The sequence below is a fragment of the Phragmites australis genome, chromosome 22 (assembly GCF_958298935.1).
Source record: "Phragmites australis chromosome 22, lpPhrAust1.1, whole genome shotgun sequence".
NCBI lineage: Eukaryota > Viridiplantae > Streptophyta > Magnoliopsida > Poales > Poaceae > Phragmites > Phragmites australis.
Window position 1 is genome coordinate 18978618 of NC_084942.1, and position 72089 is coordinate 19050706.

Consider the following 72089-nt stretch of genomic DNA (forward strand, 5'->3'; position numbering starts at 1 on the left):
GAAGAGCTCCTTCTGGTGCTTGTACCTGAACGGGTGGCGGAAGGTGACCTTGGCCAGCGGCGCGCCGCGGCCCGGGTCGTGGATGACGTCGGTGACCACGCCCTTGAGGTACCCGTTGCGCTCGCCGAAGTCGAGGGAGCGGAACCGGGCTGGTCCCTTGCGGTGGTGCGTGTGGGACTTGAACACGGACCCCGCACCCTTACGCTGCGCGCGGATCACTCGACCCATCTCAGCGGCGGAGAGGTGGCGACGGCGGCGGCGGGAGGGGAGATGCGGAAATGGGCGCGGCTAGGGTTGGTGGAGGAAGAAGGGGCAGCTTTATATAGCGGGCGGGGGTTTTTGCGGAGGGATTGCCCTAGAACGGACGGCTCAGATGAGGGTGCGGGTTGGTTTGACCGTTGGATTTGTCTTGGATAGTGGTGGGGTCGGGGTGTCAGTGTGATTGATTGGAGTGGGGATGAGAGAGAAGCTGGGGAGTGAGGAGTGTGCTGGTTCTGATGGGCTGAGGCCCAGTGAATACATTGGTCAGATGGCTGGGATGGATTGGGCTCTATAAGTGGCCCAGCACATGAGAAAAGCCTACGTGCAAATGCTGGCCCAGGGAGCTAGATTGACCTGAGGAGAGCATATAAAGGCAGAGAGCTCTCAGCTCTCTACTTTAATTTTATTTATTATTATTTTTTTGCCAACATCTCAGCTGTCAACTTTTTTTGTTGTAGGTTTTGTAGCTGTTCTTGTCCTTAAAAATGGCATTTTGATCTGTCGGGATAGGACTAAGGAAAGCTCGATCTTTTACCTCATATTGAGTCAGAAATTAATCCCAATATATAGAGACTTTATAGATGATAACACAACATTATATTATTAATTTAACATAAAAATTGTTATTACAAGAGGGTACCTTTAGGGTCGAAAATCAAATGAAACTCCGTAGCTAACGTGGTCTTCCTTTATTTCGGGCATCTCCATAGTGATCAATGAAGAGCACCGACTTAGAACGTGACATCTTCAGAAAATTTCTCAAAATCTTCCACAAATAAGCATCATGGTTGTGGTAAAAAAAAATGCATACGAAGGCATACAACAAGAATAAAACTAACATGAGCTTATTTGCATAAAGATCGAATTTGAGTAAAAACAATTATTAAAAGTGAGTAATTAAATTATATGAATAATAAAAAGTAAACAACCTAAAAAATTTCTCCCCTTAACTTAACCAACTTTCCAACGACCTCAACCATGATTTCCACTACCAAGATTGACCACACCCATCCACTTCAAACATGGTTCTTGCAACCACGAATGACCAACAAAATAAACCAGTGTGACAATTCTAATCATGTGTGGCATTCCTCGCGCACTCTTGACCGTGAGCATGACTGATTAATCAGTTTTACACTCTGCAGAAGTTGTACATTTTACCCACAAGTCATGATTTCCTATTTTGCTCATGTCAGCTAAACACTTACACACTTTTGAGGTGTACGGCTAGAAATCACTACAAGGTCCTTACAAAGTCTCCCTAAACACGTGTCTATCCGCTAGGGTTTCACCGCCGCGTGAATAACACCTCAACTACGAAAGCCCCCTCTTGTGCCATACGGATCCAGGGAAATTCACCATTTCATTCCTCATTCCATCATATGTCTACAATATGTTGGGAGAAAACTAATTAATTGGCAAGGGTGTGCCCATAACTTGGTTTATGGTTGTACTATAAAACTTGATCTGATCGTACTATAAACTGATCCTTAAATGGTTTGAGCAAGACTACCACCAACTTGCACCATGCAACTCATCCCATCCTTTTGCTCAAATCCCTATTCCATGTTACTAAAAATATTACCACCAATTTTATCCTGAGTTGCATAGTACCATTATCACATTTTATTGAGCAATTATATCTATCAAAGACTCTCAAAGCGAAGCTAAGCATGTTTACCCTTTCCATAAACCCATCCAACCAAGGCGACAAGAAAAAATATATAGAATTCTAAGGCATATCCTATTTGGGGAATTCCCATCATGTTATTAGCATACAGTTTAACAAACCAAATATTTATAAACATATGAGCAAAATACGTCAAGGACAACTTGCCTTCCTCTTGGTGCATAGCGGGTTCATCAAAGTCTTTGTCCTGAAGTCTTGCAAACTCCTCTTCTGGGACATCGGTGTCTCGACACAAAAAATAAAATATGGCCGATAAAAACCAAGAGCCAAGAAAAGAACCAAAAAGCACTCAAAGCTGCTTAATTAATTAATTTAGGAGTTTTGGTGAAGGAACCGGTTAGATCGGAGCTACAACAATTAAGACATGGCTCTACGAAGATGAAATGAGGGAGGGGAATTTTCTAGGGTTTCAAGATTTATTAGTAATTAAACCAATTTATTAGGAATTATTATGGACTAAAAAGATTTGTTTGAGGGCTAAAAAATTAATTACAAATTTCAAATTGAGTAAAAAGTCCATCATAAATTTTATAGAATTTATTTGCATTTAAAAAGAATTAATTTACCATCAAAACTCTATTTAAAGATTTAACCAATTTTGGAATTGTTTTTCTACTAGAAAAGGTGGATATGACGTCGGCGGTGACTGGGCTGCTATGTCAGCAAAAGTGGTTACATTGTGTTGATGATATGGCACTAACTGGATCGGCTGAGTAGGACCGAGGCTCATCAAATCTAGAGCATAGATTATGGATCGTACGGCTACGATTGATCAACTCGAAGAGGTACGTTAAATCTAATCGTGACACTAAAACGAGATCGGACGGCCGTGGACAGCCTACCTAGGCTCTAGCATGGTTTGACATCAGCGACAAGTTTTCATGGTAGTGCGAGTATGGGACATCGCCGGAATGGAATCCAGATGCTCGAATCTTGACGGTGAGTGATGGAAGATGACGCCAAGGTTACGGTGAACTCGTCTGACATCTTCGCAGACTTCAGGAAGCTCTCCTATGGTGCGGAGATGATGAGCTACCCCGACGGTGACTTGGGCTCGGCGAAGGGCCTCTTGGGCGGCGCTCTCACAACGAAGAGCTAGGGCTCGAGTGTGGTGAGGTGTGGGGGTACTTGAGGATAGGGTGGAAATTGATAGGATACAAATCAAATAGTCCATTTTCATATTGTTTTTTATATTTTCATATGAATACAAATACGAATCTAAATATCATCAAATGCAAATACAACTTAGATTATTCGAATATGAATCCACATCCGAATATGTACTAGATTTAGTTATATGCGAATATCCTACAGCTTTAATGACAAATTGTGAAATAATAAATTTATTTGATACGGGCATGATGACAATTCAAAACTTCATTTTTAGTGGATTGATCATTTATGTTAATGCAAAGAGCCACTTTTAATATAATATCATGACTTTATATGATTTTGGATTGTTCGATGGGAGATGAAAGGATCAAATTTATCGCTACAGTATACGTGATATAGTAAAAAAAAAATAGGTAGGATAATAAGAATTTAGTAAGAGAACAAGATCAAAAATAGAACTTTATATTACTCATATTTATATTCCATAGAAGTATTTCTACATATTCAAATACGAATATTATCCATATCCATATTCATTTATATGAGAATGGATTCGGATATATCCATATTCATAACTAGGAATGAATTCGAATACATCCATATTCGTATTCGTCTCTCAATCGGATACGAATTTTTCTTACCACATTTACATTTAGCCAAATATGAATATCGGATAATATAGATATATGATATCCATTTCCCACCCCAACTCGAGAAGGGTCTAGGGGTTTATAGGACGGAGATGTGAGGTCGAGGTGGGCTAGATCTTCACGGCGACACGCATCGATTCTGCAATGGTTTCCAAATACCGAGCTCGGTTTCCTTGCACAGTTGATATGGTGCTTCAATTCGGGGTCGTCGGTTTCCATCCTGGCGTCAATCGGTGAATTATTGCCTTAGGTAGTGTTTAGTTCATGGGACATGATGAGACTGGGCAGATCCATCCTATTTTTGAGCTATTTAGATGGAGAGCAGCATGATAGAGTGATTTAAAATTAGGAAATATTCTTCAAAGATTCAGGATATAGCCGTTCAAAAAAACGGTGGAACACAGCCGTACCACTTCGAACATGATATTAACGGTGGACCTAAGATACTAAAATGTACCCGTTCCATCTCACCCACCAAACAAACATATATATGAATGGAATCATTATATCCTCAAATATATGAATGAAATCATTTGATCCCACCTCACTCTTCAGCCAAACACTACCTTAATTGAGGGGCAGGATCGATGGGATTTGAACTTGGCATCGGCTCGATAAAAGGAAGGGGTGCGCATGTTCTGATATGCTTCTAGATAACAAACATAAGATTACTCTCAATGCTAAAGCTCTAGCACGATTTTTTATGTTGCCATATCACGTTGACATGACAGTAAACACTTCACATCCAGTGCATTGTTTCTACAGCTGGCTCACCTAAAAATACTCCTCTCTCACAGTCTGTTTAGGGATTTAGATAACATCTATAATATTATTAAAGATTTGTTTCTAATAATATGTCCGTAAATTAACTAGGTACTTTCGAGTGCAGGGATTAACCACGAGACGAGACAATCGACGTATACACGTTTGGACCTCCGATTAGAGTAATACCCTACATCCTATGGGGGTGTTGCTTATGTATATTGATAATCTCGAGTACAAGCAATGATGCTAAATCTATTGTGGAGAGTATATCATATCTGATCTAACATAAAGCTAAAGTTGTCGAGTATCTTATCTCTTCTTGTGTTTCGTCGTCTCTTCTCATCTTCCTCCTCTAGCCTTTTCGCCTTATATAAGGGTGAGATACCAACTCTTATCTAACTGTGATCGATAGTGAATTGACTTTCTTAACGTCTAAGTAAATAAATCTATTTTGAGATTAATCATAACGAGTTAGGTAACCAATCAAAACCTTCCTAATATGTACTTTCTTGATTCCGGGTGTATCAGGTACCGCTGATTCGGTTCCGTGATATCTAAAGCTTGTTAATATTTGTTGTACATATCCTATTCTTATATGATATATGTTTTATACACATATACCCTATAATTAGATATTCGACAAATATCATATCAGAACTATACCTTTCATATGATACTGCTATCTCCTCTATTTTTTTAAACACATCAAAAAAAAAATCCTACTTAGCCTGAGACTACGACTTGTGTGACGCCCTCATTCGTTACTGTTTACGAATTCCGACGAGAGACTTCTTAGCATGTTTCACGCGCACACCAGGCTCCATGCAGGCCACCGCCGTGGCATGTTTATGCCTGTGTAGCACCACAGTTATTAGGACCAGACCGACGGTTTGACCCGAAAAAATGTTACCGACGCCCAATCTGACCTGATTCGATTAAAAGACTGTCGCTTTTTTAATAATATTTTGACAGCAATTTCAAAAATATTGTAAAAATTTAAAAAATTAAAAAGATAGTTCAGCAAAATGTTGTTTTCGCGCGATGAACATGCGAAAATTATATTTTCACTCTTCAGATCAGCAAAAAATTGCATTCTCGTTCATTGAAATATAGAAAATATTTTTATGATTGAAAGAGGGAAAATTGATGTTTTCACAGTTCGGTTCCACATTTTTTTTTATTTTTGCAGACTGGTTGTGCAAAAATATTTTCGCATAGTGAAAATCGAAAAAAATTCACTGATCGTTGTGCAAAAATTTATTTTTGGGCGATTTTTATCATATTTCTAGTACCAAAATACGAAAATTAGTTTATTTTTTATGCATGTAAAAATTATTTTTAGTGACTGGTTTGGCGAAAAATGTTTATTGTGCAAACAGTTATTCAAACGATAACACGGAGTGGTTCATTTTTTCCTTAATTTTTGGTTTGATGTAATTTTATCGATATTTATTTTTTTATTTGATATAAAATTGTGTAAGTAATTTTTAGAGTGAACCATAATTATCATAGAACTTAACACGGATGTTACATATACTGCTGAATATTACATAGGACCTGTGGTTTTTCGTCGTAGAGCGAATAAATCCTAATCATAAAGAGATGATAACAATAAATATTAGCATGTACAATACGTCTAAAGACTAACTTAATAATGTGCCGCTGCTAAACCTAACATATTTTAGAGAATTAAAATAGTCTGGGTTACAATAAATATTCTACTAAGTGCACCTAGTATATTTATCCTTCCTGAGGTTAATTTTGTAATTATTTGAATTTATGCAATATTTTTGAAATTGTCATAAAAATAATATTAAAAAATTTAAAGACCGTACATGCATCCAACAGATATGAAACCAGTCTAACCGACGGTTTTTATCTCATCTGATAGCTAAAAACCATGAACAGGGTCACGTGTGCGAGAGTCGATAGAAGTGGGGCTCAAACCCGAGATCTGGACCATTGGCGCCAATGTTCTAACCGGTGTCTAACCAGTTAGACCATTGAAACGAGGTGTTTTAATTATCGGTCTGGTCTTAACAACTATATCTTTTATTCTTTTTCAGTTAAAAATAAGTATCATTTTAATTACATACAATCAATTATTTTAAATTTTGGCTATAAATTATTTTTTATATATTGAATTTAGATACTTAAAAAAATGATATGTGCAGATTTGTCAAAAAAAATACTTTTCTAACTATATATTTTTAATATTTTATCAATATATTATAAAAAAAGTAGTAGTCAAAATTATATTTTAAGAATCATATCGATATTCAAAATAACACTTATTTCGAGTTGGAAGTAGCTCGTGTTAGTCATTACAAAATAATCAATCACTCCATAGACTAGTAGAACGAGTGGATCCGTGGAACGGAAGCAGGCCGTGTCCTTCTCCTAGGCAAATCCATGAAGCTAGCGTGCGCGGGTGTGCCTCCGGCACCTTATACCACTCCACCCCCTCCCTCTGGTTCCACCCATCCAGCCACGCGTCGGAGTAAACACGATCAGTTGTCACGCTTCGCACCTCGACATCCATGCAAACTGCCAGTGGCGATATTGCATGCTGTCGCCAACACCCTCGGGTCTCTACTCCTCCAATCAACGCTCCCCACGGTAAGAAACCATGCTATCATGGCTCCTCCCATCGCCTCTCCATCGTCGTTCGCATCCTGCTCGACGAAATGCCACAGCGAGTCGTGCTCAAAGTCTTCATCTTCCTCCTCATCTATGTAGGTCCCCGTGATGCTATGCAGCTTTCTGCAGGCACGGAGGCAATGATAGATCTAGAAATAATTTTGAGCTAAGGCGGAGACACAGAGTCTAAATAAAAAAGAAAACAAGGCGAGATTATAGACTTTTGTCCATGTAATATGGAATGACCCTACGAGATCATAACCTAAATAAGTTTTGTATCTAATACATTTATGACATGTTACATTTTAGCAATATATGGTGAAACTATCTAAACTTAGAGCACTTTTCTAATTTCTAGTTACTTAGTGCTAGTGGAGGAGAAGGTCACCCATATTTATATTGTGTTTGATGCAAGATATTTAAAATATTGGTACGTGGTACATTCCATACATTTCTTACAAGCTATGTAAATTCTAGTTCTTTTATTTTTATCTAAAATCTAGATATTTCTTACCATGTAAAATATATGGCAAGAAATATCTATATTTTACACGTCTCTTTACATTGCGATGAAGCATGACAACTCCAGTCTTTTGTAGTCTCCAAACTATTTTAAAGAATTTCATGTATGTATTATTAATTCAACAATCCTTAGTTGAATATGAACTAGATTGCAGCTATAATGAAAAAGTTTTGTGAAACCGTATAACTGGTATAGCGCGTGTTGTATGTTGCCTCTATCAGGTTGTGTGTTTAAGTAATGAGCATGACGATGTAGAGCAGAGTATATTGTTGTAATGAAAAGCCGCACGAATATATGATCACTCTTCTTGCAATAAGAGAACCATGTAGTTTTTTGTTTGACTTTTGCAATGAGAATACAAAATCTTTTGCATTTCAAGTGTGTGCGCCCTCATAATACAAATGTTAGTCCATTAGTTAAAGTGCATATATTGAGTTCAAAACTGTAGCATAGAGTCAGAATTGGTTGTATTTCTCTTATAAAAAACTAAAATAAATCTTCTAGCAACTTCGAAAGCTAAAATGAATAGTAAGCAACCAAATCGCTACAACGAGAGCCGTTAGACTTGTGACGAAGACCATAGATGTAGATGATTTTTCCTTTCACCACCTACCCCTATCCTCATGATGTCTAAAAATTCTACATAGAACCCCTGTGCCCTTCGTCCGATGCGCACTGGTCTCACAGGTCGTGGCCGTCTCATCCCTTCTTCCTCTTTGCAACTCCCCATCGGTTACCTTCACCTCAATTTAGGGTTTCAACAGTCCCCACTCATACCCTTATCTTGCTCACTACGACTCTTACCGCCTCAACCAATGATAGATCCAGGAACAATTTTGAGCTAAGGCGGAGACATGGAGTCTAAGTAAAGAATAATATCTCGACAGTGAAGAGAACATATTAATTCCCCAACAAAAGACAACATAAAAATATAAACCTATAAATTAAGTAAAGGTTAATATAGATGGATTAGTGGGGGAAACAATAAAATCTTGACTAAGGTATAATAAATATTGTTGCTAATGGTTATACCATATTAAAAATTAGAGTAGGCATAAAACATAAACCAATTTTGATATATTTCCAATAAGGTACAATGCGGCATAGTGTGTGTTTTTAATTAAATGTTTAAACATGATTCTATAGATAGATTGAATATTTAATATCTGAGTGTAATATTTTTAATGGTAACACGCAATGGGCCACACCTTAATCTTTCATTAACAACAGTTGGAAAATTTAGGAGGTTTTCCATAAATTTCAATTTTGAGTTTGCAGCCAAATTTGAAATGTGAAATTTTCATGGAAAAAAAGGAAAAAAAAGAGAGGAAACAGGGCAGCGGTTGGTTTAATGGGCTACTCCGGGCAATGCCGAACAGCCCATTTAGCCCTTTCGATTGCCGTTAGGGTTTCCGAGAATTCGCCCGGCGGACTCGGTCGCCGGCGGACCCGGCAGCTCCTCTCCGTATTAGAAGCGGAGCTCTCCTCCTCTCTCTACCCAATCTGCAACCTCACCTTCCCCGTCTCCGCTCTTCTCCTTGTCCAGCTCGATTCCGTCGCGGTTCACCTCGTCTCCAACTCCGACAGGCGCCAGCGCGTTCCTCTGCTCGTTCCGCCGCCGGGACATCTCGGGCGGCTGCCCGACCTCGCCTCAGTGGTGGATCCGCCCCTGTCCGGATGCTCCTCAGTGGTCGATCCTCCCCTGCCCGGATGCTCCTCAGGTGAGCCATTCCTATAACCTGTTTCTCGTCTTTCCTATCTCCCTTGCCTTGCCTTGCCTACGGTTTCTTGATGTTCCGTTGTGCGTGTGTTGTGGGGTGGCCGGGTAGGGTGTGTAGGAAGATGGGATTCGAGAAGGAGGACGCCTACTTCTGGAAGCAGATGGGCAAGGCCATGCTATGCACCTACACGCTCTTCGGCGTCGCCTGGCTCTGGAACGAGACATCGCCGCTCGGATGGTGGACGCTCAAGCCACGGCCCAAGGTACAGTATCCTCACTGCCCCGCTCGCGTTCTTGATCGTTGGGTTGTACTGTAAGAATGCATTTTTCTTATTTGGCTGGAATTGGAATAGGTACAGGTTGTGGAGCTGTGCCATGCATGATTGCAACCCTCTTTGTTGGTTGCAAGGTTGGCAGATGCTAATTGTGCATAGTCGCTAATTCAGTCATGTTTGATTAGTTTCTTTTCATGTTTTTGTTGATGCTGTTACTCCAGTTACTTTTCGATCCTCCTTTAGAATCTTGTGTGTCCCATGGCTGATTTAATCTTGGAAGTGAAACTGATCCATGTAGTACGCTTTATCTGCACGGCATGTTGTTTTTGCACCGTACAATTCTTCTTGTTAAATGGAGAACAAAACATACTACTTGGATGGTTCAGCCAGTTTGGCTTCCAAGATGGATCACTGTCTTGTGTGCTTGAAGGCCATGTTGGAGGATTCTCTGCAAATAAGTGTTGTTGATGATGTCAACATGGAATTATGGAAGGAAAGCTGGCCATATGTGAAAATGCTTCTGGGGGGGGGGGTAGTTTGGTGATCAAACAGCAGATATTGGAAAAGAAAAAAACAACTTCAGAGGCATGTCTGTCTACTGGAGTTGGATGTTTATGTATTCGTTCAGACCTTGTTAGTTTAATAGCAGCTGTAGGCTGTCAAATGATTGTGTGCTGGGTTAAACAGTTCTCTGAACTCAGTTTCACTTTAATGCAACAAGGGCATCAATTGATGTCCTGTTCTTCTACAAAGAGTTTCACTTTCAAGATTAGATTAACAACAACATATGAAGGAAAATTTTGAGCTTCATTGACATAATTTCATGTATCCTGTGCTCAGGGAAGTACTTCTCTTTCATTTATCCTGTGCTCAGGGAAGTACTTTTATATTCCATCGTGAGTCTTTGCTGATGCTTAATGCCATTATTGAGCTTTATTGTCATCATTGCATCTATCCTGCACTTAGGGAGTTATACTTTTAGTTGAGGAATGACCTTAGGGGAAACCCTTATTATGAATGACTAATAAATATATGGGGTTAAACTTAAATTGGTCCTTGAACTATGGGTAGCTGGAAAATCTGTATCTAGTAACATCATTTATCTTTCCTCTTTCATTTTCCTCAGTTTTAGTTGGTTTAAAATTTTAACTTCTCCCCCCTGAAATTGGACTGTTTGAGGGTTACATGTTTGAAAATTTAATCCCCAAATTAGCTTCTACCCTGAATCTTCAGAACCATAATCATAAAGGTGCTTACCCTCTTCTTACTCCAGAAGTAGTAAATGAAGTTCTTAGAAATCACAAGGCATTGCCTTACCTCTATTTATCCTGAGATAAACATTTGTGTGTGAAGGTAGTGGTTTTTTGATCGTCTCATGGAACTTCCTTGTCTTGTGTTCCTTCAGTTTTACCGCAGTGTATATCAGTGCTCCCTTCCCTAATGCATGTACCAAAATGTTTGCTGAGATCAGAAAACATATTCAAATCAAGTTGTCAACATTTTTATGGCGAAAGTAGCTGTGAGGGGTTCTTATCACAGAAAGGAACTGTTAGTTATTTAGTTCCTATCTCAGGTGCAAAGGAACTGTGAAATTTTGTGCAGTAATATGAACTTTTGTTATCTCAAAGCATTGGACATATGACAAATGTATCAAAAATGCTAAGTAGCTGATACTGCATTATGATATCAAAATGGCTATATCAGTGAATTGTATAGTAATATTTTGGAATACTTCCAGCCTTGTTCATATTACTTTGACTTTATGTTTTCCTTGCATTCCTCTGCCACCTCAAATGCGGAACCACATTCCTAAATCTACACTCCTATAAAATAAGATTCATCCTTCCAAAAATATATTTCCCTTCCATACCTAGATATCCAATATTTGCCTTCTATACATTTCAAAAATACATTCAATATCTCTTTATTTGCCTTTCATATATAGATGTCCAATATTTACCTTCCACACATTCTAAAATACATTCAATATGCTATCATTTGCTTTTCATACATATTTGCTTTCTATACATTCACCGTCGGGTTTCTCCAGAGGGTGCGCCGCCTCCTGCACTTAGCCTATAGCGCTGTGTTTATCCAGAGGGTGCACCGTCGCTTGCACTTCGCCTCCACTGCCGTCTTCTACGGAGGTCAACTTCGTTGCGCTATCTTTACACCAAGATACTATGCAAGAATTGTTTTTATTCCCTCACAAATCAGTTACCATCTTGATTCTCCTCACAATGTTGCTACGGATGGCCAACTTTAGATGATATGTTCCTCTCATCCCTCTTGAGATTACATGATCATGTTGTGAATTTCATGTATGCAAATCTTACTTATGTTATGTTATATTCTTTTATTTCTTCGGATTGCTATATTCTGTATTGATTTTACGTGTGTGAAACACGTGCAGTTGCTAGTGAATTTAAGGAGACTTAAGCAACAATACTGATTCTAGCAAAACTATTCATGCCAAGCCCGCACAGATACAATTTTAAGTCAGATTTGGGTCTCATTGCATTGCATGGGTAATATAGTGTTATGTGCAGGAAGTACTGCTCACACGAGTGAACAGTAACCGCAGGGTGCTATAGCGCGTGCAGAACTGTAGCGCGCGGTCATCTTTATCTTCTAGTTTGTTATTTGGAAAGATCAGATAGCATTTAGAGATTAGTTAGTAGTTTAAATCAGATAATAGTTAGCGATAAGTTAGAGTTTGACTTGAATGAGGTCTTTGTAGGCCTATATAAGGCACACGGCTGCCACTCTTTGTAATCAAGCAAAGAAGAATTAATCTAGTCTCCCTCAATATTCTAAGTCTCCCCAATCTATGTTCTAATTCCCCCTAGTAGCCGATGCGGTCTGGCTATCCTTTTAGCAGTGTTTACCCTAACATATAGATTCTTCTAAGTATTTTTGAAGTGAAAATAGATTCTTCTAAGTATTGGATATGCCCCACTACAGTTCTCTCTTTTCTGAAGTACAGAACTTACATTTTGCTCTTATTGGTTCATAACTACTTTCCATTATGCTGTCAAAGATACGCCTCAAGCATGGACTGGATTCCTTTGTGTTAATAATTTGGGTGGATGCTATGCTTGAAAACATATTGTATTTATACAGTGCCCAAAATAACTTCCCTGCTAAGTTTTAGGACAAAGAAGAACTTTTTAGGAAACACGTCAAATGTATAGGATACATCTCTCCTTTTGCTGCATGGCATCATTTGAGTGGCCATAGACTATCATTGTGAATGCTCGTCCCTTTCATCCAGCTTGTTGCTGATCTCCCCTAAGACGGTATGTTCAACATTTTGCAGGAAGAAAGAGAAATGGCACACCTATATGAGCGCAGGAAGTTCCCGTACCCTGGTGATGAAGAGGCAGTTGAGGAGTTCATAAAAAGTGGAGGTGCTCTTGGCACCACAATTGGACCCAAGGGTTTTGCTGATGCCAACATGGATTCTGACAACATGCAGAAACAGTTGCAGTCAAAAAAGTTTGAGCAGGAAGCACAAAAGCTATGGCTTCGGATGAGGAATGAAGTTATACAGGAGCTCCAAGAGAAGGGATTTGATATTGAATGAACTTTCAATCCTGCAATATCGTCAGGGCTGAGAATCTTCAAAGCACTTGCTATGGAAACTGAAGAACTACACATGAGAATTTTAAAAGTTTGTAGTATCTACCATGATATCTTTTCCTCTGGCGCGTGCCGACTGCTGCTTGGTTGTACTGTAAATATCTTGTATTACAGAGACCTTAGACCTAACTTGTTTGCTAATATATTGTTGCCTGATCATCAGGAAATTGTACTTCTGAAAGTACTTGTACCATGATCTTGTGTAGGTCTTTCCAGATGCCGGTCAACTTTATATCCAATCAATATTTTTCTGGTACTTACTGTCATTAGGCACTAAGCAAAATGGTTTTGTATCGGGTTTGTTGGACATAACTGAAACTTGTTTGAGTAGCTTCGTTCCAAAACGAAACCATTGATCATTTAAAGTGCTTGTTACTAGAGATATTTTGAAAGACGGAAAAAATGAAGTCACTAATCACTGAAGTTTGTCCTTTCTTTCCCTCCTAATAAATCTTGAGTATTGAGTTGAAACACTGCATTGCGTTTCATCATACCAGGAAACATGTAGCATTTTTTTCCTGGAATTTCTCAGACCATTTGAATATTATTTTCAGGTTGGATACACTGGATGCATTCTCTAACTATTAGAACTAGAAGTTGAAAATTGTTGAAAAATTGAATCTGAGGATGAGAGAAAAATAAAATGCATCCGGATTGGACTGACAACTGGTCCATGGCGGACATCCTGAAATTTTATAGAGTTTTTGAAACTTCATCAGTGTCTGCACTCAATGTAAGGTCAATGATCTTAGTATGGGGTTATGATTTTGATGATTAGTATCAGCATAGTTAGTGAAACTAAGATGATTTGCTAGTACGTAAGGTTTTAACCTCGTGAACGCTAGATGAGGGATGAATTCAAGGTGAGGAGCTGTATGAAGATACAAAGCCCTATTGCTTAGAGCAAATAATAATGGTGTTGAGAGCGTCACTTGTGTATGTATATTTATTTGTTTTCTTTGTCTGTACTATAAAAAAAGGTTTGCGTTTAGTAGCTTGATAGAATATTTAGATTAGTTATCTAGTGATGATGTACACTAGGCATGTCAAGCCCTAATATATGACCAAATACTTAACCTTGACTATATATTGGAGACATGGTATCTAACTAGCAAACTGCATGTACATAAATGTGCATGCTTTCTATGTTAATATTTGTGAGGATCCGTTCAAATTGTATTTGAATTAATAAAATTGAGCGATCATCCATTAAGATGCGAGGTAGCACATGCATATCTCTCGATGCGCCACGTGCTAACTCATATCTCAAAGCAACAATCGCAACCACAAAATGATTAAAAACGAAGGCAATTCCGACAGTCCCGATATGTGCATTTGGATAATTTTCAGAAAAACTATTATCTAGCGCATATCTCTACCAACATACACATCACAACATCATGATTATACAAGATTTCAGGTGATTATAAGTTGATAAATTAAACAAATGACAAGATATTATCTAGTGTAATTATACATAAATGGTAACAGAATAATGGATACAAAAACAAAGACCGTTGGAGTCATTTGCCCAGAAGGAAACCGACCGGGGTTAGTGGAAGTATAGTAACTACTCATCACCACACCGCTCTCGGTGGGCACAAGTAGCTGACTTCTAAACTTTTTCTGCAAAACAATCAACAAAGCACAGTGAGTATGAAGGTACTTGCAAGTCTTACTCGTATGAGTATATATATTCCCGACTCTAAGGATAATACCTTTGGATGATTTAGCAAGGAATATGTTATAAGGTTAAATTGAATTATGCGAAAGAAAATTTAACTTACAACTTAAACATGTGAACACCTAACACCACTTAACACTTAAGCTATCCTAGCATGACCCTAAGAACATAAACATACACAACCCGTGAATATGATTATCTCAACGTAGAACAAAACTGAGTGATCTCACCTTCTCCCATCTATAACCACCATACCTCAAATACCAAATGGAACTCTACAGTGATGTCTAATGAACATTAATCTTGTTCATAACGAGAGTGTGATAATTCAAATTGATTTTACACCATACTAGGAGTATATCTTTACCCACACAACATGAGACTACCATCCATACAACCCATTGGTTGCAAGCGATGATTCACGTGATAACCATTCATGAATCCACCTTGAACCTTTGTTCCCATGCTCAAGTCTACGGAGGCCACCTAGGTCTACTCCCGGAGCAACCTCAGGTGCCTCTTACAAGCCCTCTCACTCACGTCATGGGCGTATGAGTCAAATAAACGCAACGACTTATGATACTTGGCTCATCATTACCCTACTCGGAATGTGGTCGTACGAAAAGTGTTTAAGTCAACAACACCAATGATCGATGCTTAAATGATGCAAGCGGTATATAGCATCTGGGTCCCTCTCCCGACCTACCCCTAACACCGCCTACATCTCGTCTCATTCTCACAACTCATTTCCCCAACATTAATTTCATCATGAAAAGTAAGTGAGCCCTATTACCCCTATAGCTTGCGAACGATAGAACGTTCCACCACTTGACTTCTACCGGTGACCTATGTATTTCTAAGCATTTTGGATAAATTTTAAGTTAGATATTAACATTGTCATACCCTGATTATAAGGATTAAGATCATCAATAACAAGATAAGGGTAATGCAATAAGATATGTGCTACCCAATTTCGCGACACTAACTCACTAAAAATGCATATGTGATGCATAGCAATAGCTAACAAGTTGACCAATAATTCACCAAAATATAGGAGAAATATACGCCGATGCTTGCCTTGGTGCTCAACTTCACAAATAAGATCAACCACTATTTTCTTCTCAAGAAAATCCATCACTCTCTAGTCCGTCGATCACTAAAAGAGTGAAAATGCATCGCAATAAGCATAATGAAATGCTATAAAGTATGCTTTATGAAGCATGATAATGAACCAGATGCAACACGACATGTCATGAAAATATTTGTAAAAGAACGTTGAAACGATTGGGCTAGAAGGATCTAAACATCACATGGGATAAAACTAAGCTTTTTTGGTTCTGGGTGTCTGGTGGTTAGACCATGGGATGTGGCGTTCAGACCATGAGGGTTGAACAGAGAGGAATTCGGTACTGAGTAGCCATGGCGGTTAGACCGGGCCCATGACGGTTAGACTGTGGGGTCTGGTGGTCAGATCGGCTATAGTGGCGGTCTGACTCTTGATCATGGAGGCTGAATTCAATCTAACCAACCAAGTTTCAACCCGACGGTTAGACCGACCTAGATGGTAGTCAGACCTGGACCCTTGTGCCCCGGACTGCACTGCCCGCCCTATGACCCAAAACTCAAATCGTGGGTACAAAAAACCAACAGATAGACTTCAGTGTCACAATCCCTGTATTCTAGGTTCTGACAGGTAGTGGGCTTGCCGATACTGCTACCCGGCTACACTGAAAGAGGGAAGCGAATAGCCTGAAGATTCTTTCCTTTGTTGTCTCACTATCAGAGCTTGCGAGAGAGACCCAAAATACTCTCTTCAGCCAGTCGGACTCGGAGCGAAGCATCTCCCAACAAGATTTGAAAAAATCATTATCCCCAACCTAGGGCTGGTCGAGTATGAAGAAAAGAGCTATATGGGATTCGAGGGCTTTTTTTGAGGAAGTAAGCTTAAGCTAGACTCATTATCTGTTATATACGACAGGCTAATTAAGTCCTTAAATTTAAGAAAGGAGTCTTTCCTTACTTCCTTACACAAAACTGTTATGTTGTTATGCTGCCATCGGACCAGATTTGTCATTTTTTTTTGTTGATCACCATAGTGGTAGATTAAGCTTTTGAACAAGGATGAACCCGACACTAGGCCTGGCCAACAACACCTTAGAGAGGTCACAGACGAAGGCTCCGGCGATGCCTTCGGCCAAGAGTGGTACCAAAACACTCTACAAGTCTAGGGGAGTTCATTTTAGATGGTTTGGGTGACATGCACGGGGCCAAAAGCTTGGGTCCCATGGATTGACGTACATGGCTTGGTGGAGCTCGGTCACATGGCTATGGGGAGTGGAGGAACTTGGGAGAAAAGAGGGGAAAGGGGTTGGGGAACTTCACCTTGGTGTGAGGAAGCTTTCTTGATGGCTGACCGGTTCCGGGGAAGCTTCGATGTGGAGATCGACTCCAGGGTGCTCAAACCAGTCTAGGGAAGCTTCTCTAGTGAGAAAGACAACAAGGGGGAGCTTGGGGAAGTCTTCGTCAAGCTTGGGGAAGCTGTCTTTGTCGATCTCTGGCCATCATGGTAGTCGAGGTGGAGCTCTCCTCTCTCTCTCTGCTGGTTTTGCTTGGTCCGACAAAGGGAAGTCTTGGGGATGAGCTTGGGGACGACGTGGGTGACCTTCTCCTTCAAGCTTTGACTTTCATTGAGCTTGAGGAGGAGGAATGGTGAGGGAGCCCTCCTTGCTCTCTTTCTCTCTCTCTCTCTCTCTCTCTCTCTCTCTCTCTCTCTCTCTCTCTCTCTCTCTCTCTCTCTCTCTCGGGTTGGGGAAGTGAATTATTTAGGGAGTGAGAGGTGGTCAATTGGTCTTAAATAGCCGCTTTGAGTCTTGGCGGTCAGACCGCGGGCTGGACCCACGTGCAGTGAGGTCTTTCTCCTTTTCCTTTTTTCTACCAATTCTTTTCCCTTCCTTTCTAAATGGTTTTGGGCTATTTAACTATCTTCAAACAATTCTCACTCATAAGTATATGGTGGAAATGCAAGGCGTTTAATGACATACCATTTTCAAAAAGTTTTGAAACCTAAAACAAAAGTCAAAAACAATAAAACATGATGTCATGTCTAGGTTGGGATTTTCGGGGTGTGACAGTACTAAACTTATTCTCTGTCTTTCCATCTTCCAAATTACATGTTCCTGTTATTTGCCTTTAATAACAAATTCAAATAATCTTTCTATGGTTGATAATCAACTTTCAAGAGTACACCAGCTATCCTGAGGAAAGATTATAAGACTGCACCTACATTGTTCGTTTTCTATCCAACATAATAAAATATAATCCATGCAACATGTCAATTTTTAGCTCACAATATTTATGGATGTCATGCTGGTATTCTTCTAAGTTCCCTTTGGTATTCAGTTTTAGATGTTTATAGAACATAAAGCAGTCTAAGGTATTCCACTTTCAGATATTGAACAAGAAGTTTTACCTCCCACTCTATCTGTATCAGGTCTCTATATGTAATCACTATCATAATTATTTATTCAAAAATTGGTGCTTCCTACTGATGGGGTATCAAAATGACAATTTTGCTCACATGATTGGTAGATTCAAATATCTTCATTTTTCATTTTAAGCAAAATTTTGGCGTTAGACTTAGTGCAAGCATCTAGCCCCCTAACTCAAGTTTTTGGTGATTAATGATAACATGATCATCGTGACTAACATGCGTTCTGTAAGAACTATTGAAAGTTAGGTCACAATGATAATTCTTCGGTATTCTCGGTGCTTATTTGTTTACATGTTGATGGTCCAAAAGATATGCGCAAAGATTAAGGACCAATTAGTTTTAAGTGTCTTTTAGAGTTGAGAGACACTTATAGTATATGTCTTTATTTTTCTTTGATCGTACTATTAACAGGGTTGAAGATAGTAGCTTGACCTAGTTGGAGCTAGAAAATTACTTGCGATGCACTGATGCACACTAGTCAAGTATAGCACCAGGTAGCTTAGAGGAAGCCCAAGAAAATAAGGATCAAAGACAGCAAAATTTGAAGTCAAATGGTGGAGTTCAGTTTTTTTTTGTATACCGGATGATCCAGTGTTCACATTGAAATATGAATAGTGATTCACCAGAAGGTTTGTACAAAAAGCAATTTGCAGTGGAAAATTGAAGTTCATCAGATGATCCAATGACAAACACTGGATGATTCATCGGAAGAATCATACAGAGAGCATTTCTGAGTGGGAGTTTGAAGCTATACTCATCGAAAGTTTCGTTGAGTGCATCGGAGGATTGCACAATGGATATTCCTGTGATCATTGGAAGGATCACCAAAGTAATTATACAGAGAGGGTGTTGGGGATGGTTGAAGATGCTATGCACACCAGATGTTCCAGTGTTCATGTTCAAACCTCACCTTACCATCTCGTGAGTATGGCCATACATTAACGGCTATATGCCAAGCACTGTTAAGTTACATTCATTGGATGTTCCAGTGATGAAAATGGAGGCATAACCGGATCATCCGGTGAGCGCAATTTTTCTTAGTGGAGGAGTAATGGCTAGTTTGTGGTGGTTGGCTATAAATACACCTCCCTCTGCGCCATGAAGGCTCTCCTGGCTGGTGGTTGAGCTCAATTATATACTTGGAGAGTAAAGAAGAAGAAGAAGCACTTGAGTAATTTCCAAGATCCTTAATTGCAAGATTAAGGACATCATTAGTGCTATGAAAGTAGTGTGCATCCAATCACCTCTTTGGCTTTGATTAGGTCAAGTGAGATTCTTAGCTTGTTACTCTTGGTGATTGTTGTCACCTAGATAGCTTGGTGGCGTTTAGTATTGAGGAGATTCATGGTGAAGTGATTGTTGAAGCCCTCAGATGATCATGTACCATTTTGGAGTCAACTGATTCGAGTGGAGGAAGACTACCATTAGAGAGTGATTGGTCCCTTGTGTGGGAACAAGAGGGAGCTATACTCTTGCGCGGGTGACTTAGTGGAGCGCCAACTCCTCGATACATTAGGAAAAAAAATCAAGTCTCCCTATCCCTTTTCTTTACTTTGAGCAATTTAATTCTAGCATTTAAATTCCATATTTATATTTTTGCAATTTCCTTTACTATGGTTGCTTTGCTAGAATAGGGATAGTGCTTGATCTAGCTTGCATGTTTTTCACCTAAAAACTAGTGCACATTTAGGTTAAGATTGTAACTTTCCTTGCAATAGTTTTTAGAGGTAGAAAAGTTTTAGAACCCAATACCCCCGTCTTGGGAATCTTGATCCTTCAGTTGGTAGAAGAGCCTCGTGCTCACATATTAGGCTTCACTGTCTAGAGCAAGATGCCTCACAAGGTTAGCAATCTTCCATACTTTGATGGAAATGACTTCACTTACTGGAAGGTTATGATGGCTAGATACCTAGAGGCCATTGATCCCGAAGTATGGAATGCCGCTGTTCATGGCTATCTCGCACCGCTCGATCAAGAGCAAATAAAGTTCAATGCAAAGGCTAGAAGCATCATAGTTGAGGGCATTAGCAAGGAAGTATTTAGTAGAGTACGTAGTCTTGTGCTCACAAGATACCCCTGAAAAAATTAATGAGGGATCTAGGAATGTTCATGAGGAAAGACTATATTTGATTCATGCTAAACTTAGAGATTTTAAGATGCTTTCTCATGAAAATGCTTATGATATGTATTCTCGCTTAAATGTATTAGTTGAAGAATTGAATGGTCTTGGACTCGCACAAATGGGTGAAGGTGATGTGGTGCGGAAGATCATACAAATGCTCACAAGACCAAAGTACGACACACTCATCTCCATTCTTCATCAACTTTATCTTAGAAATTTTCTCATTACACAAGCATTACGGAAGATCAGCGCAAATGAGCTCTACTTGATTAGTGGGTTTTAAGAATCTTCTTCCTCCAAGAAGAACATCGTCTTCATGGCAAGCAATGATAACAAGAAGAAGAGCAAGATCAAAGTTGAAACAAGTGAGAGTGATGATGATGATGAAGATAAAGTTTCTGACACTGAGTTTGCACTCCTCATGAGAAGAACTACAAGAATATTCAAGAAATTGAACTAGAAGGGCTATGAATTCAATCCCAAGAACAAGAAATTCTTCTTAAGGAAAAAAATCACCAAGATGTATTGCTACAACTATGGAGAGCTTGGGCACTTGGCTCATCAATGCAAGAAAGCCTTCAAGAAGAAGGGCAAGGGCAAGTATCATTATGATAGTGATGATGAAGGTAAACCCAAGAATCATGACAAGATGAATAAGAAGCCCTTCCACAAGAAAAAGCTATTCAAGAGCAAGAAGAACAGAGATCACAAGGCTTATAATGTTGGTGAATGACTCACTGCTGAGAGCTCAAATGACTCATCAAGTGATGAAGATGAAGAAATTGCCAGACTCACCATCAAGGAGTCTCTACCACCACTATCTCTATCTCCTACGTGCCTTATGGCAAGAGGTAATAACAAGACGAGCTCCGATGATGATAGTGATGATGATCAACCCTCTTATGATAGGCTTGTCAAGATCATCAAGAAGTATACATTCGTCATCAATAAAAAGAATGGGAAGCTTGATGCATTTGAGAAGTCATAATCCAAGCTTAATTCTAGCCTTGATGCAACTGTGGTACATGAGATGAAGAAAAAACATAAGAATGTCATTCTTGAATAATCTAAATTTAAGAATGCCAATTTAATTTCCAGTTTCTTGAGTTTTGCTTGAAGCAAGGCTTCAAGGATACAACATCTAGTAACCTTCCCATAGTTGAGAAGATAATTAGAAAACTATTTGGTGAATATTGCTCTCAAATGGGTGACTCAATCCTTGAGAATTCAAGGATAAAAAATAATAATGAGTTAAATGTTGATGAAAGTAGCCTATGGATAGACCAAAGGCAACATCAAAGTGCGCAACAAATGAAAAGAGTGAGTGAGCTAGACAAGTATTTGGAAGAAGAAATTGTCCCTATAAGAGTTGGTTTCGACGTCCTGTAGTATTGGAAGATGTACTCAACTAAGGATCCTATACTTGCACGTATGACACGTTGTAGGATCAAAATGCCTAGGAGGGGGGAGGGTGAATTGGGTTCTAACACTTTTTCTATCTAGAAACTATTGTGAGGAAATTAAACAACCTTAGCCTAAATGTGCACTAGTTTCTAGGTGAACTATCCTATAAACAAAGAAACCCAACCAAGTTCATTCCATATTCTAGCATAGCAAACCTACTAAAGGAAATGACAAGAATTTAAATGCTAGAAGTAAATTGTTCAAAAGTAAAGAGAGTGATAAGGAGACTCAATTTCTTCCCAAGGGATCAAGGAGTTGGTGCTCCCCTAGTCCTTGTTGGAGCACCAACTCTCTATTGATATTCCTTCTCCACTATGGACTAATGGACTCCAAACCAGCATATCTTCATCTTGGAGCTTCAACAATCATTTTGCCATAAAGCTCATCAAGATCAAACGCCATCAAGTCATCTAGGTCACACCAATCACTAAGAGTGACAAACTAAGAACCCCACTTGACCTAATCTAAGTCAAAGAGATGAGTGGATGCACACTACTAGCTACTCTCCTAACACTAATAATGTCCTTAATCTTACAATTATAGAGATTAGAAATCACTCAAGTGCTTCTTCTCCCTCTTGACACTCCAAGGATGTAAATGAGCTCAACCATCAGCCAAGAGAGTCTTCATGGCGCAGAGAGGGGGTGTATTTATATCCAACCACCACAAACTAGCTATTACCCCTCATGCCAGAAAATTTACCTTCATCGAATGATCCTGATGTGAATTTTGGTTCCGATCTTCCGACATGTGAGGATAACTATCGATTTGTTGGTATATGATGATGATGATCTGGCTTCCGATCAACGTGAGCAAATCCCTGCAATCGCTATACCACACAACCTGTTGCTATCAATCAAGGCACAACTCGACTGACCTATTCACGGAGAATAATTCTTGCATTGCAATCAAAAGAACAAAGCAAGAACGAGTAAAAGCCAATCTAAATCGGAGGTAAATAATGCGCTCACAATTTATAGGATGTTCTGGAGTTGAATTGGTTGACCTAGTCATATGGAGCGATGAGAAACACAAGAACATGGGCCTTGAATCACAATAGTAGGTCTAGCCAATACTAGTATTACGATGAACTTGTTCCACATGGAAAACAACTAAACAAAACCCAATTAATTTAGAGGCGACAGCTAACTAATATAGGGGGAGGTGGTGTCCATGAGGAGAGGGAAACTAGGGTAGACACACCAAGAGATGGAACAGTGCATGCCTCCCTATGGTGGACGTGGCCCTTGAACCCACCACACAATTACATGGCCATGAGGCCCTTTGATTGGTGGCACAACACCAATCTCCTAGAGATAGGATTCAGTGGCTCCTTCAAACATGGCAACCAGGATATAGATAGAAGCATCATGATCTTTTAGGAATTTAATGTCCTTCAATTGACACATATGCTCCTAATCTTAACTGACTAGAATTAGATGTGAAGGGTTGGGCAGCATCAGCATGTTCTCACGGAAAAGAACATGAACTTGGTGAAGAAAAAGGCCATGGACGACAACAACAGTAGCTTGGTGAAGAAAAAGACTCGGCAAATAATTTGTTGTTGTAGTTGTAACAGTTGTGACCACCTTGATTCATCAAAGCACCAATTTCTCCATCTTGCATATCTAAAAAATAATTCCAACCAAATAAACTCACCAGAGACTTATTTGCATCCATGATTGACATGATCACATCAGATCCGGTGAAGTCCAAAGTCTTCTCACCGGAACATCCGGTGTGTACAAGAGGTGAACCTTCAAAAACTAGCCATTACTATATAGCAACACTCACCGAATGATCTGATGATGTTTGAATATCAACACTGAAACATCATGTGCATGTATCACCTTGAACCATTTCCAACAATGTCTCTGTTGAAGTACCCTGGTTTATTTCTCCATTGATCACTAGATAATCCGTTGATAACTCTTTGATGCATACACCAGGTCATCTAGTGTGTAGAACTTCTGCAGATCACCAAAAATTGCTCTTTGTACAAATCCTCTGATGCAAGCTTCCCATGATCATCAGATCATCCGATGGTAATGGCTCTAGAACTTCTTCTGAAATTTACTCTCTGTATAATTGTCTCGGTGTAATCATCTGATGTTAGCATCTGATAATTTGATGAATATTGAAAAATTGAACTTCTTTAGTTTAATATAAACTTTGATTCATCTTTGATCTTTGCTTTCTTGGGCTTTATTCGTGCTACCTAGTGCTAGAGTCAACTAGTGTGCATCACAACTATCTTAGTAGCTCAAACTAGATCAAGCTACTTCTTCTGGTTCTACTACTCTCTCCTTTATCACTGAGAGACCACATTTTATGCAGTCAGATATTTCTCCTTAGATTCTTGACTCAGGAACATATTTTTATATGACTTCTGATTCTTTCAGTCTGTCTTCATTTGATTATCTTGTTTCTTCTATTCGTGTCGTTACCGCTGATGGTACTTCTCTTTTTGTTGCCGGTCAGGGCACCCTTAGCACTTCTTCTTTTAGTGTTCCTTCTGTTGCTCATGTTCCCTAACTCACCACGCAGCTCATGTTAGCTGGTTAGCTTACTAACCATGGTTATCATGTTATCCTAGATTCTGACTCTTGCTGTGTTCAGGATTGTAGCACGAGTGCTCTGGCTGGTTGGTACTGGCCCCCGCTGCCACGATTCTTAGGGTCTATGGGAGCTTGACTGGCTTCGTCTTCGTTCTGCTTTCGCCGCTAGTCTCTCTGCTTCCTCGACTACTGGCTCCTTCTAGTAGTGGTATTATTGTCTTGATCATGTTTATTGGTCACATCTATCTTCATTAATTCATCGTGATCTTTTAGGGCCTGTCTCAGAAGATACATCCTTAGATTGTCAGGGTTGTAAGCTTGGTAAACAGATTCATCTTCCTTATCCTCATAGTGAGTTAGTCTCTCAGTGTCCTTTTGATATTGTTCACTCAGATGTTTGGGGTCTGGCTCCCTTTATTTTGAAAGGGGGTCATAGTTGCTATAGTATCTTTATAGATGATTTCTCTAGTCACTTCCGTCGTCTTGGCAGTGGGCTTCTGTCGTTGTGGCGTAGTCACCGAAGCCACGCGACAACCTAGCGGTCACTGCTGTGATGAGCTTCTCCGTCCTCATGGTTGTCTTCATCGTGCTCCACCGAGTTGCCCTGTGTGCCACCGCTCTGATCAGCTGTCTGATCCGGATCTTCATGTTCGAGGATCTTCTCCTGTTGGCATCTTTCAAGATCTGGATTGCATGAGTCGCCTGCTGGCTGGCCGCTCGTGTCGAAGCTCACGGATCTTGCTTGTTGTTGTGTGCTGCTGCTCTACTGCTCTTATGGTCTGGTAGGCGGCTTCATGGTGGACATTGGGATGTCGATCTCATGCATATTGTTGCTTTACCGCTGCTTCTATTTGCACCTTGCATGCAGTCGGCTGTGTGGTGTGCTGCTACGTGCTAGCTTTTCCTTTGTTGTTGTTGCTGTTGTTGTTGTGCTACATGTTGTATGGTTCTGCTGCTGTTGTTCTAGGTGTTGTATGGTATTGCTGCTTGTGTCTGCTCTTGCTAGTCATGGAGTTTTCAACGTCGTTGCTAGTATCTCTATTTTTCTTTAGAGTCTTTGCTTCCGCTGCATCCATCCAAGTATCAGTCTCTATTTGAGTTCGTCTATGCCACACGAGTCTACATATTCCTTAGTTAATTTGTCATTTTCTTTTGTGGTTAGCTAAATTGTGTCTATGTTTAGATAATTGTTTCTTGTTGTTATTGATACAACTTAGCCATCTAGATCTTTAGCTTTAGTGACAACTTCGTTTGTTGTCTTGCTATTCGTCATTTTGGTCTAGGTCATTCTTGTGTAATCTTGGTCTTTCCATAGCTCTAGTGACAACTTATGTCTATTGTCTTGCTACTTCTCATCGCTTTGATACGATTCTCGACTAGAGATATTCTTTGTTGTCATCATCACGACTCTACTCTTGTGCTTTATTTTGTACTTCTTCGGCTTGATTCGACAGGATCACAAAACTTCACTCTACGACGACTTTGTAGAGACATATTTTGGATGTATTAGTCTAAGTTTATTGCTTAGTGTCACTTCTTTCAAATGCAACGCTATTGGATAGGTCTTGCATTTAAGGGGGAGGGGATATTAGGAATATACAGTCCTTATCCATTACGTATAGATTAGATTACTAGAGTCCTTATCTTGTACTCCTTCTAACAATTTGGACTTATTTCATGTCTTCTCATAGTGAGGTGTTATCTATATGTAAACGCTTTGCCACTATGATTTGCACTCAGCTGACACTTCTATTTGTGTTTTTCGTGCTGACTCTGCTGGTGAATTTCTTACTAGGCATCTTCATTTCTTTCTTGTTGAACAAGGTACGTTGTATCAATTCTCCTGTCCTAGAACTCATGCTCAGAATGGTGTTGCTGAGCGTAAGCATCATCATCTCCTTGAGACAACTCATGCGCTTATGATTGAGCCTCTTCTGTTCCACCTCATTCTTGGGTTGAGACTATCTCCACCGCCGCGTACTTGGTCAATATCCAACCCTCATCTACTCTCAAGGGTGGGATTCCTTTTGAGCGTCTATGTGGACACCTTCCTGACTACTCCTTTCTTCATCTTTTTGATTGTGTTTGTTACGTTCTCCCCCCCCCCCCCGTGAACGTCCCAAACTAACTGCTCAATCTGTTGAGTGTGTCTTTATTGGTTACAGTGTTGGGCATAAGGGTTATAGGTGTTGGGACCCTATTGCTCGCTGGATGCATATTTCTCGGGATATTACTTTTGATAAGTCTCGCCCTTTCTATCCTCGGACCTCTTCTTCCAATTCTTCAGCTTTCTTAGTCGAGCCACTATCTTTTCTCACTTCTCCTGCTACACCCATCATGGTTTCTTCTTCTCTTCCCCGGGCACCATTGGCGCCTCCTCCTATTGTGCCTTCTTCGGTGCCCTCCACGCCTTCAGACTCCACCTCACTCCTCCTCATTCTGGTCTTGTTGAGCCTTTTTTCTTTCCACTATACTCATCGTTTCCGTACTTCCTTACATCCTATTGTGCCGCTTTCTGAGAGCCATCTCCTTCTGGTGATTTAGTTCCTTCATCTTCTACTCGCTATTCTCTTCATGATCACCATTTGATTTGACCTCTTGATCGCTTTGGCTTTGTTGGTGTTGTTTCTGCCGAGCAATCTTCTTATCATGATGTTGTTGTTCATCAAGAATAGCAGCATGCGATGCAGAGGAGCTTGTTGCTCTTGATCGCACCGGCACATGGGATCTTATTCCTCTTACTACACATATTTGTCCTATCACGTGCAAGTGGGTCTATAATGTTAAGACTCACTCTGATGGTTCTCTTGATCATTATAAGGATTGTCTTGTCGCTCATGGTTTCCAGCAGGAGCATGGTCGTGACTATGATGAGACTTTTGCTCCGATGATCCACATGACTATAGTGCACATTCTTCTTCTTGTTGCATCTGTACGTCACTGGTCTATCTCCCAGCTTGATGTCAAGAATGCTTTTCTTAATGGTGAGTTGCGTGCGGAGGTCTACATGCACCTACCATCTGGGTATTCTATTCCTGAGGGTATAGTTTGTCATCTCCGTTGCTCTCTCTTTGGCCTTAAGCAAGCCCCTCGGGCTTGATTTGAGCGTTTTTCTTTTGTGATCATTGTTGTTGGTTTCTCTGCTAGTGCTTATGATCCTGCACTCTTTGCTCACACTTTCCGTCGTGGTAGAACTTTTCTTCTCTTGTACGCTGATGGCATGATCATTACAGGAGATGATTCTAAGTATATTGCCTTTGTGAAGGATCGTCTCAATGAGCAGTTTCTTATATCCGATCTTGGCCCTCTTCGCTACTTTCTTGGGATTGAGATTTATTCTACTTCTAAGGGCTTCTTTTTGTTCCAAGAGAAGTATATTCAGGATCTTCTTCATCATACTTCTCTCACTAATGAGCACACTGTTGAGACTCCCATGGAGCTTAATCTTTAGCTTCGGTCTACTGATGGAGAGCCTCTTGTTGATACCACTCGCTACCGTCATCTAGTTGGGAGTATTGTTTACCTTGGTATCACTCGTCCTAACATTTCTCATGTAGTGCACACCCTCAGTCAATTCGTTTATGCTCCCACCTAGCTCCACTATAGTCATCTCCTGCGTGTTTTACGCTATCTTCGTGGGACTATCTCTCATCGTTTCTTTTTTCACGCTCCAGCTCTTTACATCTTCATGCTTATTCTAATGCTATTTGGGCTAGTGATCCTTCTAATCGTGAGTCTATTTTTGCCTACTATGTTTTCCTTAGTTTGGAAGATTAAAAAGCAGACTGTAGTTTCTAGTTCTAGTGCAGAGGCTGAGTTGCGGGCTATGACATTGTTGACAACGGAGCTCAGTTGATTACGGTGGTTACTTGATGATTTTGGTGTTTCTTATCCTGAACCTACTCCTCTTTACTCAGGCAGTACATGTGCTATTAGTATTGCTCACGATCCAGTGAAGCATGAGCTTACTAAGCATATTGGTATTGATGCTTCTTACACACGCACACATATATAGGATGAGGTGATTGCTCTTCAGTATATTCCTTCTGAGCTTCAGTTGGTTGATTTCTCCACGAAGCCACATAGTATAACTCAGCACAAGTTCTATCTCTTCAAACTTAGTGTGGTTGGTCCCTCATGAGTTTGAGGGAGGGTGTTAGATATATATATTCCTCTGTGTAATATCTTCAGATTATAAGAAGTTTCTTGCATATTATCACCTGTACATGTATATATATACTGGCCTAGAGCCTCCACGGAATACAAGTTGCTATTCCTAATAGCAAGTACTACGGAATTTTGAGCTCTGATGTTGTGTCATGGTGACATATATCCCAGTGTGACATTTGTATGGTTCACCTTAGATTAGATTATCCTGATTTTTGATCTCATAAGTGAATTTTGTGGTCCATCCCATTCTCATGCCTTTCGTAATCGTTATGATGTGCTTCAGTGTGTTTTTCTTTTTTGTTACTTTATTTTTACCATGGTTTTATGAAGCTAAAGGGTTGTTTCAGCTTACAACATCTATATATGAAATGGACAACCAAAATGCATATGATCAATTTATTGCAATGATTAATTTTGAAATCTATCTGGTGCTCTTTGGAATACTTAGCTAAAATAATATATTTGAATATATACATACATGTATATATACATCAAATATATATTTCCTTGATTTTATGTATGTTTAATAATTAGATTTTTTTTAAAAAAGGAGTGATTTTTTGCTATTTCCTAAATGCTAAAATACAGTATGTTAAATCTACACCATTTAAAGGGAATCTCGTCCCCAAGATTCAAAGGTTTTGAGAAGAGATCAGAGAAAAACTATCTTCCATCAAATCTTCTTTTTGATCAACTATTACTCTAACGTGTGAAAACTTTGTGATAGTTATCAAATGTAACTTTTGTCCTTTTTAGCTAGATGAGCTGTCATATCCAAACTATCCAGGAGCTAACTTTTCTCCGGGTTTGAATTCTTTGTGCACTTGAGAGAATTTCCAGATGCCTTTATTCTCTGACATCAAAACATGGTCCTTTTCTTCGGGTGTTCTTATAGTTTTTTTTTGACAAAGCTGACCACTTTAGGGTTCTCTTCAATCTTAGTCACTGGTCCTTCTATATCTTTAATTACTTGCGGGTTGGGAAGTTCTATAAAAGATAAGCTCTCTTATCCATATAGTTCTCGCACTTATTTCAACTTGGATAATGCTCCATATTTTGAATGTGTGTACTACTGCTGTTATATTCCAATTTTTCAAGGATGTGTTGCCTTATTGATGGTCAAAAACTTCAATCCATGATTATAACTTGTCATTTCTTTCAAGAGCTGTAGAGTTTTCTAGAAACACTACCCCTCTTAAAGAGGTTCCAACAAAAGGGTGTCCAAAAGATATTTGATACTTATTCTGAGTACATGGATTTCAAAATACTTTCACAGCTATCAGAGTTTTCATGATAGGAGATACTCTCCGAAGGGTGAACAAAGTACAATTCCAAGGTAAAGCCAAACATCAACTTAATTTGAACTAACTGGAGTATCCATTGAGACTGATATCCATTGATTCAGAGGTTTCTGGTTATGGGTATCCTTTCCAAGGACCTACATGATCTTTCATAGTTGTCCCGATTATTGAGGGTGATACTTCGATGATGTAGATTGGTGGTGTAGTTGATTACTTCTGCGGACAAACCTTTGCAAGGTGTCCTAAATCCTTGCAAATATAGCAGAGCTTTTGTGAGCCTTAAGCCTTGTACTAGGATGCTTGTGGACAATTTGCCATGAAATGCCCAGGCTGCCTACAGTTGTAGCAGATCCTGTTGAGGTTTGGCGTCTTCAAAGTTCCTTGTTGCTGCATGTTTCCACTATCTTGATTGTAGGGAATTGGATTTGCTTGGTTAGAGGTTGATCTTAGGGTTCCATTCTGCATAGTCGTTTGGTTTTCTAACTTTCGTCTAGAATTATGCATAGCCTCTAACAATGATAGTCTTCGCGCACTAAGTTTTATCTTGTTCTTGGTTTTGCGGTCTTGGCTAGCATTCCCTAGAAGCAGAGCTTGTCTGATATCCCTAAGTCCTTGAGCAATAGTTTGCATCAATTGGGTCTGATTAGCCATTATTGCGAGAAAGTCTCTAGCACTAGGTGCCAGTGCCATGTGCAGTTTATAATTGTTGTCCTGATTTTCTTATTCCTTACTCAATTCCTGTCCATCAAGGACTTCCTGTATTTTTGGATTGCTTTCAGTGCCTCGAATGTCTTCTTCAGTTGGTTTGACATTGGCGCCTATCTGATTGATGTTGTTTTGTACAGACTTTGTCGGTGGGCTACCTCCATTTTTCAGTACTGTTGCCAGGCTTTTAAGTCCTAGGTGTTGATCATCTTCGCTTGATTTCTCTGACGACATATTCGGTAGTTTTTTATTCTTTGGGGATAGGATAGAAAACATAGGATGAGTTAAGATACAATTTAGGTAGATGTGTAATAAGATCACACAACCGAGAAACACACAACAAACAACCAACAAGAGCCATCACTAGAATGCAATCACAATTAATTTTTCATCACTATAATACGATAGAGAATAGGGGTTAGGGTTCATACTTGACACAACTCCTTGTGCAAGCCCTAATCTTGTCAGGGTTCTCCACGTTAAGTTTTGAGAGGACGTGGGTAAAGAGAAATCCAACAAGTTTTGTAACAGAGTGCCAAGGCAATGTAAGAGCAATAAGATGTAGATAGGGTAAGTAAGAGTTTTTCTTTAAATAGTTTGTAATAAAACAAGTATAAATAACATTCATGCTAAGGTCACGACCTACAGTCAAGTATGACTTTGATACCACTCTATGAGGACCCCGACCTCGGGTTTCCCTGTGCCTTCTGTATCAGTCCCTAGATCAAGTAGTTTATATGCGCAGAATTATCTAAAATGATATCGAACACATATAGAAATAAAATAATTACCTGAAAGGGGATAAAAGATAGTATTGTGGATAAGGATCCACGGTAGACCACAAAGACAGAAGAGCCTACAATGGAGCGGAGTGAAATAAAGCGGACAACCCCATCCCGAGAGGAAGACGATGGGGCCTGACAGGTGGGGTCCATGTGACAGTGAGCGCGAGAGGGAGAGAGAGAAATGGGAGAGCGGTGCGGGGTTGGGGCAGGACGGCGTTAGCCCAGCGCGGAGGGAAACCGGGCGTGCGCGCAAAGCAGGCTAGGCTAGGAGGTGGGCCGAGGGAGAGGGGTCGAGCGTGATGATAAGCTAGAAGAGGGAGAGAAGAGAGAGATGGGTTGGGAGGGGTGAGGATTTCGGCATGAGGGAATTTATTCTTTTATTTTTTTTCTTCCTTCTCTACTTTCTGATCCTTTTCTAATTAATTACTATACAGCTAAACATTTTATTTAACTGATTTATTTAATTAGGAAAACACTGGTAAAAGGGTCAACAAAGCCGATTTATTATTTATTTTCTTTAGAGATTTTTACATTGGTTATTTTCTAGGAAATTGGGTTGTTACATGATCAGAGCTCAGCCGATCCGGCAGAATTGATCGTTCGAACAGGGGATGTAGAAATTTGTAGATAGATGCCATTGCTGAATAGATGTTGAAATCGATAAATCGTTTAATACCCATGTCTATTAACTCCATCGGATAACAGGAGCCTCCTGACCACTGGCATTAGAAACTCCAGTGCCTTGATCCTATACTGTTTCGATACGCTAATCTGTGCTTACCATGACGCACACGACGGCGTGCATTGTAGCACAAGACCTAGAAAGTCCAATATGAAAATGGACGGTTCAGATTACGTGCAGTTGTAGAAACTGCACATGACCTCCGTCAGCTAGCTTCTAGCTACGAAGTGTTTGCTCGAGATTCATCATACACAGCGTAAATTATCAGCGGCTAGCATTCATTTTCAGTCCACAAGCAGAGCTGAAGACGCGCAATCATATCAAAATGTTCTTTCAAGAAAAATAAACTTTCCTAATTAAAGGTCCTTTGGGTTAAGGCTCCGACAAAGAAACAGAAAGTAATAACCAAAATTACAGGTCCATGCTTGCTGATGCTCTCTTCGTTACAGTTCATGGTGCGGTGAGTAAATGTAACTTCGAAGCTTGCTCTTAGCTCACGCTATCAAGTGTTCCTCCAGGTAAACTGACCAGCTACACCGAAAACAGCGACTTATGAATCGATCAACGTCTCTTCTTGCTTGCCTTTCCACTGTTTTTTGATGGGCTTGCGACCAGGTAGATAAATGCTCCAACAAACGAAACAACAGACACCAGTGCCCCGTATTTCGCCACGAGCCTCTGCATGGATAACAATTTCTTAGTATCCAGCTCCCATGAATGTTAAAAATCACTTTAAAGCAGCTTATTGAGATGGACTAGGAAAATTGATCCAAGACGAAGAAAAGAAAGAAATTACCTTAGCCTGAACATAATATGAGAGCAAATCCAGATTTCCACAAGTGGGTGCCAGCACCAGAAACAGCATGCAAACATTAGTATCAGAAAGAGATAAAGTAGTATGTGAATGGAATGACACGATTACTTACCCATTCAAACTTCTTTTCTGGAAGTCTCTCAGCAAGAATATCCAGTGGAAAGATGGGAGTGGAATAGGCCTCCTTCAACATAGAAAAATATCGATTTAGCAAAAAGGTGCTGAGAAATAGCAAAGGAAAAAAAAGAGAGAGGATAATACAAGATGCACAGCATAAGAAACACTACTGAAAAATGTACAGTAGATGTAAAAGACGAAACCTGAAGTGCAGTCTTTGTGGGAACACGGTATGTAATAATAGCTGGTGAACCCTGGAACCTTCCCTGTGCTTTGGTCTCCAGGACAAATGTATGAGAAGCAGTGGCACCACTAAAAGGGTAAAAGTAATGAAGTTATTTTCTGCAATATTGTACATGGACACACTTAAAACAGAGAAATGCATTACGAAATGTACTCACGGGTCAAGCCTTTCCAATGTCTTCGATTTCTCTCCAGAGACAAGTTCAAACGCTTCCGTTGGCCAAGAGTCATCATTAATGGTCACATCATAGGCAGTTCTGCAATAAGTTTTACAATAAGTCGATGCAGATGACTATGAAAAATATTTGGATATTGTCTTGCCATCATATGACTGAGAAAGGAATCTAAGTGAAGTACAAAAATAATGATAGGTTTTGGCCATGCAAGTAGGCAATGCGCTTTCAGAGATAAAAAAAAAAAGACAATCAAAATAATATATGGTACGATGGTCAACCTAATGGCATAGCAAAACCAATCCAGAAGCTAACTTCATTTTAGATCCTCAAAGTCGAAGAAGCACATCCTGTGAATTGTAACACATGACACATGGTTCACCCTTATCCGGTCTAAAGCTGATATCAGAGCGACATAGCCAAGTAGGAAATGGTAATTTAGAGCTTCCTTGTCTGATGAGTTCCCTCTTGGCTACTACTGATCTTCAGAATGAGTCAAATATTCCAAACTTGAATCTACCAGTAACCCATATTCTTTATATACTGAGTACTGGTGGCATAGTTTGTGTGCAGCTTAACTTTTTTATTTATTTCTACTTTTCCCTGTAAAAGACCTTCATTTTTTTACTTTCAACATCGTGGGATGCTGCATTTGGCTGGCGTGAGAAGTTTGTTTGTTGCAGGGAAATATTCATAAAGACTTGCAATTAAATTTCAGAGAAATGGTTTGTTGTAATTAAAGGTGCAGCGCACTTGTAGAATTATCCAAGCCTTACTGATAGTGATAGAGCTAAGGTGTAATAATTTCAGAATTGAACTGGATAATCCTGCAATGACTATAAATCTAACAAAATAACCTGTGAAAGCCAACAAGTCTACTCCAAGCAGATTGCATATTCAAATTCAAACTAAAGCTCATCAAACATCATTGGAACTGTGGTACAACTACAAGAGAAAGCAGTAGCACATGGTGATGCCTTCACAAAACATTTATATGCAGGACAAAGGGATTAACTTCACTATGCGCATTGACATGCAGCCAAAATTCTCATTTTTATAGGTGATGTAATATCTAACATAACCAATCAGTCAAATTATAGGAGTGCTTAACTTGTAGATCTAGCCAGATAAACTATAAATTTGTGACACTACAGGATATAGCAAGATAGCTTTAGATTAGTAAAGGAACACAATCTGTGATGTCCCACACTAACAACTAGTAAACATAGAGTGCATGCTTCAAATTTAAAGGTACATCTGATCGCCTTAACCCTTAAGCAATTTTGTCTCATCAGGTCATCAGTTTTGCAGATAAATAGAAAGTGCATTCCCTTTTGGCCGTGCAGACCAAGGGACAAATGCTATTTAGTTCACAGGTAAATAAATAGACAATGCGCTAGTTTCTGCTTGAAAGCAATTACCAAGCTCTTGTGGGTTGACAGCATGTTTCGTAAAAAACCTTACAAATTATAATACCATTGACCGACCATCTGCTGAGATAACACCAAAAGATCTAGACTCTAGTAAGCTGTAGAGGTTTGGCAATTGACACGCTAGATTGTGTGATTTTCCACATGAAGTCTATGATCATGTGTTTCATGCTAAGTTGCCCTTGCTAGTTGTTTAGCTACATAAACAGAAGCATGCACCACATAAGCTAGAATAATTGATTAGTCCGCAGTTATGAATAACAAGCTCTAGATCTAGCAGTCAATTGAGAGCATGGGCAACATGATAGACGGGAAGGGGTGCTGGTTTGCTCCCGTTTCCAGCAGGGGTTTGGGGAGAATTGGGGAATCTATGCGCAATTGAGCAGGTAGCGTAAACCCACAATAAATAAGTAAACTAAATCTCCGCACTGAGGTTTAAGAAGGAAACCTCACAAGACTCCGGATCCCCTGAACCCAAGACCCAGATCCAAGAGAAGGTAGTTTCAAAACTCCCAGATCCCCGGCTGCTGGTTGCAGGAATCAAGTAATACTACCACTAACAAAAAAATCGAGATCGGTGGTAGGGGGTGGTAGGGAGTGGTAGTACTGACGCGGATCCCTGGTTGTAGAGGTCGAGGGAGACGGCGAGGCGCTCGACGCCAGGCTTGGGGCGGGACAGCGCCACCTTCTTGTGCGCGACGATGAAGGGCGCGTCGGCCGCGGCGCCGCCGGAGGGGAGGGTCGCGGCGAGCCCGAGGAGGAGGGCCAAGAGCGCGAGGGACCGCGCCATAGTGCTTCGCCTTCGCCTCTCGCTAGGGTTCGGGCTTCACCTGAGTCGGGGGCGCAGCAGCGGAATGGATCTCGTCTCGCTCGCTCGCTCGCTCCTCTCTGGTAAGAGCCCAGGCGCGTGACGACGGCGTGAGGCTGCACGTGGGGCCCACCACGCAGGACCTCCCCATTCTCAGCGACTGCGTGAATTGCTTTGCCTTTCAGTTTCCGACGGGAAAGGCCGTAACTCATCTATATTCTCTTTATTTCGTTTCTTTTGCTGATTTTTTCTTTATTTTTATTTTCTTTATTTTTTTTATCTTCAACAGTTTTACTTAAAAAAAAATTGTGAAGAAAAAGAAGAGAATACCGTCTTGAAAGGAATGACTCTGAGAATTTCTTCGTGACGAAAATCCTGAAAGAAAACCGTAGGAGCGCTAAAGAGAACGAAAATTCTTTTACGACGAGAAATTCTGACGGCAATCCTGAAGGAAATCCTGACCGAAATCCTGATGAAAAACCGTTGAAGCGCTAAAGAGAACGAAAATCTCTTTACGATGAGAATTTCGTCCGTGACGGAAATTCTTTGGGCATAGTCTAAGAGCCGCATAGTTCCGCATAGGAAGGCGTTAAGGCTGGCTGGATCCAGTGAACTGTTGTCTAAGAGCTATTGGAGTACTGTCAAACACGACCTGACAATCCGATATGAGTTTTTCATAAAGCTGAACTGATCACAATTATGGCCCAATAACATAGAGTGAGAAATTAAAATGACATCTCAGCTATTACGTCAACAGAGAACATGAACAACGAAATAACGAGGAGCATGGCCGACTATTAGCTTGCGTCCCCATGCTCTTCAACATATCGTTCACCGCCATTTCGAGAGGAACATGAATCCAGACGGAGACACCATGCCTCAATAGCCCTCTAAAGATTGAACATAAACATGAACACGTCAATGTGATAGACCAACTTAATGCGCGCGACAACCAGAGTAGACGGCCGAATGCACGGCCACACATACAGATTGGTTGAGTTCGTGACAGCACCATCCCCACAGCAAAGCACAAGGCTGCCCATGGACGTCAGCTGCTTAAGCCCTTCGGTCTGGCGGCACCATAGCAAGGCATGTAAATTGGTGCTATCTTCTTTTGGAGCAACCAAACTAGGAGCATCAGAGAAAAGATGAAAGAAACAAGGAGATCACCTCGACTTCGAGGTAGCCCTTCTCATCGGATTCCCGGGAAGCTCTGAGGGCGTCCTTGTCTCCAAGAACGTCCTCGAGCAGCTCCTCGCTGCAGAGGTAGCGGTATATGATGGAGCTTGGCGATGTTGCGCTTGGCGGTGCAATCCGTGCCTGCGCAAGAAGAACGAACCAGTCAGTCCAGTACTCACGGTACCTGCATCCGTTGGGTTTCCGTCCCAAATGGAGGGAGTTGTGAGTTGAGCTGGACAATTCTCCCAAACAGGAATGCGAGAGCGGACAATTCTTGATCGATCCGCTTTGTGGGCCCCACGATCCAGTGGTGAACACGTGCCCGGCCCAATTCCATGGTTTCTCACCCACGAGCCGACTTCTAGCCCATTTGGATGGTGACCTTTCCAAACTGGTGGATGGAGATGGCAATGGCAATGGCGTAGCGGGCAGACAGGTGTGTGAAGCGAAGCCAATTTCACTTTTTTTTCAACCAAACCAAGGTTTACGTTACGAGCTCCGACGGTAATCGAAAAAACACGATTACCACGGTAACCACTCGAATTTTTAAAATTTTTTGGATAAAATTCATTTGAATAAATTTAAAATTTGAAGAAAAATCGTGATTTTAGCTGATCGGTTGGACCGGTTACCGAGCGATTTTCTCGATTTATTGAGCGGTTTTCTCGAATTTTTTGCATTATCGGTAACCGCTCGGTTTTCTCGATTTATCGAGCGGTTTTCTCGATTTTCAGTGAAGTTAAAAAAAACCCAAAAATTATCTTAATCTTGTAAAATCAATAACTAATCCATCTGAGGTTCAAATAAAGTGAAACAAATTTTGTTGGTTTCCTTGTAATATGATCTACATGATAAAAGTATTTATACTCATAAAAAAGTTCAAAATTTTCTGTGAGAAAATGTATTTGTTAAACCAAGTTAAATGCATAGTTTACTCTTTGCTAATCCAAAAATCATGAAATTAATTTTGTTAGTCTTCTTACATGATCCTATGTCTTTTAAAAATACATGAACTCATGAATTAGTTATTGTAACATGCATCATTGTGTAAATGTGTTACGACTAGATTAATTCATAACTGACCCATCACACCTCAAACATTAGTGAAACCACTTTTTTTAGTTTATTTATACTATGATTTACGTAGGAAAAATAATAGTAGACGTTAAAAAGTTAATTACAATGCTGTTTCTTAACATATCCACTTTATGCTTGTGAACTTTGTAAAAATTATAGAGAAATTAATAAAACTCTAAATAAAAGTGAAATCAATTTTAAAGATCCTCTTAAGATATGTTCTACACAAGAAAAATATATGTTTACATGTTGAACCCTGAACCAAACATGATTTGGAATTGTTAGTGATTTAATTTATATTATGTCATTTCTTTGGCAACCAAACACAAATAATTGGTATTGAAGAGCTTGTGCAATTTCTCTTTGGATTTGCATTGGAGCTGAATTCAATTCATTGAAGGCTATTCAGATATCCAAACGGAACCTTATATTTACGAGTTGTCACAACAATGTAGGAATACTTGGTGCTTTTGCTTGTAGAGTTGAATCCCTCAACTCCAATCTCACTCTTGTGCTCTCTCTCTCACACACACTTGTGTTTCACACAGTCATATCATATCATGGAAGAACTCACGAGTGTAAACACACTACTATAAAAAAAATGGTATCACTGTCGGTTAAAAACTGTATTACTACCGGTTTTTGAACTGGCAATAATTAAGCGACAGTGATAGTCGGTTACAGAACCAGCAGTGATTGTACATATCACTGTCGGTTCATGTAACGAACCGACAGTGATACAAAATATCACTGTTGGTTCTTGACCTTATCTACAGATTTATATACTTATCACTATAGGTTCCAGTTACGAATTGGCAATGATACTCAATCTAGAGAAAAAATAAATAAAATTTAAACAGACATGCAATAATTTAATTGAGCTTTATATTACTGATCTCTAAAATTAGAGCTTTATATCACATTAACCTATAATTAAATCACTAAATCCATTATTCTACACCAAAAACAAAAGCATGCATGTCAGCGTGCAAAACCCCCTAAACCCCGCGCACAAAAAACCCTAAACACGCGCGTCGCGTCTACTGGTCAGCCACGATGATGAAGAAGTAGTAGTCGTCGTCGTCGTCATCCTCGTCCTCACCATCGTCGTCGTCGTCGCCAACCTCATCCTCCTCCCCGGCCTTGTCCTGGTCCTCCTCCTCCTCCTCTTCTTCCTTCTCCTCATCTGAGCTCGACCGGGGCCTCTTCACCTTCGGTTTGTCGAGGAAGAAATCCCACACGATGTCGTCCTCGGAGGGTGACCCCACTAATTCGCTGGAGTTCGAGGTTTGCGCCTCGTGCAAGCTCTCCGGTGAGGCCTCCGCCTCATCGTCGGACAACAGCGTGGGTGTGGGTGGCTTGGCTGGAGAAGGTGGCGGCGGAGTGGCCGAAGCGAGAGAAGAATTGCCCGGATCCATTGTGGCAGCGGCGTTGGAGGGGAGAGGGTGAGAGCAAGAGTATTCAAGTGTGAAATATTTAAAGATGCTAGGGAGAAAATGAGCAGGCAGACGCATGAATTCGTAAGGTTTTTGGGGTATCACTATCGGTTTATAAGTACAACTGGCAGTGATTGCCATTATCAATACTGGTTATTAAAGACACGTCTTTTGATAAACTACCGGTTCTTGCTGGCTTGATTTTGATTATTACTATCGATTCTTGCTGGCTTGATTTTTATGTGCAACTTGAGCTTACGAATCAGCAGGGATAATTCTTTCTATAGTAGTGACATAAGGCAAAAACACATGTAGCGGTGAACTACATTTTCCTGTTCTCATACTCTTGTTCGCAAATACATACAATTATGTTCACACACACATCGTACTCTTGTTCTCTCTGCAAAATACACGTGTATTTCACACACACAAGTCATGGAGGAAAAACATATGCGCTTTACACCACAAGGTGGCTGGAAACATAGGCAAGGAGAACTAACTCTTTCCCCTTGTCTTACTTTTCACTTGCACATAGGCTAACACCACTAAGACACGAGATAACTTGAGAACCAAGCTTTGTTTGGGTGGTTGGTAGAAGTGGTTTATCCTTTGCTCATCAGGGACCAAATATAGGTTTGCTTCTCTTATGTCTTATTAAGACGAATTTTTTTTTATGATAGATGACGTATCTGTTGATAGCGAGACGTCTATAGTGACTTCGTCAATCTCTAAGCTCCGCATATTTGATCATCAGTAGATACTATATGAGTGAGTGTATGCGTGCGTATAGTGATGTGAGTGTGTTCGTGCGTATAGTGATGTGAATGTGTTCGTGCGTATAGTGATGTGAGTGTGTTCGTGCGTCTGTGAGTTGTACTTGTGTTTTTTTAAGACACTGAGATAACTCACATGTAGAGGTGAAAACATGATGGATATTTTCTGTCCGCCCGACCGATCGAAGGTTTGTGAAGAAAATATGTGATGCAAATATGATTATTTGACATTATCCATATCCGACTCTGGATCCAAGAAAAAAAAGATAGGATATAAGATGACTAGTATCCGTCCGAAGTATCCGAATATTAGGCGTTACAAGAAAGCTTATTATGATTTCACTTAAAAACATGATAATATATAGATAGATACACATCCGTAAGTATATAATACTGAATGCTCTTGTTTTCACATCTCAGCGATCAATTTCTCTGTGCTCACTTTGATTGCACACTTATATTGTTTAATGTGCTGTGTAGGGATGCAAATAAAGTGAAAATTTTCATCTATCCGGCTAACCGAAAGCTTACGGCACTATCCGTTCTGACTTTAACTTCGAGAAAAAAATAGGATATGATACAGGATGAGAAATAATTATCCGATACTATCCGCGTTCGACACTGACTTCGAGAAAAACTATAAAATAAAATACAGAATAAACTATATCAGTTCATATCTGATTTTATTGCACCCTACTCACGTGTCAAGCTCAAGCAACAACTCAATCCACGATTCACTTCGCTACACCTTGTGAAGCCGTCCACTACCTTTGATCCACGATAGATCCACGTGTCACCATCCGTGCTATACATGCATGCATGCATGCACACACTGTTATGAAACAAATCATAATGATTAATTAGACATCCATTAAGAAGAGATGCTTCTTCGAAAAGATATAAACTTATCTCTTTATTTTGTATAAATCTAATATGTGTATAATAAAAAAAAAAATCACTTTTCACTCTCTACTTCGACTGTCTAATGTCTCGTTTCATTTATACTACAAGACACACATCTGGGCCTCCTGAACAAACTCAAGTAGCGCATATGCATGCAAGATATGAAACCCCCTGATTCTCTGTGCATTTCTACAAAATACAATATTCCTGGCACAAAACAATTGTTCCGAGCCGGTATGAGCAAGGCCGTCCGGGGAGCATTTGCTATATTTTTCTTTGAGAAATTCTACTATTCGTCATCGAATAACCACCGATTCTACGATTTGCCATCAAATAAATTTTGTTTACTTCTATACCATCGAATAAATGGTTTGGTTCCTTATACGCCATCGGTTCGTTTGTTTTTTGAAGAATTCCGAGATTGCCCTCCGTTGGACTCATTCAGCTCATTATGAACAGTACTTGAGAGCTAAAAAAGTAAAAAAAATATGTCGATTTTTGTGCACGCTCTATAATTCATAATCAACCCATTTTAACTGTATTCACTAAAAATAATGTGTAAAATTCAAACTAAAATTTCTCAAAATGTGCTACTTTTGTAACTTTTGGCAATTTTTAAGCCTCACAAAAATTTACAAAAAATCTGAGAAAATTTACTAATATTCCTCTAATGTGATGTAATAATTTCTAAAACTATCTCCCGTGGTGAAAAAGTGAGTTCTTTGTAATGCACGGTATTACAAAAGTAGCACATTTTGAGGAATTTTAGTTTGAATTTTACACGGTATTTTTAGGTGAATACAGTTAAAATGGGTTGATTATGAATTATAGAGCGTGCACAAAAATCGACATATTTTTTTGACTTTTTTGAGCTCTCGAGTACTGTTCATAATGAGCTGAACGAGTCCAACGGAGGGCGGTCTCGGAATTCTTCAAAAATCAAACGAACCGATGGCGTATAAGTAACCGAACCATTTATTTGATGCTATAGAAGTAAACGAAATTTATTCGATGACAAATCGTAGAATCGGTGGTTATTCGATGGCAAATCGTAGAATTTATCCTTTTCTTTTACCGGCCCATTAAACCTATACTAGCCCAATGGTACAATTATAATCAGTTTATTCTTAAAACCGACTGCTTTAATTATTATTATAGACAGTTTTAGAAGCCGACTTTGATAATATTTAATTATCACAGTCGCTTGAGCACAATTGGTTTAGAAACCGGCTGTAATATAGGTTCCAAACGGACTACGTATGATCTCTCTGTAGTAGTGATATGATGTGCATATATGAACTTTTCGAAATATCCAAGTGCATAAATCCAACTTAGATATAGATTAACCTAAGTTCAAAATTGTATTTCCAGCATGTTCATCATACGTACTATGACGACCTTAGGGGTGGCTACGACACCCATATTCTAGCATATAACACCACGTACCGGCGAGTGGGACGGTGACAATACCTTAGATGAAATTAGTGGTCCGACAATTCTTTTAATTGATGGGGTTTCTTTCTTGTCTTAGCTCTAGGTGAGCACTTCACGTATGTAGGCTACATAGTGAACCTTAACTATCCCTTTCAGGCCGCAGAGATATTCGACTCGTCCCAATCATGACTCAAGAGGGTAACGCAATACGTACTAGTGTCTCCAACGGCAGCGGCAAAATGCCTCGTATCAATGTGTTGATTGCCACGTCCGTCCTTTTACCGATCGGAAGCGGGAGGAAAGCTCTCCAACAGCACCCGTATCAATCGGCACTAATTGCCACATCTGTCCTTTTACCGATCGGAAGCGGGAGAAAAGCTCTCCAACAGCACCCGTATCAACCGGCACAGCGATACGGGCATCAGACCTTGTCCGGCAAATTTGCGGAAGCAAAAGTGAGTCTGTATTACTATAGCTAGAGGATGACTGTGGATCCGAGGAAGGATGGAAAATAATGGAAGGTAGAAAATAGGTAACTGCTGGAGATAACAAAAATAAAGAATATTATAATAGTGTTAAAGGATACTGTAATAGTATTATAGCGAATGAATTTTTAGAGTATCTGCTGAAGATGGCCTAACTCCTGCATCTTCCCTGCCCCGCGCTCCCTTCTTCCTCTTCCCCATAGCTACCCATCCACACTCTTAAAATATATGGGCTTAGCCCATTATATTTGTATAATTTCAAATAACTCTTAAAAACCCACCCACACGAGGGAGATATGTTTCTTTAGTTCACTTTACTAGTGGATGTGAATGGAGATCAACTTAAAAGGTTTTCTCTCCTCCACTCACTTAGCATGTGTGGATGAGAGGACTCGAAGAACACAAGCGCGTGCTCGCTCGTCACATCGCACTGTGGCCGGGGTGGGGGCGGAGGGCGCGGGCACGCGGCACCTGCGTGAATGGTCCGCTGAAATCGGGTCCAGTTCCTTGCGTAGATGCGGCCTCCTTTTGTGGTTTCATTCTTTTTGCTGCGTGGGCAAACAGATAAATATATGAAATCGTGTTGGTCAAGACTCCGATCGTGACACGTCCCAACCACGCGGCTCTCCCTCTATATATATTTGCCAGCCGTCGCCACAAAGAAGGTACCGCATTCGCACTTAGGGTTTTGCCAATTTCTCTCTACTGCGCCATTGCACGAAGACTGCTCCATCCCACTGCGCCGGCGTGCACCGACGAACGGGAGAGCAAGTCTTCAGAACCCGTCACTTTTGGGATCCTGCACCGGGAGAGGATGAATAAGGTTTTTGGGAAGCGCTCATCGTGACTGCTAATGATCTGCTTCCTCTACATCATCGTGTGCTACTTCATCTACATTGCCACTGTCGTCACCGTCTGCTACATTGAGATCAACTTCGACTACTTCATCTTCATCATTGCCTACTGCATCGACATCACAGGGGCTTCTGCATCTCACGCCGCTATCGAGTATGTACACTGCAATCCTACTTGAGTGTTTAATCGAGTGAACTAGTCGATATACTACTTGAGTGTTTTAGTCGATACATTTCTCGAGTGAGCTAGTTAAGATCCTTCTCGAGTATCTAGTCCAGGCTGACTGGGGTTGGTCGAATTCTAGTCGATTCTACTCGAATCTTATCGGGGCTCGTCCAAGCTAGTCGATAATTAATTATCTACATCTATTCATGTTCGTGTTACATTAGAAATTCAATTAAATTAAATCTGAAAGTGCTATTATTTCCATCACACACCACCCCCTACCGGTCTGCATCCCCATGACTGAAGGCGCTGCCCTTGGAGCCTTGTCCAGTCACTACAACACCACTTACTGCCGCCACCTCTTGCGGCTGCCGGTGCCTTGTTGCCTTACTACACTGCCCGTAAGGACCGCCACCAGCCCTCCACTCACTAACCTCCCCATTGTGAGTTCGTGACTCCCTTGCCCACCGCCTTGCGCCACCTCCCATGACCGGAGGTGCCCCCGCCACCTCGCCCTCCACCTCCACTCGCCGCCTGACCGGCCTCCCTCTTGGCTAGTATAGACAGGATGAGGAATAACCCTACCGTGAACCTTAAATGACCCTAACATCCATCTCGTGCCTGATGTCATTCTCCATAGTCGGAGTTGTTGGGGACGGTGGTATTGCATTCGAGCAAACATTCTACCGCCGACGTAATAGACTTATTATTCTATTTTTTATTCTTTCAAAAGAAAAGTCATCCACTCAAGGTCATCAATGTGATTGATCTCTTTCAAACTCTATATTGTTTGTGTAGTAATCATGTAGCAGGTATTGTGCTCATGTTTCTGTTGTCAAGTCATGGGGAATGTTTAGTTAGAAGTCTGCTCATATTCAACTTATAAGTTCACTTTCACGGCGCGTGTTCCATCAAAAAGTTATATGATAATGCCAAGTTTCTTGATGCTTTAACTCAAAAACTAATTTTGTTCAGCAATATATATTTGATATACTCGTTACATCACTCTCTTCCCACATTGAGAAATCCTGTAGCCTAACCAAAATGATCTAATGACTCAAATAAGAATATGGTTAGCCAAAACTAGACCTTGTGGCTAATGATCTAAAATTGAAGCCATCTGGAATATCTGATCAGTACGTTTTCTCTCTGGTCCCTGTCACACACTAGATGACAAGAAAGCACCTTTTAAACCACTGTATCTATGGATGCTAATTTTTTTCTTCATTACCATAAGCTTGCTTACATGCCTCCATCTGTATACACAAATCAAGTTTCTTGTTGATGGCTGCGCTTCCTGGCTGCACCGTTCTGTCTCCGTATCATATCATCCTGTACTATCCTTGTCGTACTCCTACCGAAGAGCAGCAAGTCGAGATGAGAGCCGTGGTCTTATATATGAACTTTTTGAAGTATCCAAGAGCATAAATCCAACTTAGATATAGATGAACCTAAGGTCAAAATTGTATTTCCGTACATGTTCATCATACGTGTACTATGACAACCTTAGGGGTGGTTACGACGACCATATTCTAGCAGGTAAAACCACGTACCGGCGAGTGAGACGGTGACAATACCTTAGATTAAATTAGTGGTTCGGCAATTCTTTTAGTTGATGGGGTTTCTTTCTTGTCTTAGCTCTAGGTGAGCACTTCACGTATGTAGGCTACCTAGTGAACCTTAACTATCCCCCACGACTGAAGGCGCTGTCCTTGGAGCCTTGACCAGTCGCTACATCACCACTTACTGCCGCTACCTCTTGCGGTTGCGGCTGCCGGTGCCTTGTCGCCTTACTACACTGCCCGTAAGGACTGCCACCAGCTCTCCACTCACAAACCTCCCCATTGTGAGTTCGTGACTCCCTTGCCCACCGCCTTGTGCCACCTTCCATGGCCAGCAGCACTCCTGTCATCTCGCCGCCCTACCCTCCACCCCCACCCGTCGCCTGACTGGCCTCCCTCCTATCTACTATAAACAGGATAAGGAATAATCTTACCCCGAACCTTAAATGACCCTAACATCCCTTTCCTGGCTGATGTCATTCTCCATCGTCATAGTTGTTGGGGATGGTGGTAGTGCGTTCGAGCAAACATCAAGGTTTCACTTACCGATTGGGGTTCGGTTATCGAGCCCATCCGGTAATCGAAAAATCGCGATTATCGCGATAACCGCTCGAAATTCGGTTGAAATTTGGACAAAATTCATTTGCTAAAATTTGAAATTTAGTCAAAAATTTGTCAGAACCGTCGCAATTTATCGAGCGGTTTTCTCGAATTTTCCGCATTGTCGGTAACCGCTCGGTTTTTTCAATTTTCAGTGAAGTTCAATAAAAAATCCAAAAAATAGCTCAATCTTGTAAAATCAATAACTAATTCATTTGAGCTTCAAATCAAGTGAAACAAATTTTGTTGGTTTCCTTGTAATATGATCTACATGATAAAATTATTTATACTTATAAAAAAGTTGAAATGTTCTGTGAGAAAATATATTTGTTAAACCAAGTTAAATGCATAGTTTACTCTTTGCTAATCTAAAAATCATGAAACTAATTTTGTTAGTCTTCTTACATGATCCTATGTCTTTTAAAAATACATGAACTCATGAATTAGTTATTGTAACATGCAAGATTGTGTAAATGTATTGCAACTAGATTAATTCATAACTGACCCATCACACCTCTAAAATTAGTGAAATCACTTTATTAGTTTATTTATACTATGCTTTATGTAGGAAAAATAATAGTAGACATGAAAAAGTTAATTATAGTGCTGTTTCTTAACCTATTCACTTTATGCTTGTGAACTTTGTAAAAAGCATAGAGAAATTAATAAAACTCTAAATGAAGTGAAATCAATTTTAAAGATTCTATTAAGATAAGTCCTACACAAGAAAAATATGTGTTTTCATGTTAAGCTTTTTCTTAACATGAGTTAATAACTGAGCCGCACGCTTCAACTTTTTTCATTTTTTTTAAAACTTCCTCCCTATAGAATATGATTCAAACGATATTATTTTTAAAATTTGTTTTTACAGAAGGTCTTAGAATTATGTCCAGTTTGTTTTATGATTTTTTTGAATTTTTTCGAATGTTTTTTTATTTTTTCGATTTTTTAATTCAAATTCGGTTACCGTTCGGTTTTTGAAACCGGACCGGAGCGGTAATCTCGGTAACCGTGAATTTTGACCCGTTATCGTTGATAAATTAAATCCTGGCAAACATTCAACAGCCGATGTAATAGACTTATTCTATTTTTTATTCTTTCAAAAGAAAAGTCATCTACTCAAGGTCATCAATGTGATTGATCTCTTTCAAACTATATATTGTTCGTGTAGTAATCATGTAGCAGGTATTGTGCTCATGTTTCTATTGTCAAGTCATGGGGAATGTCAACTTATAAGTTCACTTTCACGGCGCGTGTTCCATCAAAAAGTTATATGATAATGCCAAGTTTCTTGATGCTTTAACTCAAAAACTAATTTTGTTCAGCAATATATATTTGATATACTCGTTACATCACTCTCTTCCCACATTGAGAAATCCTGTAGCCTAACCAAAATGACCTAATGACTCAAATAAGAATATGGTTAGCCAAAACTAGACCTTGTGGCTAATGATCTAAAATTGAAGCCATCTGGAATATCTGATCAGTACGTTTTCTCTCTGGTCCCTGTCACACACTAGATGACAAGAAAGTACCTTTTAAACCACTGTATCTATGGATGCTAATTTTTTTCTTCATTACCATAAGCTTGCTTACATGCCTCCATCTGTATACACAAATCAAGTTTCTTGTTGATGGCTGCGCTTCCTGGCTGCACCGTTCTGTCTCCGTATCATATCATCCTGTACTATCCTTGTCGTACTCCTACCGAAGAGCAGCAAGTCGAGATGAGAGCCGTGGTCTTATATATGAACTTTTTGAAGTATCCAAGAGCATAAATCCAACTTAGATATAGATGAACCTAAGGTCAAAATTGTATTTCCGTACATGTTCATCATACGTGTACTATGACAACCTTAGGGGTGGTTACGACGACCATATTCTAGAAGGTAAAACCACGTACCGGCGAGTGAGACGGTGACAATACCTTAGATTAAATTAGTGGTTCGGCAATTCTTTTAGTTGATGGGGTTTCTTTCTTGTCTTAGCTCTAGGTGAGCACTTCACGTATGTAGGCTACCTAGTGAACCTTAACTATCCCCCACGACTGAAGGCGCTGTCCTTGGAGCCTTGACCAGTCGCTACATCACCACTTACTGCCGCTACCTCTTGCGGTTGCGGCTGCCGGTGCCTTGTCGCCTTACTACACTGCCCGTAAGGACTGCCACCAGCTCTCCACTCACAAACCTCCCCATTGTGAGTTCGTGACTCCCTTGCCCACCGCCTTGTGCCACCTTCCATGGCCAGCAGCACTCCTGTCATCTCGCCGCCCTACCCTCCACCCCCACCCGTCGCCTGACTGGCCTCCCTCCTATCTACTATAAACAGGATAAGGAATAATCTTACCCCGAACCTTAAATGACCCTAACATCCCTTTCCTGGCTGATGTCATTCTCCATCGTCATAGTTGTTGGGGATGGTGGTAGTGCGTTCGAGCAAACATCAAGGTTTCACTTACCGATTGGGGTTCGGTTATCGAGCCCATCCGGTAATCGAAAAATCGCGATTATCGCGATAACCGCTCGAAATTCGGTTGAAATTTGGACAAAATTCATTTGCTAAAATTTGAAATTTAGTCAAAAATTTGTCAGAACCGTCGCAATTTATCGAGCGGTTTTCTCGAATTTTCCGCATTGTCGGTAACCGCTCGGTTTTTTCAATTTTCAGTGAAGTTCAATAAAAAACCCAAAAAATAGCTCAATCTTGTAAAATCAATAACTAATTCATTTGAGCTTCAAATCAAGTGAAACATTTTTTGTTTCCTTCCTTGTAATATTATCTACATGATAAAATTATTTATACTTATAAAAAAGTTGAAATGTTCTGTGAGAAAATGTATTTGTTAAACCAAGTTAAATGCATAGTTTACTCTTTGCTAATCTAAAAATCATGAAACTAATTTTGTTAGTCTTCTTACATGATCCTATGTCTTTTAAAAATACATGAACTCATTAATTAGTTATTGTAACATGCAAGATTGTGTAAATGTATTGCAACTAGATTAATTCATAACAGACCCATCACACCTCTAAAATTAGTGAAATCACTTTATTAGATTATTTATACTATGCTTTATGTAGGAAAAATAATAGTAGACATGAAAAAGTTAATTATAGTGCTGTTTCTTAACATATTCACTTTATGCTTGTGAACTGTAAAAAGCATAGAGAAATTAATAAAACTCTAAATGAAGTGAAATCAATTTTAAAGATTCTATTAAGATAAGTCCTACACAAGAAAAATATGTGTTTTCATGTTAAGCTTTTTCTTAACATGAGTTTATAACTGAGCCGCACGCTTCAACTTTTTTTATTTTTTAAAAATTCCTCCCTATAGAATATGATTCAAACGATATTATTTTTAAAATTTGTTTTTACAGAAGGTCTTAGAATTATGTCTAGTTTGTTTTATGATTTTTTGAATTTTTTCAAATGTTTTTTTTTTATTTTTTTGATTTTTTAATTCAAATTCGGTTACCGTTCGGTTTTTGAAACCGGACCGGAGCGGTAAGCTCGGTAACCGTGAATTTTGACCGGCTATCGTTGATAAATTAAATCCTGTTAAACATTCAACAGCCGATGTAATAGACTTATTCTATTTTTTATTCTTTCAAAAGAAAAGTCATCTACTCAAGGTCATCAATGTGATTGATCTCTTTCAAACTCTATATTGTTTGTGTAGTAATCATGTAGCAGGTATTGTGCTCATGTTTCTATTGTCAAGTCATGGGGAATGTTTAGTTAGAAGTCTGCTCATATTCAACTTATAAGTTCACTTTCACGGCGCGTGTTCCATCAAAAAGTTATATGATAATGCCAAGTTTCTTGATGCTTTAACTCAAAAACTAATTTTGTTCAGCAATATATATTTGATATACTCGTTACATCACTCTCTTCCCACATTGAGAAATCCTGTAGCCTAACCAAAATGATCTAATGACTCAAATAAGAATATGGTTAGCCAAAACTAGACCTTGTGGCTAATGATCTAAAATTGAAGCCATCTGGAATATCTGATCAGTACGTTTTCTCTCTGGTCCCTGTCACACACTAGATGACAAGAAAGCACCTTTTAAACCACTGTATCTATGGATGCTAATTTTTTTCTTCATTACCATAAGCTTGCTTACATGCCTCCATCTGTATACACAAATCAAGTTTCTTGTTGATGGCTGCGCTTCCTGGCTGCACCGTTCTGTCTCCGTATCATATCATCCTGTACTATCCTTGTCGTACTCCTACCGAAGAGCAGCAAGTCGAGATGAGAGCCGTGGTCTTATATATGAACTTTTTGAAGTATCCAAGAGCATAAATCCAACTTAGATATAGATGAACCTAAGGTCAAAATTGTATTTCCGTACATGTTCATCATACGTGTACTATGACAACCTTAGGGGTGGTTACGACGACCATATTCTAGCAGGTAAAACCACGTACCGGCGAGTGAGACGGTGACAATACCTTAGATTAAATTAGTGGTTCGGCAATTCTTTTAGTTGATGGGGTTTCTTTCTTGTCTTAGCTCTAGGTGAGCACTTCACGTATGTAGGCTACCTAGTGAACCTTAACTATCCCCCACGACTGAAGGCGCTGTCCTTGGAGCCTTGACCAGTCGCTACATCACCACTTACTGCCGCTACCTCTTGCGGTTGCGGCTGCCGGTGCCTTGTCGCCTTACTACACTGCCCGTAAGGACTGCCACCAGCTCTCCACTCACAAACCTCCCCATTGTGAGTTCGTGACTCCCTTGCCCACCGCCTTGTGCCACCTTCCATGGCCAGCAGCACTCCTGTCATCTCGCCGCCCTACCCTCCACCCCCACCCGTCGCCTGACTGGCCTCCCTCCTATCTACTATAAACAGGATAAGGAATAATCTTACCCCGAACCTTAAATGACCCTAACATCCCTTTCCTGGCTGATGTCATTCTCCATCGTCATAGTTGTTGGGGATGGTGGTAGTGCGTTCGAGCAAACATCAAGGTTTCACTTACCGATTGGGGTTCGGTTATCGAGCCCATCCGGTAATCGAAAAATCGCGATTATCGCGATAACCGCTCGAAATTCGGTTGAAATTTGGACAAAATTCATTTGCTAAAATTTGAAATTTAGTCAAAAATTTGTCAGAACCGTCGCAATTTATCGAGCGGTTTTCTCGAATTTTCCGCATTGTCGGTAACCGCTCGGTTTTTTCAATTTTCAGTGAAGTTCAATAAAAAACCCAAAAAATAGCTCAATCTTGTAAAATCAATAACTAATTCATTTGAGCTTCAAATCAAGTGAAACATTTTTTGTTTCCTTCCTTGTAATATTATCTACATGATAAAATTATTTATACTTATAAAAAAGTTGAAATGTTCTGTGAGAAAATGTATTTGTTAAACCAAGTTAAATGCATAGTTTACTCTTTGCTAATCTAAAAATCATGAAACTAATTTTGTTAGTCTTCTTACATGATCCTATGTCTTTTAAAAATACATGAACTCATGAATTAGTTATTGTAACATGCAAGATTGTGTAAATGTATTGCAACTAGATTAATTCATAACAGACCCATCACACCTCTAAAATTAGTGAAATCACTTTATTAGATTATTTATACTATGCTTTATGTAGGAAAAATAATAGTAGACATGAAAAAGTTAATTATAGTGCTGTTTCTTAACATATTCACTTTATGCTTGTGAACTATAAAAAGCATAGAGAAATTAATAAAACTCTAAATGAAGTGAAATCAATTTTAAAGATTCTATTAAGATAAGTCCTACACAAGAAAAATATGTGTTTTCATGTTAAGCTTTTTCTTAACATGAGTTAATAACTGAGCCGTACGCTTCAACTTTTTTTATTTTTTAAAACTTCCTCCCTATAGAATATGATTCAAACGATATTATTTTTAAAATTTGTTTTTACAGAAGGTCTTAGAATTATGTCTAGTTTGTTTTATGATTTTTTGAATTTTTTCAAATGTTTTTTTTATTTTTTTGATTTTTTAATTCAAATTCGGTTACCGTTCGGTTTTTGAAACCGGACCGGAGCGGTAAGCTCGGTAACCGTGAATTTTGACCGGCTATCGTTGATAAATTAAATCCTGGCAAACATTCAACAGCCGATGTAATAGACTTATTCTATTTTTTATTCTTTCAAAAGAAAAGTCATCTACTCAAGGTCATCAATGTGATTGATCTCTTTCAAACTATATATTGTTTGTGTAGTAATCATGTAGCAGGTATTGTGCTCATGTTTCTATTGTCAAGTCATGGGGAATGTTTAGTTAGAAGTCTGCTCATATTCAACTTATAAGTTCACTTTCACGGCGCGTGTTCCATCAAAAAGTTATATGATAATGCCAAGTTTCTTGATGCTTTAACTCAAAAACTAATTTTGTTCAGCAATATATATTTGATATACTCGTTACATCACTCTCTTCCCACATTGAGAAATCCTGTAGCCTAACCAGAATGACCTAATGACTCAAATAAGAATATGGTTAGCCAAAACTAGACCTTGTGGCTAATGATCTAAAATTGAAGCCATCTGGAATATCTGATCAGTACGTTTTCTCTCTGGTCCCTGTCACACACTAGATGACAAGAAAGCACCTTTTAAACCACTGTATCTATGGATGCTAATTTTTTTCTTCATTACCATAAGCTTGCTTACATGCCTCCATCTATATATACAAATCAAGTTTCTTGTTGATGGCTGCGCTTCCTGGCTGCACCGTTCTGTCTCCGTATCATATCATCCTGTACTTGCCTTGTCCTACTCCTACCGAAGAGCAGCAAGCCGAGATGAGAGGCGTGGTCTCGTTCGTGGCGGGGGCGGCGTCTCTCGCCGTGGCGTACGGCCAGCTCTGGAGGCGCCCCGAGGACCTGGCGCTGGCGTGTGCAGCCTTCGCGACGACGTTCCTACTGGTGCACTACGCCGCGGTGGTCGTCGCCGACGGGTCGTCGTTCGGGCCCGACAACGCTGCTGACGGCGACGCCGAGAGGGCCCGCGGGAAGCGCCTGGCTTTGGCCATGGCGCTGGTCCTCTACGGCCTCGTGTGCACCGAGGTCTGGGACGCCGCCGCGAGCCGGGAGGTCGCCGTGGCCGCGCTCGCGAGCTGGTGCGGTGCCGCCGTGCTGCTGCTGGTTTACCTGCTTGTCGCGAGCGCCGCCGGATGCCACCGTGCTGTTGGTACAGAGACGTGCTCTAGCTAGTCGTGCTGTTGGTAGTCCTACGTGCTGCAAACTTGGAATTGACCGACCCTTATTCTGCATGCACGGCTTGCGCGTTGCCGATCGTATATTCGTATGTATGCACAGCTGCAGTAAATATATATGTTCCCTTGCATGCATCCATGCATGCATGCATGGTTCGTCAGTTTGTATGTAACGACTGTGCGTCACGATTAGCGGCACTTTGGTCCATGCATTGTTCGTCAGTTTGTATGTAACGACTGTGATTCACGTGAGTGTAAAAATAAATTTGATAACGTTGCAATTCAAATCGAAAATTTTCACGAGAATGTTTATGAGAAAGGAGCATATTCATATGAAACAATGAAAAATAATACTGGCACTACTAGAGAAATAATTTGTACAGATGGTTAAAAACCCTGTGTGAGATATTTTTTTAACCGTCTATGAAAAAGAGTCTGTACAAATACCGTATGTATAAAAGATTTGTACAGACGGCTTATGACTGGAGCCGTATGTAAAGGGGAATTAATATCACAGACAGTTCGCAAGTGGAGCCGTCTATGAAATTGGTTCAGTACAGACGGCTCTCTAGCTGTCTGTGATATGGGAATATCACAAACAGTTGTAGACCTAGAACCGTCTGTACATTCATTTGTACAATACTAAATTTATATATTACTAAATAAATTCACAACAGATCATTCAACAACAGATTCACAGTACATTCAACAATAAATTTACAGCAGGTCAAACATCTTCATTCAATATCACAAAGTCATACATATACCATGCAAAGTCGTTATAAAACTCACAAAGTCATAAACATTCATTTATACAAAGTCACAAAGTCATACACATACCATGCACTTGACCTCCAAGTTTGTCATTTTCATTCAAAGCAAAGTAAAGCATTCTTCATTCTTCATTCTTGAGTCAACCTTGTGCCTCACAATTTATATAAACCAACAAATTAGTTTTAGCACATTGAATTCAAAGGAAGTAATGAGTTCATTTGCTTTATTTTCTATATTATTAGCCATAAAGGTATAATAAATTAATAGATTGCAAGATGCAAGTATTTATAATATATTAAACTGACCAGCTTCTGTTGAGATTACAAACCTTGGCTCCTAAAGTTATCACGATCATGAAATTCGCCGCTCTCCTTTATGATTTCCGCATGTATGAAATAGATGAGCCGTTTTTGAATATACATGAGATTGTTCTTCTCAAGAATATTTGTAGGAAATTTATATGTCTGTAGAAGAAAATTAAAATAGTTAAGCACAACGATAAAAAATGCATTTTAATATACTATAATTACACTAACCGGCTAATATACTGGTGGACTAGAGCCAACGATTTGCATCATATACTGGGCAACATAGTACCCACAGAGGTTGATGCCCTGCGGCTGCTTGTGACACTGCAAACATTTGTGTATGGTAAATTTAGTTCTATAGAATGCATATTATAACGGTAAATTGATGTGCGACGGAGAAATTATTACGGGGAACTTATGTTGGTGGGTCACTAAGGGTTTTTCTCTCCGTACAAGCCAGCCCAACGAAACATACTTTGCGAATGTCCTTATCAGAAAGTCTGTCAGATCTGAATACCTCTCCGTGTCGTAGTTCCTGGGGTAGAAGTATATGCAGTGTTGATTCTGTGGAAAGATACAAATTAGCATCCAATGATCTTGGTAGTTGTACGGTAGAAGAATAAGGTCCTTCATTCCACATAGAGCGACCATGGCCTCCGCGATGTATTTCTCGACCTCCCCCAGAGACCAAGTGATTGTTGACCCACATACGACCTGTGGGTCGAGGAATCGAATTCTCGGATTCTCTCTCCTGGCTTCTTGAATCATATGCCTACACATAAGAGTAATGTAAATAAATGAGCGTATCAATGAGTTAGGTGGTTCATTAAGTATAGACCGTGATTAATAACACTTACAGTGTCCAGCATCTCATTAGGCCGACGTCGAGTTTGTCACAACGGTAGAGGAATAAATCCTTGAAGGTCACGAGGAAAGTTCCAGCTGGTTGCAGGAAATGTTGCCGCTGGTACTTGGCGCTGAAACCATGAGGAGAAAGATGTTTCTCCTCATGGATCCTCCTCATGTATAGGTTGTGCAGAATCATACTTGCCCAGCCTAATTGCTCCAACGCTTTCTTGCTCAGAAACTGCTGGCCTGCCTCATAGGTGTTTGAGAGAGGTTCTTCTTCTACCTCCTTTCTCTTGTCCAACTGTTTGCTGGCTCTGTGCATTCCGGGAGGTGCCATTTTGGCTAATTGTTTGCCAGATTTATTGGACAATAGTTGTTGCTCATGTGGTGCAAAAGGAGATTTGACCTTTGGCGAAGCACGACGAAAAGAGAAGTCGCTGCCGTCGGGTATTGAAGCGTCGAGGCTGTGAAGGGACAACAAGTGTTATGAACTTCTTCGACCACTGGATGAAGGAATGGACGGCCTCCCCAAGTGTCCTGACGTCGTCCTCTGGGGGAATAGGAAGTGGAAGGGACGTGCAATGTGGGGGAACCGTCCAAATAGTATTCTAGTTAATCACCAGGAGAATTATTATTCATAATCACAACCTCGATGATTGACCAGAATGCCATTCCGGTAGTCCCGACACGTGTTTACTTTCAAAATCGGAACACATGCCTTTACAACATATAGTATCACAACATAGCTTAGGAAAGAGCAAGTAATTAAATCACATTACAAATTCTTAAGCTTGCAACAAGTTATTACAATTTACAGCAAAAGAGAGCTAGGAGGAGACTAAAACCTGCTCAACTCCTAACCTGCAAAAGAAACTATGCAACGAAAGACGAAAACTATTCAACAAAAGCAGGATGGAGCCACATGCCCTTGTCATTCTTCTGAGCTGCCTTGATTTATTCAGGAGGGTGGATTTGATCTCCAAATTTTGCAATAAATCCCTCCGGAACCATCTCGAGTCCAAGCCGTCGAAAATCATCACAAAGTGTGGTATTCCCGGGCTCGACCTTAAGACAATTGAATTGAGCCCTTCGATTCAGTGCATCAGCGACCACATTCACTTTGCTGGGATGATAATGCACTTCCAGTTCATAGTCTTTGATCAACTCAAGCCATCCCCTCTATCTCATGTTCAGATCGGCTTGAGTGAAAATGTACTTAAGACTTTTGTGAACTATATAAATACGGCACAAATTGCCCAACAAATAATGGCGCCATATCTTCAAAGCGTGCACAACTGCCACAAGCTCTAAGTCATGAGTTGGATAGTTCCCTTCATGGCGCTTCAACTGACGTGAGGAGTAAGCCACAACTCTGCCCTCCTGCCTAAGGACACATCCGAGACCTATGCGGGAAGCATTGCAATAGATGTCGATGCTCTTGCCCACATCAGGCTGAGCAAGAACGGGAGCAGTTGTGAGCAGTTTCTTCAAGGTCTGGAAAGCTGACTCACAGTCACTTGACCACTCAAACACACTTCCTTGCTTCAACAGATCAATCATTGGCTTGGCAATCTTGGAGAAATTCTCAATGAACCGGCCGTAATAGCCCGCAAGTCCGAGAAAACTCCGGATATCGGTGACATTCTTGGGTTGAACCGAATTGAGCACATCCTGCACCTTGCTTGGGTCAACTGCGACACCATCTTCAGACAATACATGTCCCAGAAAAGCAACTTCCTTGAGCCAGAACTCACATTTGCTGAACTTGGCATAGAGTTGGTGATCTCGAAGGTGGCCAAGAACAACACGGAGGTGCTCTGGATGTTCTTCCTCCGTCTTGGAGTATATAAGAATGTCGTCGATGAAGACCATGACAAACTTGTCAAGTTCCTCCATGAACACAATGTTCATTAAGTACGTGAAGAAAGCCGGAGCATTAGTCAGGCCAAATGACATGACGGTGAACTCATATAGCCCATAATGGGTCGAGAAAGCTGTCTTTGGAATATCCTCCAATCAGACCTTGATTTGATGGTAACCCAGCCTCAAGTCATTTTTTGAGAAAACTCAGGCACAAGTTAACTGATCAAACAGAATATCGATCCTAGAAAGCGGATACTTATTCTTGACCGTGACCTCATTCAGAAGGCGGTAATCCACACACATCCGCAGGGTACCATCCTTCTTCTTCACGAAGAGTGCCGAGCATCCCCAAGGTGAGGAGCTCGGACGTATAAACCCCTTCTCTAGAAACTCCTTCAACTGCTTCTTCAGTTCTGCCAATTCATTAGGTGGCATCTTGTAGGACCTCTTCGAAATTGGGGCCGTTCTGGGCAAAAGATCAATCGAGAATTCCACTGCTCGGTTGGTAGCATTCCTAGCAATTCTTTTGGGAAGATATCAGGAAATTCACACACCACTGGGATATTCATGAGATCCATGGTGGTGACGACCTTCAGGGCATAAACACAAGGATCAATGCCCTTAAGCTCCAATCGAACTCGGGCGCCTGACAAACCATTAAGGGTGATGGTCCACTGAGCACAATCCAGGACTGCCTCATTCTTGGTGAGCCAATTCATTCCCAAAATAATGTCTATCCCTTTGGAGTCCATTACCAATAAATTTGCACCGAAGGGTATCTCGTTGATAATAACCGACGCTCTGGGCACTCATGATTACCAAGAACCTTAGCTCCGGGGGCATCTATGAGATAAGGTGTAGGGGTGGCACTAACTTTCAACCCGTGTCGCCGAGTATAAATTGTCGCTATGAAAGAGTGCAAAGCCCCAGAATCAAAAAGAACAACTGCGGGAATGATGACAAAATTAAAACTCATACTCAACGTACCCATCAGCACGTTGTCACCCTCGTGAACATCATCAACGGTGATGTGGCGTGCTCGGCCACACTTGGGGACATGCAAAGCCTGGGAGGCTTACAGAGCAGGTTGATTGGACGGTGGAGGCCTTGGAGCAGTCACCGTGGCTCTGGGCTTCGGGTACAGGCAAACATGTGCATAGTGGTCGACACGGCAACAGTTGTAGCACGGGCCGTCGGGGCCACCTATCACACTCCCATGTGAGACTGTGGGCCTTATAGGCTGCCCTGGAGGTGCAGAGAAAGATAGGCGCTGCACCACCCACATCGGGCATGGAGCTATCGAGGCCGACATGTGAGATGGTGGAGATTAACTCTCCGTGCACGCACGTTGAGAGCTCCCACCCATGGAAGGAGACAAAACCCTCTTGCGCTTCTTCTCCTCTTGGTGGTTCTTTAGCATGAACTCCACTGTGAGTGAGGTGCTCACAAGCTTGTTGAAATCGGTGAACTCATGCACTGACATGCGTTCTTTCATCTTGGAGTTGAGACCGTTCATGAAGCTGTATTGCTTCTGCTCGTCGGTGTTGACCTCATCTTGAGCATACTGTGTAAGGTGGTTGAACACCTGAACATACTCCATCACCGATCTACCTCCTTGCTTGAGGTCTATGAATTCATGCCTCTTGATCTCCATGAAGCCCTTAGGGATATGGAAGTCACGGAATGCCTAGCGGAACTCCGCCAAAGACACCCGATGATTGGCGGGGTGCATGGCCAATAGGTTGGACCACCACACGCCCGCCATGCCTTAGAGTTGATGGGCGGCGAAGAGTGCCTTCTCGTGGTCCTCGCATCAAAGAAGGGCGAGCTTCTGCTTGATCATCCTCAGCCAGTGATTGGCGTCGAGGGGATCCTTCGTCCGCTTGAAGGTGGGCGGCTGAGTTCGAAGGAAATCCGTGAAGTCGTAGTGGCGCCCGGCCCCACTTACTCCATGAGAGGCCGTGTTGTGCATGAGGGCCTCGAGGAGCGCTATTTGAGCCTGACGGTTCTGCTCAATCTGCATGAACACAATACTCGGCGGTGGAGGCGGCAGAGGGTTGCTCTCATTCGGGCCTTGGGAAGTTCTCCCAAAGAGCCACGGGTTCTCATCTTATGGTGATGATAAGATGCAAAGGTAAAAGTCAAATTCCGACATATCGAAGTAGTATTAGTCGGATAACAATATCAAGTGATGCATTAACTCTAGGCCCTGTCAGGTGCGGAGAGTCTGCAAGAATTTGGGCAAAAACTTAGACTTAGACCTTGACAAGGAAAAATGCATGCTTAAGGGTATGGTGCAAGACAACAATGGAACATGAAAGTATGCTCGACCCTTATCTTCACATTTCTTTCTCAGATGCATCTTTCCCCATAATCATCACAAGCATGCATACATAAAAATCATCAATCATCACCGTTCGCGCGAAAAGAAAATTCATTCGCGCGAACGGTGCTTGTGCAACTCGCCGCACAAGTGACGTTTCATACGTGGTTGCCCACGTATTCACTTCCCGTACCGTTGCCTTACGGAACACCCCATATAATCGCCACATGGGTAGACGATCATAACTACCATCGTATGGTGGATGTTCATACGTTATTGCTAATGTATTTACTTCCCGTACCATCGCCGTACGGGACACACCGGGCCCCTACCTCGCACCGGTTGAGCCCCCGATACTGACCGCTATCGGGATGCGTCAATGCAACATAATTATCCAATACATAAAAGGAAAAGACACAATGCATAAACAAACAAGCAAATATGCATCACTCAAACATTCGTTATACTTAGGGGCATAGTATAGCAAGTTCGTTCATATTAATCATGAGTAGGCATAAAAGAAAATTTAGGGGGTTGCTTTAATGGGTTAAACACACTTGCTATCCTACGTTCTAAGCATCTTTAGGCTACTTCCTTAAGTCAGGCTCTGATACCAGCTGTGGGGGAACCGTCCAAACAATATTCTAGTTAATCACAGGAGAATCATTATTCATAATCACAACCTCGATGATTGACCAGAATATCATTCCGGCAGTCCCGGCACGTGTTTACTTCTAGGATCGGAACACATACCTTTACAACATATAGCATCACAACACAGTTTAAGAAAGAGCAAGTAATTAAATTGCATTACAATTTCTTAAGCATGCAACAAGTTATTACAATTTACAGTAAAAGAGAGCTAGGAGGAAACTAAAACCTGTTCAACTCCTAACCTACAAAAGAATCTATGCAGCGAAAGACTAAAACTATACAACAAAAGCAGGATGGAGCCACATGCCCTTAGGCTCCATCACGAAAGCACACCAACAGAGTAGGATGCACTGCTCATGCCTGCCACCACCCTCGGCAGGCGTGAAGTAGCCAAAGACCAACTCCTCCTCACTTGCAAAACCTGTAGAGCAGCTGAGTATGAAGGTACTCGCAAGACTTAATCCATAATGGGCAACTTATAATTAGCCCGACTCCAAGGATCATGCATTTGGATGGTAGCAAGAAAATGGCCACATGGTTAAATAAAATTTACATGCAAAAGCAACTTGACACATACATGTGTGAGCATCTAAACTTAACTAACAACAATACCACTATACCCTGTAAAGACCAACTGTACATAATTGTAACTAGAACCATAGCTAACATATATGTAAAACGAACCATCTCCACCATAACCAACATAACCAACTACAATCTACCATGGAACTCTACGATGGTGCGCATGGACAGAAGGCATGCTCATGACCGAGAGCATGACATTTCCAAATGTTTTTACACTTTGCAGGGGGATACTCCTTTACCCACACGACACGAGGACCATTCTGCTTGTGCCACCCGCTAAAGTGCACACAAGGGGGTACTCGTGACAACCTTTCCCAATAAGCGCCAACAATTTGATACATGCATCGCTCAGCGCGGAGGTATCTAAAACTACTCCCGGAGCAAACTAGATACCTCTTCCAAGTTCGCCCACTCACACCGTTGATGTTCAGGCCCAAATGATCACAGCTACAAAGGTATTCGGCTCGCCTTACCATTAGATCGGCATGTGGTGAGTACGGTAAGTGCTTAAGCCAACGGCGGCCAACAATTGGTGCTTAACCGATGCAAAGTGGTCTACGGTATCTGGGCTCCTTCCCTGAACTACCTCGGGAACCTCCTCCAGGGCAGATGATACCCCTAACACCGCTCACATCTCATCTCATACTCACCACTCAACAACTCATCATCAATATCATTGTGTAAGTAATTATTAAGCCTATGCTCGCGAACGATGAAATATTTCACTGCTCAACTTCTACTATAAACCTATGCAATACTAAGCAACTCGTCACATTTTAAGTTAGACATTAACATGATTATGCCCGGGCTACAAGGATATGGATCAACAACAATTGAAGGAAAAGGTCATGCATCTACATAGGTTCTACCCACCGTATTCTGACATCGACTCAAACTCATGCATACATACATAAAGCATATTTATCAATTTATACCATACGAGATCCAAAGTATTAGGATAAGTATGCTTAGATGCCTTGCTGCTCTGTAGTTTGCCTTATGCTACCCGCGCAACACTCGCAAAATTCGAGGAGATGGGCGTAGTCTTCAATCACCGCCGGGTCACACGCTGGTTCTCCGCTCACTAGAGAAGAACACATACAATGATGAATACGCTTGAAGTGCAACAATGCATGCCACAATATGCATAAAAACATGTTAGACGTGCAAGACACACGAATTAATGCCACACTTAGCGATCTAAACGAAGTTGGAAAACATCAGGAGGCTGGAGTATCTGGGTTGACTCGGAGTATCCATGTCCGGACCCTCCGGTTAACGTCCGGACGAGGGCGCTCGGGTTGCCACAATTTTTACTGGCTCGGAGTATCTGGGTGGACTCGGAGTATTCGGGTTCCGGAGCCTCCGGGCAATCCTCCGGGTGAGGATTCTCAGTTATCCATTTTTTGATTTAACCTGGAACCTCCGGGTTGTGCCAGACACTCCGGGAGAGGCTCCGGGTGAGGGTGCTCGGTTAAATCCGCCGGTTTAACCCGGAACCTCTGGGCTTACCTGGATTATCCGGGTGAGGCAGACTTAGACATTCTCAAAATTTTGCCCTCGGTCGATTCGACTCGCATGACAAATTTATGCTACATAAACATGTATATGCCCTATCCAAAAGATTCTAGACCCAACTTGCACCCTAAACCCTAACGATTTTTTAATACAATTCAATGGGCTTTCTCCTGTTGAACCCGGAGTATCCAGGCTGTCCAGAACATCCGTTTTCGAGGGGATTTTGGGGTCGATTTGGTTTGCGAGCCTCTCCAAGCCTAAGGGAAATATGCTAGGGATAGTTCAAGGAGTCTAGAACTCACTCATCAACCTAGCAACATGACTTCATAGCTCAAATTCGTCCAAAATTACATTTTGCTCCAAAAACTCAAGAACATCTAAAGAACTCAAGAACAACTCGATTCCTCCATGAAAACGAAAACGAATTGGATAGATGAGTAGCTTAGGAGCTAAGGAACGCTTGGATACCACATGCATACCTTGGTCTTGCTCCTAGAGAGAGAAATTGAAGGAGTGAGAAAGTGGGAGAGCTCCCTTGGGCTTGGCCGGTTGGAGGAGAGGGAGAACGGCAGTGAGGGAGGGAGCAGGTGGGAGAGGGTGAGAGAGGGAGTGGGCTGCTGCCCAAAGAGAGGTGGGGGTGGTTGTCCCACATGTGGGGCCCACATGTTAAAGAAAAGGGTCTATTTTAACTGCAAATTTCATTATTTCCTCTCCCAAATTCATTTATCTCATCCAATTGACTTTTGATGAATTGCATTAGTGTTCCGAAATAAAATTACACAAAATTAAATATAATGCTTAAGAAGCATGATTATGCTTAATTGTGTAATTAAGGATTTGGGACGTGACATGCAATTCCCATATACCATGTCCACCGACACCCTAGCGTAACCAGGCTGTAGCAGAATTTCGTGAATCGTCTGTTCTCCGCCACATGGGAACGCCAAGCCCATGCTAACCTCAATGATGTTATCATAGCCAACAGTGGTGGGCAGTATGAGCTTGCACTTGGTGTCTTCTTCTATGTCGTCGATGGGGTATCTCTCGCTAAGGACCTCTTTTGGAATGTCGTCCAATGGGGGGTCACCATCAGATCCACCGACAGGGAAGTCATGTTGATCGAGCATGTTATCTGGAGTACTAAGTTGCGTAGATGCACAGCTACTCCGGTGCCGAGCTAGTGGAGATTCAAGTGTTGTGGCTACATCCTGCTGCCTGATAGCCCATACTCACTCCTCGATCCGTTGTTCCATCCTTTCTTTCATCCTTTTTGAAAGTATATCCATCTTTTCTTTCATCCTTGCTTCGACCTCAGCGACAATCTCCATTCTCATCCGTTCACGCTCGACTGCTTTGTGCTCAGCTTTGTTTCTCCTTAGGCTCCTATATGAATCAGCGTCGTCAGGGAATCCCAACTTTCATGGAATGGAAACATCTATGCCACACGTGCAACCCGGGTGCTCTTTGTTTCCCAGAGCTGATGTTAGTATGTATTTTTTCCGAGATGGTTGGAATGATCCTTGAGTGAATTCTTCTGGAAGTTGCAGGATCCTTTGAGCCACTTGCTTGGTTTCTAGCTTCCTAAAGGTGACAGAACCATCGGACGAGCATACGGCCCTTCCTTGGAACTAGTTCTGGGCCCGCCTCTCTGGGATATGGGAAACTGGTGTGGAGCGGTTCTCCCGAGTTGCCTTCTCATCCTCCTTGTCCCAGTCCAACTCTTTGCACGCATACCCACCGGTGCCAAGCCTGTGGGGGTGCGTGTTGTGTGACTGGTGCTCCTTGTTAGCCTGACTGTGCTGCTGAAATTCCTTAGATTGGTATCTTGCCACAAACTCTGTCCATTGGTCCACCAAGTACCCATAAGAAATATTATTAGGGATAAGATCATGCTTCACATATGTATTATACAGCTCGCTCTTGAAGGTCTTCCATGCCTTCCCCATCTTGGCTATTACCTGTCTTTCCACGGCCTCTAAGGACCATCTTTCAGGGAAGTCAATTTGGGCTTTAATTGTTTCCCACAAGAAGGTTTTGTCGCTCTGCAGCACGGCCTTCCAGTTTGGGTAAGTTATCCCGACCCTTGTCCTTCCAAGTGAGGCGCATGCTCTACGAAATGCTGTCTGAGCTTGCTGAGGCTTTGTTGGCACACCTTCCTCATTGACGTGAGTTATTGTGTAGTGACATGTGGGCATTTGGATTTTCCCTCGACCACATCGCTTTCGCTTCTGCGCCATAGTTTGTTCTGTTTGCTCCTGAGAAATGGTCTCCTCAGCTTGTTGAGCAGTGCCCTCTTCTTGTTGAAGAGAAGAGGTATGAGGCAGTTCAAGTTCATCTTCAGATGCCATCTTCAAAATAGGAAAAGTCGTATGCTTATTAGGAACTTGTTATAATAGTACAAGTTTGCTATTGCTATTGTTTGAAGAATTGCTATTTAGAGAAGTTACAGAGAAACATTTTGCTATATATTAAGCTCCTAATTACTTTAGCTACAACACATTCGAAAAACAAGTGTTGTATGTTGTATAAAAAGCGATAAATAGAGCATGGATAACAATATTCCATAAATAAAGCTACAAGAGTAGTATAGCATAAAAAGATTGAACATGATCTTGGAAGAATGTGCTATCAGCTCATCAGATAAGACAACATCCATCATGTATGAAATAAACTGAACAGTGCAAGGTTGAAATTAATTGCTCTCAGATATTCCTTAACAGCTGGCCCCAGAACAATAAAGTTCTGCTCCCTAACTGTCCAATATACACATCACAAAATTGGACAAGGAAACTAAGATCACAACTAGATGTAGAACCTGAAAAAGAATTATCTGAAATTACCAACTTTCTCTCTGGACAGAGCTGTTGTTCTAATTTTCAATCACTGAAAAGGAGAAACAAGTTCCAGCAGCAATCGAAATCTAACAGAGCAACATATCACCAGGAAGAAATTGCAATTACACAACCATCAAATTCTGGCTCTTTCTGTTATCAATCAAAAGCTACAGCAGCACATGCCCCGAGATTACAGCAAATAGGCTAAGTACTGAGAACAACAAAGCCTCAAAAAATTGGCATACAAGAACTAACCACAAAAGGCTTAAGCCCAATCTCTAGTACTGCCTATGCCGATCAAAGTATCAGAGAAAAACTCAGGTCTACAACTATTGTATTTAGTTAACTAACCCAATTTCAGTGCTAGGGATCATCACAAAGCATTTTTCTTCACCAAGCCATCTTCTAAAGCTTAAATTCCAGTTTTTATTTTTAGCTTGTCCCACAGAGTTAACCCAACAAATCAAATGAAGCCGCATGAAGGTGGGTCAACAACCGCGTGAAGGGCTTATCGGTGGCTGGCGGCAAAGGGGAGGGAGGTCGCTGGGGATGGAGGAGTGCCGGGAGGGAGGCCGCCGGGTCGGGGAGGACGCTGTCGTCGGCCTGGGAGGAGTCATCGAGGAGGGGGCCGCCGGGGAGGGAGGACACTGTCGTCGGCTGAGGAGGAGTCGTCGGGGAGGAGTGCGGTCACCGGGGAGGTCACCAGGGAGGAGCGCGGTCACCATAATCGTCAGGGAGAAGAGGCGGCTAGGGTTTCGGAAAGAACTTGATGGCGTCTCGGGTTGAACGGTATTTATACCTGCCTTACTACAGACGGATAAGCCATTTGTACTAATATTAGTACAGACGGCTCTGTCTAACAAACCGTCTGTACTAATATTAGGTGTACAGATGTCTCGTTATTCATAGCAGTGTCGAATATCTAACTATGGGGTATATACGCATAGAGAGTATATCACACACAGACAGGGTATGTGCAACACATATTAGGAAGCTTCAGATATCACGGAACCGAATCAGCGGTACCTGATACACCCGGAATCAAGGAAGTACATATCAGGAAGGTTTAGATTTGTTACCCAACCCGATATGATTTGTATTTAAAATGGATTTATCTACTTGGACATCAAGGAAGACAACTCCCTATCGACTACGGCTGGATAGGAGTTGGTACCTCACCCCTATATATGGCGAAAAGGCTGGTGGAGAGAAGAGAGAACTCGAGGCAAGCATCAAGACCCTAGCAGAGAAGGTATTCGACGACTTTAGCCTTATGTTAGATTAGATCCGATCTACTCTCTGCAATAGTTTTATCCACATTGCTTGTACTCGAGATCATCAATATATGGCAACAACACCCCCACAGGACGTAGGGTATTAACTCCAATCAGAGACCCAACCTGTATACATCGATTGTCTCATCTCGTGATTAATCCCTACGCTCGAAGATACCCAGTCAATTTACGGATATATTGTCAGGAACTAATCTTCGACAAGCAGTCTGTACTGATATTAGTACAAACGGCTTGTTACACAAAACCGTCTATACTAATATTACGGACGAATCAAAATAATAACCCGTCCGTACTATTGATTCTCCAGACAAATCACTAAAACTTGCAAAACTCATAAATAATTCATACGAACTCCAAATGACATGAAATTTTTATGTAAATTTATGGTTTAATGTGTACGAGTCCAAAAGGCAGTACAAGGCAGTCGAGCGAGAAGTTAACTTGGCCCTAACTAGGCCCACTCGGTATCTCAAGTGGTCAGAACTGTTGATCACCTTTGATCAAACCGACCATTCGGTCGCAATACCATATCCTAGTTGATACCCGGTCATGGTTCAGCCGACCATACTGAACATCAAAGTTTCCAGAACTCTGGTCGATAGTGGTAGTTCACTCAACCTCATTTTCTCCAAAACCTTGGACAAGATGGAAATTCAGAGGTCAGATCTTAAGGCAAGAGTCGAGCCTTTCCACGGCATAACTCCCAACTCATCGACCATGCCTCTCAGCCAGATCGAGCTGCCGGTCACGTTTGGCACGCTCAACAACTTCCACAAAGAAAAGCTGACCTTTGATGTCACATACTTCGAGATGGCATACAATGTGATCCTAGGTCGCCCAATGCCGGGCAAGTTCATGGCGGTGGTTCACTACGCCTATCAAACACTCAAGATACTGGGCCCTAAGGGGGGCCATTATCGTTAAAGGGGATCAGTGTGCAACGGTCAAATGCGACAAGCAAAACCTGGATATGGTCAAACACTTCAGTCGAGTGGCCATCACTCCCAAGGACGCAAATTCTATGCATTGAAGGCACCAAGGTGTCGTCGAGGCCAAAAATTCCAGGCTCGTAAGTCTTGCTGGCACTTCTGAGTCCGACGACGCCAAAGGCAAGAACAACGACGACATCAACAATAAGAAGACCGATGGTTGCGTCAAGGCAGTGCCCCTCAACCCGTCTGAACCATCCAAGATGGTTAAGATTGGGCCAATCTTGACCTTAAATAGGAACTCGAGCTCATCACCTTCCTGCAGGAAAACCAAGATGTGTTCGCATGGCAACTGTCCGATATGCCTGGGGTCCCCAGGGAGGTGATTGAGCATCGACTAGCTGTTAAACCTGACGCCAAACCTGCGGTGCAGAAGCAGCGAAAATTTGCAGAAGATAGGAAGCGGGCCATCCAGGAGGAGGTCGATAAGCTCCTACAAGCGGGTTTCATCTGAGAAGTGCATCATCCTATGTGGCTCGTGAATCCCGTCCTCATCAAGAAGGCCAATGGCAGATGCAAAATGTGTGTCGACTTCACCGACCTCACCAAGGCTTGCCCCAAGGATCCTTTTCCTCTCCCGCGCATCGACCGGATTGTCGACTCTATGGCAGTCTGCAAATTGCTATGTTTTCTAGATGCCTATTCAAGGTATCACCAAATTAGCATGGGATTAGAGGATGAGGAGAAAACAACTTTTACTACTCCCTTCAGTGTACTTTGCTATATATAGATGCCTTTCGGTTTAAAAAATGCTAGTGCTACGTATCAAAGGTGTATTCAAAATTGTCTACAACCCCAAATTGGGCGCAATGTAAAAGCATACGTCGATGATATCGTAGTCAAATCGGAAACCGAAAGTGCACTGGTTGACGATCTCATGGAAATGTTCGACAACCTCAAGAAGTATCGCATGATGCTTAACCCCGAAAAGTGCACGTTTGGTGTGCCATTTGGCAAGCTTCTTGGCTTCCTGGTGTCAAGTCGCGACATTGAGGCCAAGCCGCGCAAAATTGAGGCTCTCGACCAGCTGCGGTCACCTCGAACACTGAAGGAGGTTCAGAAACTGATAGGTTGCATTGCTGCTCTTAGTCGATTCATTTCCAAGATGGGCGAGCGAGGAATGCCTTTCTTCAAGTTGTTGAAGAAACAAGACCTATTCGAGTGGACAGAAGAAGCAGAGCGCTTCTTCCAGGACTTAAAAAGGTACTTATCTTCTTCATTAATTCTTACACCGCCTAACGAGAAAGAGGAGCTCTTTTTGTATATTGCAGCTACCCCACAAGTTGTAAGCACAGTACTGACAGTCGAACGGGAATGTCCCAAGAAAAAGGCCAAGGTCCAGAAACCTGTTTATTATGTGAGCGAGATTCTACACGATGCTAAGTTACGATACCCGCAAGTACAGAAGCTGATATATGCAGTATTGATGTCTTCTCGGAAATTACGGCACTACTTTCAAGTGCACAGGATCGCCATCATAACGACGTATCCACTGAAGGATGTAATACACAATCGGGAAGCTACTGGACAAATCGCGCAATGGGCGGTAGAACTAAATGAGTTCGACATAAGCTACGCACCACGCACAAGCATGTAATCCGGAGTGTTAGCAGATTTCATCGCCGAATGGACAAGCATTGAAGAAACAAGGCCAAACATGGTCAAAGATCACTGGATGCTCTTCTTTGATGGATCGCTCACGCTTCAGGGCTCGGGGGCTAGCATTGTACTCAAATCTCCAACAGCGATGAAATCAGGTACGTTGTTCAATTAGACTTTAAAGCTTCTAATAATGTTGCAGAATATGAAGGACTGGTAAACAGGCTCCGCATAGCTACATATCTTGGGATTAAATGACTTCTTGTGAAAGGGGACTCACAACTAGTCATAAACCAAGTTCAAAAGGAGTACCAGTGCTTGGACAACAACATGACGGCTTACTTACTCGAGGTACGAAAGCTCGAGCAAAAGTTCAAAGGGCTAGAAGTGACACATATAAGATGGAGTGATAACTCTGGTGCGGATGAACTTGCTAAACTCGCTTCTTCTCGGGCACTGGTACCCATAGGAGTCTTTGTTGAGAAACTTCTTAAACCATCTGTCCCGATAGTTCGGTGAACGGATGCTACCCAACTCGACCAGCAGTCTGGCCAGGTCAGCGAGATAGAACCCGTAGACATGGATGCTGCACTACTCGAACGCAACACGAATTGGATGACTCTGTACCAAGCCTATCTCGAGGGTTGAGACATCCATGATGATGATGCGTCTTAGAGAAAATTGCTCGTAAATCCAAGCTCTACATTTTGGTAAACGATAAGCTCTACCGCAAGGGGAGTAACAGAATCTTGATGAAGTGCATCACTCAGGAAGAGGGCAATAAAATGTTGCTCGATATCCATGGAGGCACATGTGCTAATCATGCGTATTCTTGCACCTTGTTCGGAAAAAATTTCCACCAGGGATTCTATTGGCCGACTGCCCTCCAGGATGCTTCTGTGCTAGTCAAAAAGTGCGAGAGCTGCCAATTTTTCAGAAGGCAGACCACTCGACCAGTGCGAGCTCTACAAACAATTCCTCTTTTTTGCCCTTTCTCCGTCTGGGGCGTGGATATCCTGGGACCGTTCCCAAGGGCCCAAAGTGGTTACAAGTTCCTATTTGTGGCTATCTACATGTTCACCAAGTGGATAGAGGCCGAACCCATAGGAAAAATAACCGCAGAAGCGGCCAAGAAGTTCATGAGGAGCATAATTACTCGATTCGGCATTCCACATCGGATAATTACAGATAACGGTAGCCAGTTCAAAAGTGGAACCTTTATTGTGTTCTGTGAAGAATTCGGCATCAAGACTTGTTTCGCCTCAGTAGCTCACCCACAGAGTAATGGTCAAGTTGAGCGTGCTAATGGTATAGTCTTGCAGGGTATCAAAACTCGAGTCTTCGACAGGCTAAAAGCCTACTCAAAATGCTGGGTAAAAGAGCTTCCCTCGGTACTATGGGCCGTTCGTACATTGACTAATAGGGCCACCGGTGGAACTCCATTTTTCTTGGTTTATGGAGTGGAAGCGGTGCTCCCGACTGAGTTGCAGTTCGGATCACCTCGAGTGGAAAGTTACTCGGAAGAAGGACATGAGCACTTACGAGCAGATGACATAAATTTACTCAAGGAGTACTGAGATCGATCATCATTCGAGCGGCTAAGTATCAGCAAGCGTTGCGTAGATATCGAAGCTAGAGAATTCAGCCCAGGCAACTCGCTGCTGGGGACCTCGTCCTGCGAAAGGTACAAAAACAGGCCCATCACCACAAGTTATCGCCTAAGTGGGAAGAACCTTACATAGTAGTCGAAGTCACTCGACCTGGGTTAGTACGGCTATCTACTCTGAACGACGAGATATTCGAGCACTCATGGAACATCGACCAACTCCTAAAGTTTTATTCATAGAAAAGGTAGGTTACAGGTAAGTCGATTACATTCGATTCGGTTGGCTACTCTATCACATAATTTTTTCTTTTTCTCTAATTCGTGTGGCTAGTGCAAAATTGGCAGAAAGGATCCGCCTAGCTCTTGCAAATAATGAAGATCCATAGCCTCCAAAAGTTTGGAAGCGTATGGACCCTCATTCGCCCTTGGACGAGTCAAGGAGCCTTTTATACTCCTCCCTCGGGCGGCAGCTGATCACTCCAGGAATCGGCTATTGACCAACATAAGGGCCAGAAAAAGTGGCCAAGGCGAAGGCCTTGCTGGAGCTGCTAACCTGCACTGGTGATGCTGAGTGGTCTTGTGCCTGGCACAAAGGTGATCTGACGGTTGTCGACGGAGAAGGCGACCGCGCCTCCTTCACCGGTGATGACTCGGGGGCTCCACCACCGAAGACCTTGATGGCGGCTTGGTCGATGACCTGGTCGAGATCACCACCATCCTCATTCCTCTCCGGTGCGGAATGTTGCGTCGTCTGGCTTGAAGCATAGGTCTTGATGTAATGGCGAACACACTGAATGAGGGGATGGCGATTATCTGTAGTGGGTGCTTCTTCCCTCCCCTTCTAAGGCCTGCCACTCGAGTCCTCGTCATCTGAGGAAACGATGATAATCTCATGAGGGATCATGGCAAGAGGCCTAGGGGAGAGGACTTCTGGGATTAGCTCACGAGGTGGAGACAGAGTGAAGGCTATGACTTGAAGCTCTACAAGTCCTGGAAGGCGATGGGCAAAGGAAACAAAGGAGGCGATGTGAAGGATAGGCGGCTTCGAGTCCCCTCTATTTATAGCGGGGGGGGGGGGGGGACGGGTCATAATGTGTAAATGTAGCCATCGAGATCCGAAACGATGGCGTCACCTCGAGAAAGTAGCGCGTTTGGCGGAAGTCGAGACGTCATGATGGCATTATAGCTTGTCTCATCTCTGCAAAGAGGGTGTTGGAACCGAAGTCCCAGAGAAGGTGGACCTTCGCTTATGGAGGATGTCGAAGGGTTCTTGGGGTGACACGTGCTTGGGGTAAACTGTCTCAATCGCTCTCTCGGATACGGTATGGCCCTATTTATAGCCCGTACTCAACCACTCCACGCGGGGTTTACAGTTTCTACCCCCTTACCTGCTA

General features: G+C 41.4%; 3 protein-coding genes and 1 pseudogene across 4 annotated transcripts in view; 1 reads left to right on the forward strand and 3 right to left on the reverse strand.

Moving 5' to 3' along the window:
* LOC133905017 (large ribosomal subunit protein uL2) overlaps positions 1 to 301 on the reverse strand; it is a 1743-nt gene extending 1442 nt beyond the window's left edge. The window contains exon 1 of the mRNA XM_062346703.1: positions 1 to 301. This exon is cut by the window's left edge and continues 212 nt beyond it. Coding sequence (XP_062202687.1) covers positions 1 to 228 — 228 coding nt within the window. The 5' untranslated portion in view covers positions 229 to 301.
* An 8716-nt stretch (positions 302 to 9017) lies between these two features.
* LOC133905401 (uncharacterized) lies at positions 9018 to 13535 on the forward strand. Of its 2 annotated transcripts, none has more exons than XM_062347163.1 (3): positions 9018 to 9363; positions 9472 to 9625; positions 11688 to 12937. In XM_062347163.1, the coding sequence occupies exons 1-3, from the start codon at positions 9320 to 9322 to the stop codon at positions 11901 to 11903; spliced, it is 414 nt and encodes a 137-aa protein (XP_062203147.1). In that variant the 5' UTR covers positions 9018 to 9319; the 3' UTR covers positions 11904 to 12937. The 2 variants fall into 2 exon arrangements, with proteins under 2 accessions (XP_062203147.1, XP_062203146.1); XM_062347162.1 differs by lacking the exon at positions 11688 to 12937 and adding an exon at positions 12957 to 13535 and having other exon boundaries at positions 9022 to 9363.
* Positions 13536 to 32558: 19023 nt separating this feature from the next.
* LOC133905161 (uncharacterized) lies at positions 32559 to 35925 on the reverse strand. Its single transcript, XM_062346885.1, has 6 exons — positions 35629 to 35925; positions 33573 to 33671; positions 33375 to 33483; positions 33167 to 33238; positions 33037 to 33042; positions 32559 to 32918 (listed from the first exon to the last, which is right to left on the reverse strand). Exons 1-6 carry the CDS (start codon positions 35805 to 35807, stop codon positions 32802 to 32804), a joined length of 582 nt encoding a protein of 193 aa, XP_062202869.1. The 5' UTR covers positions 35808 to 35925; the 3' UTR covers positions 32559 to 32801.
* A 645-nt stretch (positions 35926 to 36570) lies between these two features.
* LOC133904576 (probable inactive shikimate kinase like 1, chloroplastic) lies at positions 36571 to 46044 on the reverse strand (annotated as a pseudogene).
* Positions 46045 to 72089: the final 26045 nt, after the last annotated feature.

What these genes read in the sequence shown, in the direction of transcription:
- LOC133905401 (XM_062347162.1), top strand. Translation starts at nt 9,320, where the DNA reads ATGCTCCTCAGTGGTCGATCCTCCCCTGCCCGGATGCTCCTCAG. An exon ending in CCTGCCCGGATGCTCCTCAG is followed by an intron (nt 9,364 to 9,471) that starts GTGAGCCATTCC and finishes GTGGCCGGGTAG; the next exon opens with GGTGTGTAGGAAGATGGGAT. An exon ending in CGCTCAAGCCACGGCCCAAG is followed by an intron (nt 9,626 to 12,956) that starts GTACAGTATCCT and finishes AACATTTTGCAG; the next exon opens with GAAGAAAGAGAAATGGCACA.
- LOC133905161 (XM_062346885.1), bottom strand. Translation starts at nt 35,807, where the DNA reads ATGGCGCGGTCCCTCGCGCTCTTGGCCCTCCTCCTCGGGCTCGCCGCG. An exon ending in CTCTACAACCAGGGATCCGC is followed by an intron (nt 33,672 to 35,628) that starts GTCAGTACTACC and finishes AACTTATTGCAG; the next exon opens with AACTGCCTATGATGTGACCA. An exon ending in CCACAAAGACTGCACTTCAG is followed by an intron (nt 33,239 to 33,374) that starts GTTTCGTCTTTT and finishes TCTATGTTGAAG; the next exon opens with GAGGCCTATTCCACTCCCAT.